At 32.7% G+C, this 60,948-nt stretch overlaps 4 protein-coding genes across 6 annotated transcripts in view; 2 read left to right on the top strand and 2 right to left on the bottom strand.

The window, feature by feature from the left end:
* The first annotated feature begins 886 nt into the window (after window positions 1-886).
* On the top strand, window positions 887-1,827 carry LOC112696452 (uncharacterized). Its single transcript, XM_025749227.3, has one exon. It carries the CDS (start codon window positions 1,066-1,068, stop codon window positions 1,537-1,539), a length of 474 nt encoding a protein of 157 aa, XP_025605012.1. The 5' UTR covers window positions 887-1,065; the 3' UTR covers window positions 1,540-1,827.
* A 23,079-nt stretch (window positions 1,828-24,906) lies between these two features.
* LOC112696451 (protein CANDIDATE G-PROTEIN COUPLED RECEPTOR 7) lies at window positions 24,907-26,970 on the bottom strand. The gene has a single exon (XM_025749226.3). It carries the CDS (start codon window positions 26,608-26,610, stop codon window positions 25,276-25,278), a length of 1,335 nt encoding a protein of 444 aa, XP_025605011.1. The 5' UTR covers window positions 26,611-26,970; the 3' UTR covers window positions 24,907-25,275.
* Window positions 26,971-50,307: 23,337 nt separating this feature from the next.
* LOC112696450 (phosphatidate phosphatase PAH1) lies at window positions 50,308-56,768 on the top strand. Of its 2 annotated transcripts, none has more exons than XM_025749223.3 (10): window positions 50,308-50,621; window positions 50,868-52,512; window positions 52,618-53,204; window positions 53,291-53,364; window positions 53,980-54,064; window positions 54,767-54,853; window positions 55,079-55,151; window positions 56,016-56,059; window positions 56,134-56,262; window positions 56,347-56,768. In XM_025749223.3, the coding sequence occupies exons 2-10, from the start codon at window positions 51,075-51,077 to the stop codon at window positions 56,503-56,505; spliced, it is 2,676 nt and encodes an 891-aa protein (XP_025605008.1). In that variant the 5' UTR covers window positions 50,308-50,621; window positions 50,868-51,074; the 3' UTR covers window positions 56,506-56,768. The 2 variants fall into 2 exon arrangements, with proteins under 2 accessions (XP_025605008.1, XP_025605010.1); XM_025749225.3 differs by having other exon boundaries at window positions 50,351-50,621; window positions 50,887-52,512.
* Window positions 56,769-57,974: 1,206 nt separating this feature from the next.
* The window catches only part of LOC112696449 (ankyrin repeat-containing protein At5g02620), a 3,493-nt gene continuing 519 nt past the window's right edge, over window positions 57,975-60,948 (bottom strand). Inside the window, exons 1-3 of one of the 2 annotated variants that reach the window (XM_025749221.3) lie at window positions 60,357-60,948; window positions 59,624-60,033; window positions 57,975-59,101 (exon numbers count right to left, since the gene is read on the bottom strand). The exon at window positions 60,357-60,948 is cut by the window's right edge and continues 519 nt beyond it. In XM_025749221.3, the coding sequence (XP_025605006.1) occupies window positions 58,241-59,101; window positions 59,624-60,033; window positions 60,357-60,648 (1,563 nt within the window). In that variant the 5' untranslated portion in view covers window positions 60,649-60,948 and the 3' untranslated portion in view covers window positions 57,975-58,240. The remainder of the gene's footprint in view (window positions 59,102-59,623; window positions 60,034-60,356) is intronic. The other variant, XM_025749222.3, reaches the window with a different exon arrangement.

Below are 60,948 nucleotides of genomic sequence, written 5' to 3'. Positions count from 1 at the left end.
TAATTGGGAATTGGGTCAGAATCAAATGGGAAGTTAAGTGGATTAGGCCGTTGAATGATTTGGGCTTATGGAAGCATGGAAGCTAAAGAAAATTCAAACATTATTGAGCAATTTCTAAATACTGGATCTATGCTTGGGCCACATAAAAATATTCACTGAGAAACAGAGCAAAAATAATCAGCTGTGTTCTACCCTGTAGTGGCAATTCATTTGCCTGTAAGCAACCACACTGGGTTTGAAATTTAGTTGAGACTAAGTAGGAGATAAAAAATATTAAAAATGTTGTGTGTGTATGAGTGCTTAGTGTGCGTGAATTTATAATGTTATAATACCTAAAATTAAGTGTTGTTTAACTCATCTTAAAAAAGACAACCAGTTATGAATTTAGTAATCTTTTCTCTACGAAAAAGTTACTAATAATCTTTTTTAAAATAATTCTAAATAAAATTTTACTTCTACTCATGAGAAATTTTGAAATTTCTCTATTTTATCTTTTGTTTTTAACCTGAATTATTGACCCAGTTTGAAAAATTATAAAGAAAAATCCAGTCAACGATATTCAACTAAAATTCCATTTTCCCTTCTCAATTTAGTGCAGAAAAGAAGCTAGAAGCTACATAACTATTTTAATAGCAAGATAAGATTAAGAAAGAGCAATGAATTGAAGTCACGCCACATAACCAATCAATAAGCAAAAGTCAATACATAAAATAAATAAATAAAAAAAAGAACTCATGATTGTTCCACTATGCCTCTGTTTTGGCACTCTATAGCTGCCTCAATCTCAAAAGCCTATTTTATATATGAATTAATTTTCATCAATTACCATCTAATTCTAATATAATTATTAATTAAGCCTCTCATTACAGCACAAACTCTCACATATTACAACTAATAATGTAGGGAACACACAGTCATTACTAATCATCACACATGATAACACATTCCATTCCCACTATTATAAACCCACATACACTTTTCTTGCAATCCAAGCTTTCTCCTTCTATCTCTCATTTTTAATATAAACAACAAAGAAAGAAGTGACAAAGAAGAAGAAGAAGAAGAATGGCATCGGTTTGCATAGCGAACTGCATCAACGACGCGCGTGTTCCGATGAGAGCAACCTATGTCAACCTCTACAAGTGGCCGGAATCGGATGCAGAGTTTGTGAGATCAGTGAGCAGCAATGGAAGAAAGGGTGGTGCTGCTTCTTCTTCTTCTTCTTCTTCTTCTTCTTCTTCCTCGCAAGTGCGACACGGACACCCGAGGGTGGTGGACAGCATCTCATGCAGGCAGATATACCTGAGGAGCTACAAGTTTTCGAGGGAAGAAGACAATCAAGACGAGAGTTCGCAGAAATGCTTTGGGAAGAAGAAGAAACAGAAGAATGAGTTGTATAAAGATGAGTGTGATGAAAAGAGGAAGAAGTGTTTGGTTTGGAAGAAGGCTAAGGACATTTCTTGCTCTGCTCTGTTTAAGATTTTTCAAAGCTGCTTGTCTTGCTCTGCTAGTGTAGATGTTATGGATGCAACATCTTGAATTTATTTTCTCATTTTTTATTTTATTAATTCGGTTTGCTCCTCTTCAACTGGGTTTTGCGTTCTAATTATTATTATTAAATTTTTGGGTTATAAATATCTATGTATGTATTTATGATCTAGAGATAAGGAGTTCTATGTTATTAATCAAATTTCGGTTTCAAGTGTGGATGTAAGGGATGCAATGTATGGAACTAAAATAATCATGGTTAAATGAGGATCTCTTTGTATATTAAAGATTTAAAGTATGCTTCCCATTTGGCGTGAAGTAATATTATTTGGGTAAATATATATTGGACTTGTTTTCTTCTCATTAATTACCTGTTACATTATGTAAAAAACTTCTTAATCCTAATTAAGTTCCTTTGCTTTTCTTCTAAGAGGTGCTTTAATTTGGCTTTAATAAATATTTAATATTAATGGGGCTGGATACACAAAATCTACACGAATTGTACCTCTTCTACGTAAAAGACAAATGTTAGTATATCTTATATATGAATATATATTAAAAAATGGCGATGAATTCAATCCAAAAACTTGTTTTGATTTCGATTCTACTTTCCTGCCATGGCATGATCGGCAGCATATGTTATTCTTCTTATTGCAGAAATGGCCAAAAAGGGAGTCCATATATATGCTATGGTTAATGATTAATATGAATTTTACGGCAAAATACTAAATCTTCCAAACTTATATTTTTCTTTGAATAAAACTACACAAATGACAAATGTAAGTTATTTTTCGATGAATACTTTTTTTTCCCTCCCTATACAATCAATCAGCAGCTTTTCCGCACACAGTAATAAAACAGAAATATCACAAATAAAAAAAGATTTGTGACTTATTATCAATGTGTTTTTAATTTGTATTGTACTTAATTATTCTGGTCCACACTAAAATACCGAATGAGAGAACAAAACAAAAAAAGCAAAAACTATGAGTGAGACCAAGGAATCGGAGAAAAACTGATCATGTGAAATCGCTCTATTATTTCATCACTTAAGACTTAAGAGAGATCCTTAACTATTTTAGAAATTAAACTGTTTTTTTTTTAATATTGTTCGATGAATATATTTTTTTTAGAAAAGGATGGCATGGCTTGCAATGAATACTTTCAGGTCTAAAACAATAAATAAATAAATAAATATTACAGGGTAATGATGATCCTGTTAGCTAGATTTCAAGTATGGCAAACAAAAAAAAAAGGGATGATTGAAAGTGTAATAAATTGCACTGAAGTGGCTCTGCCAAAAAAAGAAGTGAGCGTGGATAGACAAGATGAATGAATTACAATCATATCATCCACCAAACTCCACATACATACGCCCCTTTCCTCAAACTTGTAGTTTACTTAAGCCACCTCATACAATCAACTAGGTTAAATAAGGCTTCCAATTATTGAACAAAAGAAGCGATAGATTTGGATTTTGATTTTACCTGTCACACAAAAGTAGGAGTGAAAATAGATTAGGTGACCTATTAGAACTTAGAAGTCTATGCTTGATTTGTATTCAGTTTATTGGCCTATTACAAAATACATTTATACTTAGATCTGAAAGCTATTAAGATATAAATGAATATATAAATAATTTTGTCATAATTTAAAAATTCATTCTGAAATTTGAATATTTTAAATGTTATAATTTATTATTAATAATTTTACATATTTTAAAAATTTAAATATTGCTATAGACATTAAATTCAATATATTGCATACTGTAATTTTCTTTTAAAACATATAACGATAGATTTTTTAACAGATTTTAAGTTAGACTATATTTAACTTAATAATAAATTAGACTTAGCACTTAAAAAATAGTCTATAATAAGAAGCCTAACCTACTTTATCCTTGCATAAAAGGAAAAAAGAAGATCACATGATATGACACATATAAATAAATAATAAAATAAGGAATGTGACAAAGATATTAAAATTTAAAGGAGAGTCACTTTCTCTTAATTTGTATGGTTAAATTATTTTTATTTGATTCTATGAAATTGAATAAACTTCAGTATTAAGGAGGTGTTATGTAAGGAATGAAAAGTAAGTGTTAAATTGTTAATCAGGTTTACATGGAGAACAATAGAGTGTTGAGAACATTATTGTGAAAGATGTTAAATGGATAAAAAGTTAAAAGGCTACGTCTCTGATGGTTGTGCTTGTGGTGGTTACGCGTTGACCAGCTAATAAAAACATGACACGTGTAGTAAGAGTTGAAGTGATTAATGTTTGTTTTATATGTTAAACATGGTGATTTTTCGATTGTTATTACGGGAATTGGACTGTAAATAGAGAGATTTCCAAACTTAGCAATGTCAATTACTTGAATGGGTATCTTTGACTGAAGTGGTAGCCGATTAGTGGTGCATAGTAACATGATGAAAAATAGTTGTTGTTGGAGCATTTGTAGTCAAAATGGATTGACAATATGTTGTTGAGTGGTTAGTATTGGGGATAATATTGTTGTTTGGATACGGATAGCTGAAGAGGGTAAATTTTGCCATAGTTGGTGGTTGGAGATGCAGCGGTAATGTAGGCAATTGGACACCGAAATAGAATGCAAATTTCACTATGACAAGCAGAACTGACTGATGAAGCCGGATTTTTTAATCGGCGAGGTCGACTAGTTGTTGTTGTCTTTGGTGCAACTCGAACTATCTGGAGGTAACGACATTGGCGTAGTTAAATCCTTTGATGTGGTTACATAGCAGAAAGATAAAGACAACTGGCAATCCATCCGACGAAACTTATAGCCGTTGTGATTCGTATGAGGTTGAAGTAGAGGTTTCTTTGTTTAGGTGGACTTTCTGAAGTCTTAGATGGTGCAAGTTGGATAGTTTTTTTAAAAAATAAAATAGCTTAGACTTGGGTATGTATGGTAATATTTTGTTGTGTTTGATAAGTCATGATAGAAAAATTCATAAAATATGTTGTTAAAAATGGAGGTCGTGTGGTGTGAAATAAAATGTTAATTGGGTTAAAATGATACTGCTATGTCCGAACCCAAAAAAATTGAATGCGTGGTTAATCTGCTGGTGCGATCAATTTGCTGCAATAAATTTGTATGTGTGGTTAATCTGATTGATTATGTACTATTTTCTTTTTTGTATGTTGGGAGTTCATATGTAAATTTTATTTAAAACTCAGCATATAAATATGTTATATTTAAATTGTGTTGTATATTACATGAGAATTGATGAAATAATGTTACTATAAATGTATTAAGTAAGTTGTAGTTGTAAGAAGTATTAGATTTAAGTAAGGCTAAGTTATGTATATAAATAAATTGAGAGAAAGTTAGAGTGTCATTAGAATTTATTATTTTTAGTCATCAGTTAGTCATTAATGTTTAAAAGTATGTGATAAAATATGTTATTAGATTACTAGACTAAATAAACTAGATTAAAGAAATTGAGTTAATGGATAAGTGATATCTAAAAACAATAAATTCTAATGATCTTCTAGCATTTCTCATAAATTAAATTACATGTTAGAATTATGGAAATGTTACATGTTTTTTTTATTGTTGGGTTACAAACTCGACCCGAAAAGAGGAGAAAAGACACTAAACAAATCCTACATCTCAGTCATATTCTCTTCGGCATTGCCATCAAGAATAATGATCAAGAATAGGAAATACTACTAATAGAAAAATGTCCGAAATATAAAAAAATCACACCTAATACAAGGATTAACATCAAATAAAAGAAAGTTCTCCAACTAAATACTAGAGCTACAATAACTCTTGCAATGATGTCTCCATCTTTTATAGCAATATTCCGTTTTCAGCCCTGTATAAAAGACCACATCCCTATTATCAATGCCACAATTGTTCATGACAATCATTTTGGTGATCACATACCATCTTATTAGCACCACAAAACTTTCTTATTCTCATCCGGATTATTGACCATTTTTTTTCAATTGTTGATAAATTTGAACTCCTTGTGTAAAACATATAGAATCTTAATATTACTGAAACTTTGCAGAAAATTTTTCAGTTTATTTCTTTTAAAATTCAGCCTCCAATAGTTATCACCTTGTCCTTTGGCCCATCTTACTAAGATTGCTTCATTGGTTTTGAAGACCATCCGCTTTAGAATTACACTACACTCCTCTAGCACGAATTGCACGGATGTTTCAATGCACTCCACCAAGTCATTAACTCTAGAATCTGCATTCAAAAATTCACATAAAAGCACAACAATATTATTCTCAGCATTCACAAGATAGCCACCCACTGCCATACATTGTTTTGAAGCCACATATTCAGCACAAATCCACTAATAAAATTCATATTCAATGTTTCCCACCGGTCCTAGACTAATTGTAGCCCATTGAACAATAGTTGACTTTTCTTCCTTCCTTTTTTTGTTAAGAGTTTCCCATTCTTTTAGCTGGTGCATAATAAACTCCTATGCATTCTCCCACGATATATCCTTTCTTTCAAAAGTAAATTGGTTTCTAATCCTCCATATCACCCATACTATTACAAACCAACAATGTATCCACCTTCTCCTTCCCACTCTCACCACCTCTTGCTCACACCAAGATTCAAAGAAACTTCTCACCCCCTTTGGCTTAACCCATGTAATTCCCCCCATAACCATAGCTTTATACCACAATCGAGAAACATAGTTACAATGGATGAATAGGTGATCTATATCCTCATCATCTAAACCACATAAAGTACAAGTTACCTCATTTGCACCCACCACATTAATCTGGGACAACCTTTTCATCGTGTTGAGCTTGCCTAATATCAATAACAATCCCATCATCTCCACCCTCAGAGGTACTGTTTCCCGCCAGATATTATCAAAAGTATGGCGTGTTTCGGGAAAGCCCAACGCTTTTGACTCCACTGAAGTGATGAAAGACCTAACTGAGAAACTTCCATCCTCGGAGCAACTCCAAATGAGCTTATCTTCTGTACCTGCATTTAAACAAGTTTTTTGTAATAATATTAGTAATTTCTCACAGTGTTTACGCTCCCACTCAAAAAAAGCTTCTCCTCCATCTCAGGTTCCAGACCCACCTAAAGCCGTCCCAAAAACCACAGTTAACAATAGTTTCTACTTGTTGGCCAGAAATCAAATAAAGCTTTGGGAATTTTTCTCTGAGCCTCAAATCACCCAACCACTTGTCATCCCAGAATTTTGATTTTTCACTATTTCCAACACACATTTCAAGGCTCGTTGAGCTTAAATATTTACACAGTTGGTTACTTCTCACTCCATTTATGATATCCTTCTATGGTCTGCTAGACTTAGGTACATTATGCTCATTGATCGATTCATCTAAAGGAACCACATTACACGAAAATATGATTTTCTTCCATATTGACTTATCCTCTATTGAGTATCTCCACCATCATTTAAACAACAAAGCAGCATTTTTAATAATGATATCTCCCACTCCAAGCCCTCCATTCTCTTTTGGTTTCTGTATAGTGTCCCATGCTACAGTTGGTACCTTTGTTCGCCCTTCTTTTGTACCCCAAAAAAATTTTGATTGCAGGGAGATGATCTTCTTAGCCACCGCCTTAGGTAGTTTGAATAAACTCTGATAGTAGATCGGTAAATTATTTATTATCGATTTGATAATTGTCAACCTACCCGCTCTAGACAGTAACCCTGACTTCCAATTAGACAGTTTCTTCTCCATCTTCTCAATGATTGGCTTCCAAGTTTCAATATGCTTGGGATTCGCACCCAGAGGAATGCCTAAATAAGTGATTGGTAGACTCTCAAGCAGACAGCTCATGACCTCTGCCAAACCATATGCAACGTCCTCAGGCACATTGATAGGAATGAGAGTGGACTTATGATAGTTAATCACTAGTCCCGACATCATCCCAAAAACAACTAGTATCCCTTTGAAATTTCGTAAAACCTTCTTATTTGGCGGGCAAAACAATATTGTATCATCGGCAAACTGTAAATGCGATAAAAGCACCTTATCTCTACCAACTTCTAGGCCTGAGATGTTTCCTACCCTTGCTCTTGTAAACATCTGATTCAAAACCTCGGCCACCAAAATAAAGAGGAACAGCGAAATTGGATCGCCCTGACGCAAACCCCTCTCCATTGCAAAAGGCTCTATCGGTGATCTATTTACAATGATCGACATGGCCACTGTATTGAGCATTCCATTAATCCATTTCCTCCAAATATCACCAAACCCATAATTTTTAGAACATGATCCAAGAATGACCATCTAACAGTGTCATATGCTTTCTTGAAGTCAAGCTTAACGATTACACCACTCTTCTTGCTTTTTTTCAACCAAGAAACTGTTTCTGACGCAATTAATGCACCATCAAGAATCTGTCTATCTTGTATGAAAGCATATTGCACTTCCCCTACCAAGAAACTCATTACCTTCTTCATTCTTAGAACCAAAATCTTTGATATTACCTTATATACACTTCCCACCATGCTTATTGGTCTGAAGTCCTTCATTTCTTTTGGCACATCTATCTTTGAGGCTAGAGTCACCCATGTCATGTTTAAGTTCGTATGTAGAAATCCCATTCTGAAGAAGTCCAAAACAGATTCTGTGAACTCAATCCCAATGATCTCCTAAGAGTTTTTCACAAAGAATATGTTGAATCTGTCAGGTCCGGGTGCTTTGGTAAAACCACACGACCAAACAGCTTCTTTTACTTCAATATAGGATGGCATCGACTCAAGTTGCATTGCTTGCTCCTCGGATAATCTTGCAACCAATCCTTCTTGGACTCTTATAACCGGCATCCTATCCTGGTGATAGAGATTTTTGAAGAATTTTCTTGCTTCATTCTTAATCCTTCTCGGATCTTTGAAATGTCTGTTGCCGATCTTGATTTCCCTTATTAGCTTCTTTCTACTTCTGATTGTTGCCATGGTATGAAAGTATCTTGTATTTTTGTCTACCTCTTTGATGTATTTCTCCCTTGACATTTGCTTCCAATACTCTCCTTTCTATTTGTACCATATATCCAGCTGCCCTACCAACACCTTCCTTCTACTCAAGTTTATTTATGCCTCAATGTTTCCTTCTAAGAGGACGTCCACTTTGGCAATTTTAATTTCTAACCTCCTGATTTTATCATCAATGTTGCCAAATACTTCTCTGTTCCATTTTGAAATGTTCTTCTTTATTAGCTTTAATTTCTCATGCATCGGTAACTCACCTAATGCCCTCCATTCCTCCCCCAACATTGGTAAACGTTTTGGATTAGAGAACCAAATGTCAAGAGAGCAAAAAGGTTTCGGGCCCCATTATAACCTATCCGTCATCAGGCATAAAGGTACATGGTCTGACTTAGAACATTTTAACACTTCAATTCTTGATTCTGGAAACTTTTGTAGCCATTTAGGATCCTCACAAATCCTATCAAGCCTACTGGCCTGGCTTCCCCTCCTCCAAGTAAATTTTTTGCCTTGGAGAAGAAGGTCAACCAGGTTCATATCTTGAATCCAGTTGCCAAAATCTCTCATCCCTGCTATACTTTCTCTTCCGCTACACCTTTCTTCCAAGCATAATACTTTATTAAAATCTCCTAATACAATAAAGGGTCTCATCAGGCTATTCTTTAAAGCCAACAGATCATACCACAGTTCTCTTCTTTCATTGATCGAATGATTTCCGTAGACAAGAGCAACAGAAATTTCTCCACCAAATTGTCTTAGCATACTAGTAATACAGATCCATCTATAACCCTTATCTCTTCTAATTACCTCAAACATCTCTTTATCCCATTTACACACAAGACCACCACTACTCCCCTCACCCCCAGAATGTTCCCAATCAAAGTCAGAATTTTCCTACATCTTTTTATCATATTCTCAGAGATACTATCAGTTTTTGTTTCAACAATACCTACTATTATCAAATTAAATTTTTTCACAAATTTCCCTTACTCCCTAACCCTCTATAATTCCAACATAAAATCATTGGTTGTGGTTTGAAGCTCCTATCATTGTTTTCTGGGTTCTCTTTCTTCCTCTTGTTCTATTGGTGACTTTAATATCTTCCATCACATTTTTCCCCTTCAGATCCTTCCTGATGAAGATCACAACTTCTTCCTCGTCACTGCATTCTAGTTCAATTGTGATCCCAAGATCCAAGCTTTTGTTGCCTTACTCACAGCGTCACTCTCTTCACCAACACTATTTTCTGAATGTTGATTTTCTATGCCCCTTTTTCTTGTGATTTTGAGATCTCTCTTCCCTTGCCTCGTTACTTTAGCACTATTCTCACCTTTCTTCTTTCTTTTTTGTGATTTAATTGACAGTAGCATTTTCTTTGATTTTTTTCCAAACTTGGAAGGGAGAAACCTTCTTTCTTTTAGAGTTGGGGCCGAAAGAGGCTTCTTTGTTTTTTAGGGTCTGCTCTAACCATCTCCCGTTTCATGCAAAAAGATTATTTCTTCTTTTTTTTTCTTGATTTGCAAGGAGTTATTGTTAACAAAGTCTTCAAAACCAGGTGGAACTGTAGGCCTAGAGTTTGATTCAGAGTCCACCACATAGTTATTACCCACCATCAAACCCATTTTCTCCTTTTTCCATTTATTTACTAGCCCACCCTGCAAACCCAATTGTGTTTCTTGAATGATTTTTTCGGTGTTCTGATCATCATGCCAACACTTTGTACAATTTGAATCACCCTGGTGGTTGACCACTTCAAGAGACTATATATCTAAAACCATTTTTCTGTCATTATTCCTTTCTTCATTCCTATGCACAACGGTCTTTATGTCATTAAGATCACCCACTATTGTTGGAAATGCTACATGTTGAAAATGAATATATTTTTTTATCGTATTATAATGTTTACAACCCTCTGAAGCATATAAAAATTTGAAAAATTAATATATATATATATATATATATATATATATATATATATATATATATATACTCACTCTAACAGGGATATAGTAATTTATGAAAATATTTAAATTTTATATTGATGTGTTCAAAATGTGGACAAAAATTTAATAAAAAAGTTTGAATATTAAAAATAAATAATAACAAAGGTTAGTTAAATTAAAAATATTTAATCATTATAATTAAAGTTTTGATAATTAAAGAAATATTTATCCCTTTTGGTTTTAAAAATAAAGAAACATATATATGCAATTTTCATAAGTTTAAAAATAGTATTAATATTTCATTTTATCTTAAATTATATTCATTTTGAAAAAAAAATTAGATTTGTATATATGATTAAATTTTAATAAATCGTTTTATGTGAATTTTACTTTTTTCTTGAGTGATTAGAAGAATAATTTTTTGTGTATATGATAATCATAAGATAAACATAACTTAATGTATTTGAAGTGTGTAATGATGAATATTTGTAATATTTTTTTCAGGAGCACGAATTTCATAACGCCGCAATGTGTTATAACTCCGTGAATCATATTTATTTGTAAAAGGAACACATATGATATAAAGAAATATTCAATTGTAAATATGTGTTAAATTACCTCATCAATAGCATGTTATAATCAATGTTGCTTCTATATGTATAATATAGCGTTTTGCTATATAATTCTTGATAGACATATCAGACGTTAGATAAAATTGTTTTCGTTTTTCGCTATTTACAAGTAATATTCATTTTTCAATTGACTTTTTTTAATGATAGTATTAAGATGAAAGTTTTGTCTTTGTAAATTTAAATGACATTAAAAATCAGAAAGGTTGGTAAACTCTATGTAATAAGTTTGCTTAAAATGAATGGATACTGAATTTAGAAATTTTATATTTCAAAAGATTAATATTACACGCTTCTTTATTTTGTTGTGAATGTTTGGCTAACTTTAGATGGTAATAACTAAATTTTAAACTTTATACTCTAAATTCTATATGCTAATAGTATGAAAATAATGAAGTATTAGGTTATGTTAATAGAATATGTTTGGCCTCTAACAGGTATAGTCTATGAAGGTAACATTTTGTCAAACCTTAATCAATTTCACTATATGAATATCAAAATGGTTCAAAATCAACAATAAATTAAACTCCACAATCCTATGCTAATGTCTCTAAACATAGCAGAGTTCAACAAATACTTTATTTTTGATAAAAATTTTCATAGGCATCAATTAACAAATTATCATTGTGAATAAATGATATAGGTATGGTGTCAGGAGTTACAGATGATGCTCGACTAGATAAGCACTTTTGAGTTACTGTACGGATGATGTGCTCTACTTTTACAAATATATATATATATATATATATATATATATATATATATATATATATATATATGCATGCCTATGTTAGACTTAAACCATGTTTTTCAGACCTCATACATTCATCAAGTTATTTTTAATATAACTTTGAAACACAACATTAAGAATGGCTAATTTCTTCTATTTCATAATTTACCGCATTGTCCTTCTTGTTACTTGCATTGATGCAAATAAGTAATACAATTAGATACTTTTCAAGTCTAGAATCAACTGCGTATAAAGATATCTCATATTCATATGAATGTTAGAGGTTTTGCTGTACAAGAATTATTTAGTCAAAGTGTTTAATTCATCGCAATTCGACCTAACTGACAACTGGAGTTATAATTTTTCTTCATCATCGAATTAATTTAAGTATGTTTTACTTAATTAAAATATAATTCATATCATCAAAGATGCATTTTTTAAACAATGTCCAAAACGGTAGTGCAAACATTAACAACTAAATTTTACTTCTGACCTCAATTGATTCGTTCTATTTCTTTATCCTTTATATGCAAGGAAAATAAGGTCTATTTGTTACAAGTAAAAATAGTTTTTACTTTTTTTTTTCCTCAATAAGTACTACCGAATTTCTGAGAGAAGTCATTTTGTCCCTTTAAAATTGTAAATTCTAAGGCATAAACCTTTACTCGTAAACTCTAAATTCAGAGACATTACACTCTAAGTAATCTGAAGGATGAGCATCTTTTAAAAGTGAAAATCAGAAATCACATTCATTCATTGACCAATGCTTACTACCATTCAATCAAGCAAACATAGAAAATATCATAAACAACTCATGGTTACCATGCTTACTACTTTCACACTCCATGAATTATAGTAGAATGTTACATAATTTCTCATTTAGTATCTCATTACCATTATTCATAAGTTGAATGTAGAACATCAAAACATAATGTATAACACAATAAATAAAAAAATAAAATAACTCACCAGAAACCACAATTTCACTTACATGTTTAATCAGTATCTTTTATGAAAAAAGTATCAAAGTTTTGTCTACAACTAAAAAAATCCTCAATTTATCACAACAATGTTTCTTCATCCTAGACCTAATTGCGTCAAACTTTTTTACCAGAAGTCTGAAACTGGTTATTTGTTGTCCTTGCTCCCTGAAAAACTACGATACACACAAATCACAACACTTCTCAGTATAAGTAGTTTATGTACCATAAGATTAAAAATTTTATATAGTAATATGTACAATTTTGTTCCACTGAATTTTGGGAACACCCTCTATGATAACGAAGACAAGTAGATAACTATAATTAAATAACAGGGACATCATATATATTGTTGTTAACTAATTTTTAGTATCGACTTATAACTTGCATCTTCATAGTTATTAATCATCTTGTATCTAACAAAGAGAACATGGTAATTGATGAAGGTAGCTAGTGTCCACTAATGCATGAATAAATACATAAGTAAATAATTCACATCACTTACAGCAAGAAAAATCATTCCACAGTAAGTGACAATTTTAGCTTACCAAATATGCAGTAGCAGGAAGTTAAATTAAAAGGCCCTAAATCTTAAACATGAATATACAATTATGCCATCCAAAACATCTCTTCAACAGCAATATTTTTGTTTGATGCTTAATACTCTATTCAAATCACAATTTAAACATTACAACCATTGTATATACTTTATTCTGTTAAAGGTGGCTATTAATATCAAAACATGATAACAAAATACTAACCTCGTCATCCACTCCTTTATCGTTTGCGGTACAATTTGTTTGGTTGTGGCCGAGCCCCAGGCACTTTCTACATCTCCTTCCCATCTTTACGTTTGTGCTACCTCTATGAGCACCCTTCGACTTTTCAATAGTCGGAACCAAAATGTCACAGTATTCCTTGTCTACTATCCCTCTTTGGCCACTTTTGTCCCTGGGACACATTGTCTCAATCTCCTTCAATAGTTTTGCCATTTCAGCAAGAGAATTCTAGTACGTGTTTCCATCTTGAGAAGCCAAAAAGAACATCGACATACAATGACCCATAACGAACCTGAAACACCTTTTTTGGAGCAATCATTGAAGCCGCACCAACTGAAAAGGAAGAGTTTGCATCTTTACACACCTCTGAAGCACTAGCCGGGTTAGCAACTCCTCTTTCTCAAGCTCTTTCATCACACAAAATATATGACTACAAGAAATTCCTAGACTGTTCCACAACTTACACGAACACTCATACTTTTCAAAATTACTATCGTACAGTACCGAATGCACTTGATGGGACCTTCAAAACATCCTCAGTGTAAACTTTTCAATGCTGTCATACCTCTCATTGTGAAGCACGATCAATGCGGCCACTGCCTTGGTTTGTTTTTTATCCTCAAAGAACATCTCCTCGTGTACACCTTGTTTACACCCTTCTCGATGATTTCCAAGCTTGTAGCCATCACTAGTTCAGGATACAAAGATTTAAAGTCGGATATGAACTTATTATTCCTATAATCCTTCTCCACATGATCCAAGTTCTCCACAAGCTCGAGAAGATAATTTTCAGATCTAATAAACTTCTTAAGGGAAGAATTGATTCCCTCGCATCTTGATGTTGTTCACATGCCCGCGTAAAACTTATCACACTGATAAGCATTTGCCCACTACTTCCTCTTCTTGTATGCTTTTTCAATCCAATCATTATTCTCTAAACTGAAGCACTCAACCATTTCCACTCAATTGTTGTCAAACTCTTCAACCCCAAAGACTCTATACACCACAGTCTTGAATGCACCACAAAAATCAGTATCCTTGATGTTAGCCACAACATTCTAGGAAAGATGCTAACTGTATAGCCAGTGTGTTGCATTAGGAAACCCACTCCGAGTGGCCTCCTTCATCGATTCGTCTCCATATGTAATCATAATCTTTGGCTTCTTTTCCTTCATTACATTCCAAAAACTCCTTAGCAACCATTTATAAGAAAGAATCTTCTCATTCTCAAGTAACCCAAACCCAAATATAATGATCTTGCATGTGGTTGTTAGTACCCAAAAATATCACCAAAGACCTATTATATAAATTCTTCCTATAGGTTGAATCAAAGACCAACACATCACCAAAACAATTGTAGTCACATTGCATCTGACCATCACACCAAAATAGATTACCCAAGTGATTCTCAGCACAGTACGAGTATTGTACCACAACTAGCAGATCAAGTTCTGTCTTTCCTTTAAGATAGCTAATTGCTACTGTAGCATCACCCTCAACGATGCGGGAATATCGAACATCATTTATATAGTTATATAGATCCTTCTTTATAAAATGCAAATGATGATAACCACCTGTGAGATAGGGAAAGAGTCTCATGATTTGGGTTGTCTAGATACATGCTGCATACAAGCCATAAATATGGGATTTGTTGTCATCTGACATGTTATGATGTGGTGCCATTACATTTGTGTAGTCTGGTAGGGCGAACTCATGGTTATTATCCACAAAGAAAGACTTCATCTTCCACTTTTCGCACCTTTTGTCTAGATGAACAACAAATCTCGTATTACAATTGGTTTGTGTAATTGGTTTGTATGGCCGCTATCTATCAATCCTCTCATAAAATTTTTTATGTGCAATCCTTGTCTATTGCAGAAGAAAAATTTTCTCACAACATTACCTTTATCATCTTTTCCCGAAACTCCCTTTCGAACTGCAAACCCAGTAACCCGTGCGTATTTCACATACCTTGCATATGCTTCCTCAACAGAATTGAACTCTACCAAAGCCAATTCCTCTGCAGTTACCCTTGTCTCACAGTAGTTAAACATATTTGGCTCTTTATCTGACTACATCGTAGTCAGACTAGATCCTTCTACTTTTCTATCATCCACTACCTAATCAGTTTTTTCAATATCTAATGATGTCATATTCACTTTCTTTGTTTGTCACGACTTAGACCCTAATATCTCAACTTCGTCAGCCTCTGACCCCATCCTCCATCTGTTAGTCCACTACGCAGAAAACTCTAAGCTACCCATAATAATCATGAACAAATATTACTACAATCTTTATCTAGTTTCTAACTACTAACATACCATCCTCAACTTTCCACAATCTTCCAAAACAAAATGCAGGAATGATATAAATAAAAAACACAAAATCGATAAAACCATTTTACCTGTATAACTTGCTCTGTGTTCGCTAGTAACTGCTAGCCCATCTCGGATATCTATCTTTTTCGATGACAAGTATCTACTGACAGTTAGCATTTTGACAGCTTCATGCAATCTCCACAGCAATTTTCCATCGATTTTTCACTATTCTACTTCCTCTCCGTTACAAACAATACAATGTGAATGCTCAATGCCTGTTGCAATGTGCCATCCTCCCAAACCCAAAAAATCCTAACTCAGTTATATCTCATCAACCATCAATTTTGTGCTAACATTTGTTTTTTCTTGTTTTCTAGCAAACAAAATTTTACTTCATTCTAATCACCATCTAAAATTTTTACCCTCACTATTAGCTTTTTTTACTGTGTTTAAAACCAACTAACTAAAAGTAAAAAATCCTTTAGGGAATGCACATGTCAACAAATAATTGGATGGCTCCTTGTAGCCATTATAGCCACGACAAAACTATGGCCACCATAGAATGCACCTATAAAAATTCTCATATTATTTTATTTTGAGTAAAACCTCGTTCCGCCTCTTAACCATTGCTTTAACCGACAACCCGCCCCTTATTGATTGGAAAATAAAAATGCGGTTCCTAACTACTAACTCAGTTAGTCCTTATACCCAAAAGTTTTTTGTCTAGAACTAACAGATATTGCCTACGTGTAATGTTAATCCATTACCTATCAAGTGACCATTCAAAGGGACAAAGACCCTTCTATCGAGTCAACAATATGCTGCCGTTTTAAAAATGACAAAAATGGTTTATAGCCCTCAAAACCCTTCATATTACCATCACTCTCCTCTTTTCTCACTAACAATTACAGAAAAATCCTAAGCTTTCCACACTTTACGCTAGAAATTCGACAACGAGGGAGACAATAACAAAGGTAATGACGGCAACACGATAGAGAAGTGATGGTGCAGTGACATCGTGGTGGCAACTTGGTAGCCCAAGGTATGCTTTAATATTTCTTTTTTGTTTGACTTTCATTTGTTTATGTTGAGTGATTTTTTTGACTTGCATTTATTTATGAGAGGGGGTAGTGATCCTTTGTCGTGGTCCTAGATTATGGCCCTCCATTGGATCTGGTGTAGTGACTTTGTTGCATGTTATGTTTTAGGGCTTAGAAAAAAAAACATAAATTATAATTTATTATTTGTTATTAGTAAGTTATTAGTTGTTGTTAGTTAATTTTCCAAAAAAATATTTTTGTTTATGATGATTTATAATTAATTTGAATGATTTCATTAAACGGTTGCAAATATCTTATGATATTGTTCCTATATTCCACCATGAAGGATGGTTTGAAAGAGATGGGAATAGGTATCTAAACTACAATGATGGAAAAGTACACAAATTCTCTAAGCTAGATATAGATTTAGTTAATCATAAGGACTTAGTTCAGTTGTTTATAGGTTTGGGTTATGAAGAATACAAGGAGATGTATTAGTCGGATTCAAGTGCAGATAATATATAGTCTGGTTTGTTCACTCTCAAGGGTAACAAAGACACTAATGAGATGTGTGACAAGAAAATGGCTAATATGGAGATTGATGATTTATACATCTATTTTGATCATACTGTTAACAAACCAATTTTGCTTGAAAACGTTGTTGATCCATCAAGTGATTGATCAAGTGAACAACTCAACTCGAGGCGAAACTAGGCCTTTTCAAATTTCTTTTATCAACCTATAGCTCAAAATCTCCTCGTCCAAAGTCGCTTCCTGCAAAACCTGCACAAATGAGTTAGTAGAATAAACGCCTTCTTTATCAAATTTCTATACCACTCTATCTTGCACTTTTACTATCAATCTAACAGATTGCAAGGCATGAAGCAGCTAATCCGGAGTTCTTGCCTTGAATAGAAGTGTCAAACCCACTCTATCCCATTCCAAAATTCACAATCCCCAATTACTAATCCTTTTTTGTTTGAAATTAAGAAGAGTCTCGAAAAAGAGTCTTTCAGCTTTCTCACTTGGAGCTCTCAAAATCTACTGGACCTACCATCCTCTACCTCCATAACAAGGCCATCAATTATCTTCTACTTAACATATTTCTTCTTTATTTGTACTTGACATATGTCTCTCCATAGGCCATCTTTCTCTGGTAAAATTTGAGTAGACAGCAAGTAATTTGGGTTCAAGCTATTACAGGAGCACACGATCTTCTTTGAGAGCGGACAGTCTTCCTTTGAGAATCGTCACCACCATTTAAACAGTAAAGAAGTATTACAGACCACCGCATCACCCACCCCAAGCCCTCCTAACTTCTTTGGTGCCTGGATCATCTCCCACTTCACAAGAGCCATACCAGATTGTCCATCATCCTTTCCCCAGATGAACCGCCTCTGCAAAGAGATGATTCTTTGTGCAACCGCATTTGGCATCTTATACAAACTCAGGTAATAAATAGGTAGGTTGTTGATTACAGACTTAATGAGTACCAGCTTTCAGCCTTACTTAGGACCTTCGCTTTCCATAAGCTAAGCTTCTCTTCCACCTTATCTATCACTGGCTTCCAAGTTTTTACCAATCACGGATTTACTCCTAGGCTAATACCAAGATACCTTACCGGTAGCGCTGTCTCCTGGCAAACCAGTAACTGACACATCCGGCTAGCCCACTCCTGACTATAGTTCACTGGTATCAAGCTGGACTTCTCAAAGTTAATGCTCAACCTGGATATAATTTCGAAGCACCTCAAAAGTCTCTTATAATTTCTCACTATCTCCTCCTTCGGCGAACAGAATAATATTGTGTCATTAGCAAATTGTAAGTATGATAACCCAATATTATCCCTACCGACTAAAAGTGCAAATATTCGACCGTTCCTCATTGCCTCTCCGATCATCTTGTTAAGCAAATCCACCACCAGAACAAACAAAAATGGCGATAATGGGTCGCCTTGACGAAGTTCCCTCTCCATTTTGAAAGGTTTTGATGGTGACCCATTAACCAGAATAGAGATAGATGAGGACCTAATACACTTCTTAACCCATATCCTCCTTGTACTATCGAATCCCATCTTCTCTAGCACAGTATTAATGAAGCACCATTTAACTCTATCATAGGCTTTTTGGAAATTAAAGCTCCATCATGTATCTTCCTCTCCTTTACAAAGGCACTCTGTGATTTCCCAACTAAGTCTAGCATTACACGCCTCATTCTTTGTGTCAGCAGTTTAGAGATAACTTTATAAACACATCCAACCATACTGATAGGTATGAGATCTTTTATCTCTTTTGCCCCAACGAATTTCAGAGCCAACGCTACCCATGTGACATTGGAGTCTGCTGGTAGTCTTGCAATCTCAAAAAAGCTCATCACAGCTGTAGTGCATTCAATTCCAATATCATTCTAACACTTTTTTTATAAAATTTATGTTACTTCCATTACTTCCTGGAGCCTTGAAAGATTCACAATTCCAAACTGCCTCTTTCACTTCCTCTATCGATGGCATCAGCTTTAGGGCTTCAACTTCCTCCCTCTCTAGTCGGTTGACTAATCCATCCCTAAATCTCAAAGTTGGAGATGCCTTCTGGTGGTACAGATGTTTATAAAAGTCTCGAACTACAACCTTGATTCTTGCTTGATTCCTCACTAATGTCCCATTAATCACCAAAGACTCAATCTAGTTATTCCTTCTTTTTGCCGAAGTAATATTGTGAAAATACCTTGTATTCTTATCCATCTCTTTAGCATGCCAAGTTTTAGACATTTGCTTCTAGTGAACATCCTATCTAACATACCACTTCTGACAGCACCTCACTATCGCCCTTCTCCTTGCCTCCATTGTACCATCATAGAGTTCATTACTAACCATATCATCTACCTTCTTTATTTCTTCCTCAAACTTCTTTATCTTCTTAGATATATCCCCAAAATGTTGCTTAAGCCATCTACCTAGCAGTACTGACAGCGCTTTCATCTTTCTAAGAATTGTATGTCTCCTAATTTCCTCCACTCTTGCTTCACCATTCTTAGAAACCCTTCATGCGTGAACCACGAGTCCAGGCTACAAAATGGTCTTGGGCCATCAAATCTTCTACTATCTTCAATTATCAAAGGGCAGTGATCTGATAAACCTCTTGGACCTCCCCTTAGTCACGTCTCCGGGTACACATCGAGCCACCCCAAAATAACTAAGCTCCTATCAATACGACTGCACAACTGTCCCCTAAACCATGTATACTTGCGATCATTTAACGCCCAAATCGACCAACTCCATATCATTTATCCATGCTCTAAAATATTCAGCAGACGCTGATAAGCTAGTCACTCCTTTTCTTTCTTCCAAATGCATAACTTCATTAAAATCTCCCAAATAGCAGAACGGCACTTGACACAACCCTGCAATATAACTCAACTCTTCCCACATTGAGATCTTCTCAACTCTCACATGTGGTCCACACACTAGACAAATAGCACAATGAAAATTATCTTTTATCACAATCCCTTCTACACACATCCATCTATCTCTTTTATAGCAATTAGTCAATTGAAAAACTGATTCATCCCATATTAACAATAACCCTCTGAAAGCCCCCAACTGAACTTACAAACTCCAAGCTAGCTCTGTAACTTTCCCAAATATACATTACATCAAATTTAGCCACCAAATCCTTTTTTGTTTCTATTAAATCTAACATTTCGAACCTAAACTTACTTTTAAAATTTTTTAGCATACTAAATTTTTCAGCACCTCCCAAACCATAATATTCCAAGAACTTAAAATCATTTAACAATTTTAGTACACACCTGCTTATGATTTTTTGGCCAGCTTTTTCGTATTTTTTCTTTTTGCTTTGCTTGTCGTCGCTTCAGGGCAATTACCTCATTTTGCTCCTGCAGAATAGCCATAATATCCTCCTCGTTACTGCACTTAGCACCTGACTCTGCAACTAGTTTCCAAGTCTCTTTGTTCTCTGTCATTTTCTCTTTCCAACTCAGTTTGTTCCTCATTGTGAAGTTCACTTCAACCATCCAAAACAGCCTCAATCTCTGATCCTGCTTCTGTACGGTTCTCGTGTTCTTCCTCTTGGCCGTTGCCACTACCCTGAGTCCAGCCATCCATCAAGCTTTCCCCTTCTTGCAATCTCAATCATGTCTCGCCTTGGAGTTGCCATTCTTTGTTCTATGTGTTGTGGCATCTATATATGTCATTAACCTTACCATGCCCAACAGCTTCTACAGCTACCCCAGGCCCTCTGTCACAACCCGCATCCTTCCCATCTCTTTAGACCTACTATATATCAAGTGAGCTTCTCTTGGTTCTGCATTTGGGCCCATTTCATGTCTCCCCTGACATCGTTCCTTCTCACCATTGGTGGCTACCCCAACAGCGCTCTTCCCTCCATCAAGCCCCCTAGCCTTCACCTCCTGTGTACCCGCCTTTGCCAAGAGAAGTTGTCCACAACGATCCTCCAAATTCTTCTGCATCTCAGCCCCTGCGCCACTCACATGTTCAGTCTCCGCGTGCGTAGCATTTTTTATCAGAGGCTGCCTCCCATGTCGGGTCAACACGGTGGATAGTTCCGCTACCGTCCATACTATGCCACGTCACATCCCGTGCTCCGCTCATACATACAGGCTCCGTGTGCATATCATCACTAGCCACATCCTGCAGCCCCTACCGGGTCACCATAGAGGAAGGGTCATACCCTACTCGATTGGGGAGACTGTTGGAGGCTCTACTCCAATGGGCCCTATCCTTCAGTCAAGACCCTTGTTGGGCCTATTTGCTCCCAACCCATGATCCTCTCTTGTATAATCATATAGTTTATTGTCATAATGCTCCTCATAAACATAAGATACCATTTTATCCGAATCTACCTCCTGGTTAATTTCCATTGATCTCTGAGAATTCTCGTTTTCCTTAAATGCCGCATAATTAGCATTTCCATAATGAAGAATTTAAATTCTTATGATTCCATTCATTCAAATCTAAATATGAATTTACCAATATGTCTTTCTCATGTTCATCATTCCAACAAAATTAAGAACTTCAGAAGCGAAAATAATTATAAACTGCAAAAATAACCAATTATTAGTCGTGGTCGTGGATGTTCTCAAATTCGCATTCACGTATCAACATCACCTTAAAACATCTCCAATACTAGTTTTAAGTTTAATTTCATTTTACGCCTCATAAATGATACATTAGTATTTATAAAACCATATGTTATAAATAGTAATATGAAACTAAAAATAAAACTTATCACTCCAAAACTTAGTCTCAATTCAATTAGAATTTTATATATTTTTTAAATTATTCCATCAAGATAATTATATAAATAACAACTTTAACAATTTTTCATTAAGGCGAAACTATCTCTCTAAAATGAGACCGCTTTTATTTTATCTATCAGTTTCAATAATTTCAATTCTAAACTAATTTAATTCTTAACGTATCAAATATGAGGCTTCAAAACACTCCATTAGAATTACTCTTAGTTTCAAAAGGTAATCCTTTTACCACCCATTCACCCAACTTCATCTATTTTATTTTTCTTGGGTAGCGTTCATGAAATTTATTATAATTACGTTAATTTTTTAATTAAAAAAATACAACTAAGCCACGTTTGATAAGAAACTAGTATGAAAACTTTAACAATTTTCCAATAATAAAATATTGTGTTTATTGTATTGGACATCTCACAATCCGAACATTGCGAATATTGATTCTGCGGAATAAACATCACATTACTGGAATAACAACAATTTCAGGATTTTGTTATGATTCTGACGAGATTTTACTCCATATGTACCTGCAAAGAGAAAAAGAATGTCCTTCGCCACGTGCTTTTTTACCAAACAATATTATTTATTTTAACTTCAGAAACAGCAGAGGAAATTAGGAATAATGATGCAAGGATAATAAAGTAATAAAAAAGAAACTGGCATTATGTTTTTTTTTTGGTATTTTTTTTTTTTGCATTATATTTTTTTATACTTCAAAGTTTGTTTTTGGACATGGTGAAGGCCAGACAAACCCGGCCCAGACACTGAACCAACCCAACCCCAAAAACCGCCCAGCCTAACCCTCCCTAATTCAAACTACCTCTTCCTCTCAACATAACTCTCTCACCTAACACGCTGAACACCAGAATCTAACTCCCAAAGCAAACATCAAAGATGGTTGGAATAGGCGGACACTGCTGCAGCTCCGCTGTTGAAGCGCGACCCTGTCACTCCTAATCAAACCTTGTCAATCACATATACTGTTCGCCAAACCCAAACCATTCTATCGATATAACCCAATATAGCAATTTGTTACCCAAATTAATTGGCCCATCTTAGGTTTGAACGACGATCAACGTACCAATAATGTCTCTCAATGAGATGATGTGAGACAACAGAATTACGAAGTTCAAACTAAAACTACATTTCTCCTGTCAGCTTATATATCGGCCCTAGCTAAAGAATCTCATTCATATTAGGAGACATCCGTAAACTCAGAATTTCCCCTCCTACAAACTCGCAAACTAAAGATCTAGTCCATCCGAGGAAAAAGTAGGGTCAATATCATTTGAAAACCTTTCTACACCAAACACACGTCAGCATAATTTCTGACAGGAACCTAGTATCAGAAGCAGAAGAAAATGGAAACATCGTGTTTTCTCCGTACTAATAAATATGGAGGATACTGAGTATTAGTCAGCTCCTCTCCAAGTCCAAATCCTTTCCAATTCTGAGATACTCCCAAGTATCTCTCCTCTTCCCTATATAACTAAAGATCAAAGTATTCTCTCTTCTTCAGTTACAAACCACCTTCCATGCCTTCAGCCTTTGCCACCCATTAACACCATAAACAACTAATGGGTCGGAGTTATTTCCTCTGAGGAAGAAGGTAAAGTATTTACAAGTTAAAGGCGCTCATTTACCATGAGCTGTTGTCAGACATACGTTATCAACCATAATTGACTCGCTCCTTGGCAGAGAATGATTCATAATATTATGAAACACTAAAACAGAAATGGTTTATCTAAAAGCACCTTGAATTCGTGTATTTAATCTCCCCAATACAGTTAGAAGTCCCATATGAAAGCCACTCTTAAACTTTTTCTATCGCAATCTCTTGCAATAATGTCATCAAATTAGAAGAGAACATTTTCTCACAACTAAATATACAAGAAAGCATAGGTCAGACACAGTACACAATTTATTATCATAGTAAAAAGGTGGGAACAATGGAACATCATGTCTAAAGTTGTTATTCATGTCTTCTAAATTCATAAGTAGCTCCAACTAAACACTAGCACTAATCAATTACCATTTGTTAGAGTGTGTTGGATCTCCAATATGTGCATGTGTGTGTTGAAGAAGCATTGAGAATTTAAGAGCCAGTGCAAAGCCAAACTGAGACTATTTTGAGAAACTAAAACCCCTCTATAGCTCTTTCATGACAGGCTAAAGTTAGATGCAAACACCTGAGAGAGAGAGAGAGAGAGAGAGAGAGAGAGAGAGAGAGAGAGAGAGAGAGATGGTATACCAGATCTGTTAGAAGAACAACCAAACAATAAGAAAATGTTAATAGTTGGGTGCTATGATCAGTAGAATACCTCATGAGCCCACCACTGAAGCTTTGCTAAATACTAAATTGCTCATTTAGTAAATAAGTGGAGCCTGAGTCACGCCTATAAGCCACTCATGTGCAACTAAAAAAAGGTGTTTTATTTAAGTGCACTCCACTTGATCTATACATGAATTCTACTAAGTCAACAAAGAAGTCAACTTGGATCATAGAAAAGATCTAGATAATGTAAATGAAAAAAGTAAGCAACCAGCAACAGTATGAATGATTAGACGCGATGGTCTTTTAAACCTTCATCAAAGAGAAACTGTAAGCCATTTAATTGACCTAACATTATGTAATCATGTAATATCCAAGTATGAAAAGATTTGGATAATATAAGAAACTAATCAATGAATTGGTAAATGTATACACTCAAGCAGAATATGCAAATAAAGAAGAATGATGAATGAAAGAACATCTCAGCAATAACTGAGTAAAAATCCTCAAGTGATATAGTTTGATCTTCGATTGAACTAGATCAAATCTTTCTCTATCCCGCATTTTCATCAGCAGCATTAACACAAAATTATAAAAGAAATAATAAAAAGGAAGCTAAACATACAAGCAGTATTCCATTATGGACAATTTCTAACGGGGGGGTTGGGAACAAAAGGTAACAATATAAAAAGAAAACTGAGAAAAGGGAGTAACAGCATTCACTACCAGCAGAACTGAACCACAAGAGCTTCACCGAACGTCCTGAAATCTGTGGCATAGAGAGGGTCAACTGTTAAACCAAAACCAAAAGAAGAGCCAGCCAAATTGGGTTTCCCTATTCAAAGCTCAAATTCCTCTTCCCTAAGGGCCATTTCGGCGGCCTCTTCCTCCTCATCATCAAGCACAAAGTACTCATTCTTCTCCACAGGCCTAAACATATAGAACATCACCATGTAAAACGCAAGGCTCGCGGTCTCCTCGGCCGCATTGCTCACCCACTGGTACTTATAAGCAGCAATAGTCCTCAAAGCAAAGACCACAATCCTCGTGAAATACAAGTAGCCAATAACCACAATGTAGAACTGCCTGAAAAGTGTCAACTTTGAAAGGTTCCTGGCAGCCTTGCCATCAGTTTTCGAAGTCTCCCTAAGCGACCTAATGGACCAAACAATCGGGAAAATAATTGCACAACAGCAAATAATATCCACAAGCAAGAAAACCTGGTTCCAGGTGACCCAATCCTTGATGAAGGGACCTGTCTCGCCAATCACAACGGAGGCCAAATTCGCCAGAACCTGAAGCGGGATCACGATCATGAGCACCTTCTTCTCCCTGTCCTGCAAGAACGGCTTCAAAAACGACCACCCGGTCCCGATCAAAACGATAACAGTGAAGAGCAAAACGACACGGATAAACTGAAAGATGTAGAACAACACGTCCCAGCCGTGAGGGAGCCCCGAGACCTTGATGAAATGCTTGTCGACGGCCGCGCATATCAGATTCAATGCTTTCATGAGGAGTAGTCCACCCATGAGGAGGTGGATTCGGTGAACGGAGCGCTTGTTGTGGTAACAAGTGTAGATCCAGAAGCCGAGGAAGACGAGGTATGTGAGGGAGAAGAAGGTGAAGAGTGTTGGGAGCTGTGTCTGACCGGCGGAGAGGTAGTCGCGGGAACCGTCAGATTCAAGATTGTAGACCTCTGTACGGACGTCCATGGACACGGAGGTGTCGGGGGCGCAGTTGGCGAAGAAGAGAGAGTATTCGTTTGGCGAGGAGACCGGGTAGGAGCGGTCGAAGGAGGCGGAGGGAGGTGGCGATAGGTCGCGGAAGGTGAAGAGGCGGAAGATGTAGTGAGAGTCGAGAACGCAGAAGGAAGGGTTCTGCTGGATCTCGATGAGGACTTGGAGGAGCGATTCTTCGTTCAGGAGGAAGAACCCTAGGCGTGAGGATTCCGGCTGGGGGGCCGAGGAGAGCGCCGCCACGGAGACGGAGGAGACGGCGATGGTGACGTGGCCCCTGTGTGTGAACCCGAACTTCTCGAAGAGGATCATTGGCCGGGTGTCGGATTTTATGGTGAGGGACTTGATCTCGGCGCTCGACGGCGGAGTGAGGGCGGAGAGAAGGAGGAACATGAAGAGGAGGAGGAGCGGCTGCAGCGAGGGTGGTTTCGTCATTTTGTGGGAATTGGAGAAATTGGGAATCGGAAATGGGTGAAAGTGGGATCCAAACTACAAACTCTAATAACTAAACTAGAGAATGCAGATCTGAAGAAGCAACAAAGCGAGTATAGTTTGTGAAGGAAGCAACGAAAATGAACGAATGAATGAATGAATTAAACGCGTTGTAGAGTCACCAAACGACGACGTGACATCTACGCGGACGTGATAAATTCACTGGGCTAAGTTTCCTTTTTGGGTTCATTCTGCTCTGCTGAATGGATTATTTGGGCTTTTTCAAATTTCAAGCCCTTCTTTACTTTTGCCAATATTGTTCATGTGCTCTCTCAACTGTATGAAATCTTCTAACAAAAAAGAGACTCTATCACTCTGAAATTTCATTTTCATATTAGAATGAACCACAACAATTTATTTAAGGTGAAAACTCACGTGAAGTCGATTTCACGTGAAGTTGATATCTGAGAGTCGTTAGATTAAAATTTAGTTAAATCAGTTAAATTATTTAACGGTTCTCAAATATCAACTTCACATAAAATCGACTGCATCTGAGTTTTCATCTTTATTTAATTATCTAATTGCTATAAAAAAATACTTTACAATAAAATATTTGAAAACACAATAAAATTATTCAAATTTGATCAAAAAAATCCCCTCAGTCACATTTATCAAAATTGAACCAATAATGACTCGGATAAATTATTGGATATTGAATCGGTATTGAATCACCAATTAAATTTTTTAACGTAATAATAATTAAATAAATATATAAAATTATTAATAAAATAAAAATTTAAATAAAAAATAAATAAATATATTGTTAACAGCATTTGCCTTAGTGATAAGTGTGACAAGCTCTAGATAAAAGGTTTTAAATTCAAACAATATCTTCATACTTTTTTAATTAAGAAATTAATTTTAATATATTAATAATATAAAATATTTTATAAAAAAATTTTTAAGTATATCATCCACTTTATTGGTATTCTGGTGAACGATGTATGAATCACTGACAAAAATAAATTTTGTCCTATTCTACTATGTGTAATGTGAAAAGAGTACAAAGAAGAATATAAGAAAGACGGCTCACTGTAGTTGTTTAGGCTGTCATGAGCTGAACCATCCTCTTAAGTGTGTGATTGTTTATTGGACCCAAAAGGTTGACTTGATGACCCTTTTGGGCTGTTTGTTATTAGATTCTCTAATCCAGTTGAAAAAAAGTTTACATTCTTGATTTGTTGAAAGACATGCAAAAATAAAAAAGGATCGTATTTATAATTTATTGTTTAATTTTGACATTAAAAAATCATATTTTAAATAACTAATGATGAACAAAATTAACTACCTTAGCATTTTTATTAGTTTAAAAATTTATGATTGGATTTTGATGGTAAATAAAAAATACTAGAAAATTTACTCTTTAGAATATTTTATAATAGGTTTTACATCAAATACAAAAATAAAATTTTTAAAATATTTGTATTTTTTAATAAAAAATAGCTTGAAGAAATTTAATTTATAATTTTTATCTAGGATAAAGTATTAAATTGATCTTTTACATTTGAACCTAATCATGTTTTAGTATCTAAAGTTTAAAAGGTCCTATTCGAATACAAAAATGTTTCTTTTAATTTTAATGTAGTTCTACCGTAAAATTAATATTAAATAATTAACGAAACTTTAGCTTTCAAATATTAAAATTTATATAACCAAACTTTTCGATTGTTGAGAAGAGTTTCCTGCGGTAGAGATGACAATAGTCTTTTATTCTTGTTGCTACCAGAGAACTTTCCTACGGAAAACGAGTTCTCGACAATATTATCCATGTGCTTGAAGTCTTGAACCAAGGTTAGTGACTCGTGGTGATGCATCTACAGCTGATCTTATACTTCTCAAGTTTGTACATCTTCTTCAGGGAAGGAGACATTAAGATTTGGTGGAACGGTGAGGTTAATTCTTTAATATTGACTTCGGAGTAGAACTATATTGAAGCTAAATGAACTTTTTTGGATTTAAATATGACACTTTAAACTTTAGGGACTAAAACAGGATTAGACCCAAACGTAAGAAACTAATTTAATATTTTATCCTTTTATCTAATATAAAAATTCAATTATAAACTTTTAAATTATAAAATTTAATTAAATATTTAATAAAAGTATAACAACAAATAGAATAATAAAATCATACACAAAAATTAAAATAAAAAATACTGTAAATTTTTTAAAAAATCAATAGTAATTACTAATTATAGATTAAAAATTTGGTCCTCTAATATTAAGTTTTGGGATCAAGTCCATTTGTTGTGTGTGGAATCATTTTGCCCATCCATAATATAACCAAAATAACAAAATAAAATAAAGGATCATGTACATTAATAAACCAACATTCATCCAATTTTATGCGAATCATCCAAAATGAAAAATGCAACATGAATCACTCCAATCACATCTCTATATAAATCAAATGAGTCAGACTAGATTTATTTTTCTATATAAATCGAAAAGTCTAGTTCGATTTATACATATTTGTATGTTGTTCTACTAAATCTAATTAGACTGTTTCGATTTATACATACATGCATACTATCCTAATAAATCTAAACAGAGTGATTAGATTTACACATGCATAAATCGAAACAAAGTGATTAGATTTACATAGAGAGCTAAATCTAGTCTGACTCATTCGATTTACATAGAAAAATGATTGAGAAGATTCATGTAACACTTTTTAATAACCATAACTTTTTATTCATTTAATAATTTAAATAATTATTAATAACTTTACACTACTCACATATGATTTCTACCTTCTTTTATTCTCTATATTTATGGTTGCACTAAATTTTCGTATTCAATTTTCTTTCTGTTTTAGTTAAGTTTAAAATTTTAAATATTATTTTAGATTAGCAGCGTACACAAACAAAAAATTACTAATTTTTAAAAAAATCGATGTGATTTAAAATTGTTCATTTGAAACTAACACATTATTTTTATAAAAACTAACACATTTAAATTAGTATTCAAAAAAAATAAAAAATTATAAAAAATTAAAAATTTTAATAAATTCTATTTGAACATATATAATTAAAATTTCAAATGTGTTGGTTTATATAAATATAATGAGCTGGTTTTAAATGGATAATTTTAAATCACTACTTTTACATAAATTCATATATTTTTCTAAAAACTAGTGATTTTTTATGTGTACTCTAGTAATTTAAAATTAATTATTTATCTCTATTGTAATTTGAAATCATCTATTTTAAATAGTTCAGTACAAATAAATATGAAAAAGTTATTAATGGGATCAAATATTATTTTCTCTAAGAGAACCCTGTTTAGTTTATTTAATGGGATCAAATATTATTCTAGTCCTCAACGTTTTAGCCAAATTCTAATTTGGTCCCTAACATTTCAAACGTCAGACTTTAATCCAAAAAAAAATTTAAATCTCCTATTTCAATCCCAAAAAATATTTAAGTAGGTTTAGTGTTGTCTCACAATTAAATTTGACACAAGCAATTCGCATATTGAATAGCCAATAACATTCGATTTCAGTATGTAAGTAATATCGATCTACCAATGGGCAGTAATATAAAAATTTTTCTTTTAATTTTGAAGCCTTCATGATTGATTATTAAGATTTAAAATTTTATACCAAAAAAATGTTATAGAAAAATTTTGGCTATATTTTTTTAATACATAGAAAAAGATATGATTTAATTAGTAGTGTTATTAATGTTTATATTACTCATTTTGTTAATTATTAGTGTTAAATTTAATGATAAAACTATATTAAACCTATTTAAAATTTTTTTGAATGAAAATAGTATTTAAGATGCTAAAGACCAAATTAAAATTTGTTCAAAATATAGATGACAAAAAATATCACTTTATAAAGAAAAGAGCATGTGGCACAGTTTTTTACTACATTATGCTAATGAATGTGTAAGGCTTAGTTCTATTTGTTGTCTACGGGTCGAATTTTTTAACCTAAATCATGAACAAAAAAATAAATATAAAAGGATACCAAATTTAATAATTATGGTTTCACAATTTGTAGTCCCATAAAATAATACTGACCAAAAATTATACAAAAATAATGTACCGAAAAATTATTCATTATCCTCAAATTAATAAAAAAAAAAACTATACACCAAAAATATCCATTAGCCGGACAATAAGAGAAGCAGCCAAATCAAAACAAAATGTCATGACAAAAAAAAAAAAACACAAAAACAAAAGGTAAGCCATCCAAGGAATCAGTCACCAAACCACCAACGAGGGAAGCTTGTGTCAAGGACAGGGTGTAATTTTCATAAATCATCTTGTGGAACACAAAATTTGGTAGATACCTCACAATGTTTTTCATTATAAACACATGTTACATAAAAAATTTCATCCATCTATATTTTTAAATTAATATTTTAACAGTACAAATTTAATATACATCAGTGTACTAATAAAATACACTGGCATAGGTAAAATTCTTCCTATTTTATATAATCGTACAATTATATAACGTTATCTCATAAAAAGTAACTAATATTTTGAATTAATTCTAAATTCTTTTGAAGTCCCATAAGTCCCAAATAACTCAACATCTGAAAGTAAAAAAACATTTGTAATGCTTGGAGATGCAAGAAAGCCCGCGTGGAGTGTGCGTAGGTTCATTGTGGACTCTTTTTGAAGGCTTTTTGTTGGTGCTCTTATTGTGATCCAGTGTGTTGTTAGTCCACTTGTGAAGCCACGCGGGTGCATTGATCCACTGAATCAACTAATCTGATTTAATCCAAATTTGATTGGTTTTGTCAAAGGTTAAAGCTGAGTCAAACTAGTTTATGAGTCTGTTCGAATTCGATTTATTAATAGTTCGATAAGCTGAGTTTGTGAGTTAGTGAGTCGAGCTTAAGCCTGAAATTAAGTTCATAAATTAAATACGGCGAACTTGAGATTGAATAAACTCAATTTATTGGCTTGTGAGCTGGTTTGATTATATATATAATATTAAAAATACAGATTAATTAATATATAATTTTATATATATTAATGTTTTTAATTATTTAAAATTTTATAGTTATTTTTTATATATAATTTTGATTTGGGATATAAATAAAAAATTATAGATAATATATAAAATTTATTTTTATTTTAATATTTTTTAATATATATAAATTATAATTTATTGATATAGAATTATAGATTATATTTTTATTATTTAAACTAGTTCGTAAATTTTAATTGAGGTGAACTTAAACCTATAAAATAAATTCAATTATTAATAAATTAAGTCTGACTCAAACTTAATTTTCGAGAGATGAGCTTAAATTTGATATGACTCGACTTCATTTAGCTCACTTCCTTAGCCATTGCTACTATGTAGATGCATGTATAAATGACACATGTAGTAATATAAGTATAGTGAAGTCTGCTCGAATAAAACAAATTCTGCAACAATGGGCCCACTAAAAAGTTGGCTTACATAGTGGGGACCCGATTAAATGCTCCTTACAACTTTTGGAGTATCGAAACTCCATAAACAAAATAAGTAACAAAGTTGTATTTTGTTTGTTTTTATCATTATTATTTGCATTTATTTTTGTGTTGGGCTAATGGACTAGTGTACTAAAAACAAACTAATTTGGGCTAAGAGTTTTTCATGATTTTGTGCGATAAAATAAATCTGGGCCATTATTATTTTGATTTGATATTAGATTATTATAAAATTATAAAGAAAATAAAAAGACGAGTATTTTTTTAGAATTAATATGAAAAGATTAAAATATCATTTAAAAGTAACAGAAAATTTAATTTAATTTCAAAAAAAATAAAATAAATTTGTAATAAAATTTAAAAAGACAAAAATAGTAAAATATTTTTTTAAGATTAGAGTTATTTAATTATTTTAAAAATTAAAAATTTATATTATATTTTAAAACGATAAAAGTACTCTTTTTAAAGAATAACATTAAAATTTAAAAGTCTAAAATATTTATTTAGTATTAATGATCTTTTCAAATGGTTTAAAAATTAGAATTTGTCCTAGATATTAAAAAAATGAAAATATACTATTTAAAATTAATCTTAAAAAGACTAAAATATCCTTTTAAGATTATTGTTTTTTAATTAAATTATAATGTTAAAATTTAAATTTAATTTTAAAAAATTACGATATATTTTTAGATCATTTTAAAATGACAAAAATACTAGTTATATAATCAAGGCTGTTTTATTAATTTAAAAGAAGAAATTTGTATTTGGTTTTAATAGATCCAAATACATTATTTGGTATTCATTTTAAGGTTAAATCACTTTGTCAGCTTTTATAATTTTACTAAATTTGTAGTTAAGTATTTATAGTTTAAAAGTTTTCAATTGATTTCTTACACTATTTTAAAATAGAATACCGGAACAATTAAAATAGAGACAAAAATTGAAGATAGTTTAAAAACATATCAAGAATAGAAGAATAAAAAATGATGAAGGACATATAACGTTGAACAAGACACCGGTGACAGTAGTAAATAGCGGTGATAGATTTGGTTAGAAGTGAAATTTGAAAAAGAGAGTTATGAGATAAAAAAAAAGTATAATTTGGCACATAATTATACTCTTAATAATCGTTCGGGTTTATTTCTGAAGTTCCATCATGTTCAAAACAATTTCAAAGCTTGATTTCAGAAACCATGAAAATCGAAAAAAAAAAACAGAAGGAGATCGAAGGCAAAGAGAGAACGCACGAAGGAGATCAAACAAATTTGACAAGAAATTCGAAAAAAGAAACAAAGATGAAACACGCGAAGATAGTTCAGTGACACGTGTGTTAGATTTGGTCCAATTTGTAAAACTTGTAAGGCAAAATGACTTGTATGTGTAGCACTCCTCTTTCAAAAATTAAATTTTTATTTACTTCACTTTGCACAAGAAATTAAAACTTGCAATTAGGATATGGAAAAACCCTAACACAAAATTAAATTATTTATAAGTATATTTCATTTTTATTTATTTTTATCTAACATTTATGCAGTTTAAAATTATTGCCAATATAAGATCAGACCATTTAAAATTATAAATGGTAAGACAGTAATAAATTAAATAGTAACTCTTATTATAATTTATATTTTAAGATTTTTTCTTCGTTACTAATTTTATATTGATTATTTCAAAAATTATTAAAATAATAATAATAACCCTAAAAAATATGTTAATAATTTAAATCTAAATACTAAGAGCGTCATTTTTTATTTTCTATGATGTCAAATCTCTTTAGTTGTTGTTCGTTTTTTATTCTGTATCTCCAGGTTAAGATTCCTTAACTTAATTCTTTGATTTTTTTTATTTGATGAAATATTTATTTTTATGTTTTTATATTTTTGCATTCATTCAATCATTTTACATTTTATTTTGAAGTTATATTATTGTACATAGTTCTGAGAATCGAACCGTTGATCAAATCGGTGATCAAACTGGTTAAGTTACTGAATTAAAATATAATAAATTTAAAATATCTAATAATTGTAATAATAATAAAAAATAATGTATATATTTAATTATGTTTTAACAGGCCAGGCAAGCCTAATGATGCGTGAGCATTTTTCCTATCTTTTTCTAGTAAATTTGCATCTAATTTGTTGAGTTTAATAAAGAATTAATTATCTTTTAGCCAATATAGATGCTACTTTGAGTCTTTTGAAATTTTGTTTATTTTAAGTAGCATTCGACAGAATTTGATGGAGCCTCTGCAGCACAAGAATCGAAGGAGATGGCAGCGAGGAGCGACGCGTACGCGTGACTGATGCGTACGCGTGATTTGGAGCTTTCCATGGCGACGCGTGTGCGTGACTGACGCATACGCGTGATTTGAAGATTTGCTCAGCGACGCGTCCGCGTGACCGACGCGTCCGCGTGACCTGCGAAAAAGACCATCGACGCGTACGCGTGACTGACGCGTACACGTGACATACGCCACGTGCAAAAAACACAGAAAAACACTGGGGGCGATTTCTGGGCTGTTTTAACTCAGTTTTCAGCCCAGAAAACACAGATTAGAAGCTGCAGAATGGACAAAACATGTGGTCTCCATCTATCAACTGAAGACTTGTCAATTAAATTCAAATTTAAATTCAAATATTATTTTTAGAAAAAGATATTATTTTTAATTTTAGATAATTAGATTTTAAATTAATTAGGATTAGTTATAAAAAGGGGATTCCATTAGGGAACATTATCCCATTCTATTCCAAATTTACATTCCGTATTTCATAATATTCTACTTTAAACAATGAGCAACTAATCCTCCATTGTTAAGGTTAGGAGCTCTGTCTAATTGTATGGATTGATTTTATTGCTTTTTCTATTTTAATTTATGTATGGATTTATAATTTAAGAATTATTTTTGCTCTTTATTTTATGAATTTAGGTGGAACGGAAGTGTGACCCTCTTTCTATTTGAGTTCCTGTAAAACTTGGAAAAGCTCTTTACTTAAACAACAGCCTGAAAACATATTCTCCTAAATTCTAATTGTTTGTATTTAATGGGATACGTAACATATAATCCCCTTATTTTTGGATAATTAGGATTCTTGTGGCATATAAACTGGAATTTGATCATCACCCTCTAATTGGAATTAATTGACCAAGGAATTGGCAGTTGATGAATTTTAGAGGAGACTAGGAAGGTCTAAGGAATTATGGTCTAGTCACATAGTTTGCCATAAATTAAATCTTACATAATTAAAATAGTTAGTAAGAAAAATAAATCCGGAAAAATAGATAACTCTGAAGCCTTAACTGTTTTCTCCCATATTTTATTTTCAACTTAATTACTTGCCTAACTAAGCCAATCAATCAATCATTGTTGCTTGATCCATCAATCCTCGTGGAATCGACCCTTACTCACGTAAGGTATTACTTGGTACGACCCGGTGCACTTGCCGATTAGTCTGTGGTTGTTAAATCACCGCACTACCTGACAGGCCAATAAGACTAATTAGCGAGTCTGGACCTGTCCTATTAACATATTAAAACTTTTACAAAGGTCTGAGTCTGTGCCTATTTTATAATAGGCCAGACCAGACCAGGCCTAATACAGGCCATATTGCGAACTCTTGACAGGCTGCCTGATCTATTTCTATCCCTACCGACTAGTGAGATCTCTGCGCCCTTTTTCCGTGCTTTCATATGATTAATTTATCAATTAAGGTAATTTAGAAATCAATTAGATTAGTTATTCTAATAATGTTATATTACTTATGCGAATGTCATAAGTAGTCATTTGTCCCCTCAAATATTTTCATTAACGCACCGATGAAAAAAAAGTATTTTAATTTTGTGTTTTTTTGGCTCAACGGCAATGAGCATGTGCACTTAATGTTTGATATTCACAGGAGAATCATAACCCAACAAGTGATGGATCTGTGTATGGAGGTTGGTGATGTAAGTGGTGGTGGTTCGGGGCATGCGAATTTTGTACAACATGACCCCCTCTTACACAGTCTCCATGCACTATGCTAGTCCAATGGAACACATGGACGTGGACGCTGAGGAGTTGGATGAATAATACGTCGTTAATAGCAATGAAAGTAGTTCTACTGCGGATGAGGAAGAGTTTCTACCTGAGACCCCGGTAGGTGAAACAGTTCAGTATCTTCTGCTTGCCCTACAGCCAATTCTGGAGTTGTTAGCTATAGCTAGCTACTATTACAAGCTAAATCTTGATATGATGCATGACGATACTATATTTTCCAATATGAGAGAAGATGATTACAACACAGACGGTAGTGTGAAATTTCGTATTGGACATAGATTGAAGAGCAGGGAGGCTGTTATGCTAGGTGTGAAGAATTATAACATTCGTAGGAGTGTCGAGTACAGGATTATAGAGTCTGATCGAGCAAAGTACTATGTGAAGTGCAAGAAATATGTAGCAGGATGTCCTTGGAGTCTTTGTGTTGTACTCCGATAGAATCTTGGATATTGATAAGCCACTATTTCATAATCAAGTGTAAGGATCATTAACATGTGACTGTGGCTATGGCATTGGTGGTGGTGGTGACGGCGGCGGCGATGACCTGTGCTCATCCTGTTGGATGTCGTTGAGATTCTCATGACGGGCATACTCTACCTCCTTTAGACTCGGCATCTAAGCACTCCCTGCACTGTCTGGCTCCCTCCCTCCATGGTCCCCTAACTCTTTCGGGCTCTCTCGCACGCCTTTCCCTCCTAGCTAGTTTTCTTGTGTCTGACCGAGCCTGCCTAACATGCCTACGATGGGTAGGTACATCATGCAGAAGGTCTAGCACATTCCTAGGCTATGTCGCGGTGGACTGCATGTCTGTAGGAAGAGTTGACAGCCTAGGATTGTCGAACACGTCTTGGCTAGACAAGAACCTAACGTGGCAAGCATCCTACCACCAGTCCCAATACTCTTGAGTGGGTCGGTAGTATGTCTCTAGAAGTCTGGAAATCATATGCCTTTTCTTGAACCGAACCTTCCATCTATCATACCACTCCCTATGACGAGTGGACCACCACACATCCTCTTACTTGCTTGTGGTGAAGATGTACTTGTCAACATTGACTGGATCTCTAAGAACTGGCTATTGGCCACGAAATTGGCGGTTCACTTTGTTAGCATGGTGAAACTCAACAGAATTGAAGCAGACCATGGAACTATAGCCTTCCATGTCCATCTCTCCCAGTCATCTCACAGCCAGTCCGATAATGATGGGTCATCATATGGCGTCCACTGAAACTGCAAATTTAGTAGGAAGATTCTAATCACAATATAAAATTATACAATTAACTTTGTTCAGGAAGCTATGAAATGAAAGAAAGCTTTCTTATCGCATTAAGTGACAACTGGTCCAGCCAAAGATGCTAGTGAAAGAGTCTCCCCCCAAAGTGGTCCTTACTCTGCTGGGTCATACCTATCAACCTACAACTATGTGCAACAATAACAAGTTATACATAATTCTATGCAAAAAAATAAATTTAACTACTAATGGAAAGGTCGATATCTGCTTGTCAAGTGGGTACAATGCCAAAAATCGATGGAATATCTATGACATCAGTAGTGATATGCACCCAACCATGTCTGTGGTGGCTCGATGTGTTACAGAGCACATCCATGTTAGCACGACAGATCCCCAAGATAAAATCCGGCACCTATCAAAGTCGACTAACAAGGGAAGCCACCTAATGTGAATCTTGTTCGACTTATTCGTCATCAGGTAACCCCCAATCAACAACAGGATGTAACACCTCGTGTATTATCGAAGAGTGGCACGATCTGCATCAGCTGACATATGCTACACTTTGTTCCTAAGTCACGTCAGCTTGATAGAAAAGGACTCCTTCCTCTGCTCTTGCTGCTATTGAGCATGCAGAGGCATAACACCGAGAAGCTCCTCTATCTACTTTCATGTTGAGTGTTGGTACCATGTTTGGAAGTCTCTCAAGCAGTCATCCACTGATTTTTTATTGGTGTGTCAGCCAAGATGGTACACAACATCTTACAAGATAATGGTGTACTCACTCCAAAGCAGGTGGAAAGTGTGGGTCTTTGGACGCCAATACTACACAAATGCAGAAAGTACAGTGTTGTCAAATATAAAGCCCCTGAGTTGCATCGTCTCACCAAATTCAGTCTCCCTCAGATAAGTGAAAATGACATCTGGTGATATAAGAGTGTGGTTAACTCACCTAAAAAGTAGAATGCGATGCCTCTATTAAATTAAAAGTTGAATTAATATGCGGCATATTTCAAAATAAAATACAAAGTATAAAATATAAAATAAAAAAATTAAAATATAATAAATAATTATTTCAAATGCCATACTTTAATATTTTTAAATTACTAAATTAATTCCTAGAATGTATATTAAATTAAAAATTTATTAAATAACCGTTTCAAATGTAATAAATCTATTATCATGCATTTATTTTCTAAACCAAATATTTAAAATTTTATTTACAAAATTTTCAACTAATAAAAATCTAAAATGGCAACTAATCTATATTATATTTATAACACAACATCTATTGTAGTCATACATATTAATATAATATTTAAAAGTAAACTACTAAATCTACGAAAGTTAAAAATACTGAGATATCTACCCATAAAAGAAGAAAATTACCATTTGTACCCTTGAAATATGGGTTCTGCACAATAAATTTATCCAAATACTAAAAAATCACCTAAAATCTCTAAATTACCCATATCTTCACCCACCATTTTTCTAATCTCAAATCACACTATCACTTAAACTCTTCTTCACCACCACTCTCATTCCCAACTACCATCATCACTGCCGCTATCCAAAATCTGCAAGCTTTCCAGACGACCTCTCTCCACGCAGTCTCCGCTCTCTTGACCCTCCCTTCCTCCTCCTTTCGCGACGCAATGACCTAATCGCGCACTGCCGTCACCGCCGTAGCCGCAGTCGTAATCGTCTCCCTACACCTCCAGCTGCGTGCCTAATAAACCACTATTTTATGGTTTATATTGTATTTTATTGAGTGGTTTTATCAAGCTTTTCACCCACTTATTCATATGATTTGCATGTATTTACAATTCCTTCCCAAAAATATCCTATGATTAATAACTTGCTTCCTAAGGACCCTTTTGTTGTATATTTTTATCTTCCTTCGTACCATTCGATGCCGTGATCTGTATGTTAAGTGTTTCAGGCTTCATAGGGCAGGAATGGCTTAGAGAATGAAGAGGAAGCGTGCAAAAATAGAAAGAATACAAGGAATTGAGGAGATGACCAGCGAGAAGTCACGCGGTCGCATGGCTCATGCAACCGCACGAAATAGAAGGAATTACCGTGACGCACTCGCGTGTCTGACGCGACCGCGCGGATTGGAAGCTGCATGAACGACGCAAAAGCGTGGACGACGTGCACGCGTGGTACGAGAAATGCTGAGTGACGCGAACGCGTGGACGACGCGGACGCGTGATGAGCGCGATCTGTAGAATTACAAAAGTCGCTGGCACAGATTCCGAGCCGCATTTCAACCCAATTTTCAGCCCAGAAACACAGATTAAAGTCCGGAAACATGCAGAGACTCAGGAGATGAATTCATATCAGATCATAATTTAATTTTAGGTTTTAGATGTAGTTTTTAGAGAGAGAGGTTCTCTCCTCTCTCTTAGGATTTAGGATTCCTCTTAAAGGATTTAGGATTTCAACTCTTCATCAGGTTCAATATTCCTTTTACTTTATATTTCTCTTTTATTTTTAGATACTTTAATGCTTGTATTACATATGTTACCTATTTGTCTTATGAGCCATTCATGTTAGGATTTTCTTTATTTAATATAAATTGAGGTATTTCAGACTTATATGTTATGGATGCTTTAGCTTTATCCAATTTATTTTCATTTGAGTAGATTTTCTTCTCTTTTGGCTTTGGTTGATTAATTGGTAACTCTTGAGCTATCAAACTCATTGTTGACTGAAAATTGGAATTCTTCAAGAATTAATTCGAGTTCCAATAACTCTAGCCTTTCCCAAGGAAAGACTAGGACCTGAGGAATCAAAATTAATTCATCCACTTGACTTACCTTCATAGTTAGAAGTTGACTTAGTGGGAGAAAAATCCGATTCTCATCACAATTGATAAGGATAACCGGGATAGGATCTCCAGTTCTCATACCTTGCCAAGAGCTTTACTAGTTATTATTTTGACGACTTGTTATTTTATATTACTTGTTCAACCCTTTTGAAAACCACAAAATATACCTTTGCATAACCAATAATAAGAACATACCTCCCTGCAATTTCTTGAGAAGACGACCCGAGGTTTAAATATTCGGTTATCAATTTTAAAGGGGTTTGTTACTTGTGACAACCAAAATGTTTGTAAGAAATGACTTTTGTTGGTTTAGAAGCTATACTTACAATGGAAATTTATTCTGAATTCTAGACCACGCAAAAGTTCTCTCTTCAGCGCCCTAGAACTCTCTATCGGCGTGTCCCTCGACCGCCTCCCCTCCTCCAAACCCTCATCGACTTCTTCCACCGCCGACGACGACGGACCTCCGGTGTCAAACTTCCTCATGGGGGCCATAAAATGCTCCCAGAAGAACCAACGGCGCCACCCGGATACCTTCCACTTGATGCAAATCCACAATCACCAAAACCCTCAATTCAATCAAGGAACGGCGTTGTTTCTGAAAGTGGAGCTCAAACACTTTGTTCTTTCAATCTTTATCTTCCTAACCCTCTGCCTTCTTTTAAAATATTCTCAAGAACGTGCTACCTGCCCCTATCTTCCTCTGCACTCTTGACTCGGTGGTGGTGGTGGTGGAGGTGGAGGGAAGGTTTGGTTGGTTGGGGTGGTGGAGAAGTATGATGCGTATTTGAAGTTATTGGGTTTGTACTCAAATGTGGAAACGAATTGGGATCTGTATCCTATGACTGTCACATCTGCTACTCCTTCAGTGGAAGGACTCTACCTTAAATTCAGGTGCATCTCTTTCTTTTCTTGGAGTTACAACAAGACATGTTGAAGTTTGCACTTTTTCTTTATTTGGTTGAAATAATTCGACAAGAAACGTAGAGAGATATAGAGCGAGGGAAGACTAGAGGCGGCGGATTAGTGTCGTTGTGTCTGGAATGTTCGTCGGAGGCACAAGAGGCATTTTGAGTGATGGTGGTTGTTAGGGTTTAGCGTGGTGGTGAAGAAGAGTTCCGATGGTGGTAGGGTTTGGGATTGAAAAAGTGGTGGTGTGGAGTAAAAGGAGAAGTTAGAAATGGGTTATATTAGAGGGTAATTTAGAAATTTCAAATAATTTTTTGGATTTGGATAGTTTGTTAGCAAAAGTTTATGTTTTATGGGTACAAATGGTAATTTTCTTTTTCTATGGGTAGATATGTCAACATTTTCAACTTTCATGGATAGAAATGGTAGTTTATTCTTTTAATTTATAAAACTATAATAACTATAATTATATGTTTTTTATTAAAAAAATAACAACACTAATTTAAAAGTCAATCGCTCCAGCAATATATTACGTCAATATCGTTATTTCTTGCATCTGTGTGCGCCATAGAATCCGAATATCTCAAATATCTCAAAAAAAAGTCTAAAAGAAAGAAAGTAAGTGAAAAAACTTTGAAAATGACACTTCAAAAATACTGTGAACGAGTTTCACATATAAACTCCATAAATACTTATCTCGTTTAGGATCTAAATGAATTGATATGCACATATCTTATTTAAGTATTGTTACACAATACATGTGCATTCATAATACGTCCAATGATGTACGTGTCTTATCTCGATTAATTTACTGTATAAATAAAATATGTATATATTCAATTCGTTTACATACACTATAAACAACATAAATAATAAAATTTAAAAACATAAATTGGTTATAAATATTTATATTCAAAAATAAAATATTTAAATTATGAGAAAGTATAAGGAGCCAATGAAATCTTTGTAATGGAGGTTTAGGGAGTGTTAGAGATATAAGCATTATTGTTATCTTTTTCTATCCACGTAAATTTTTGGGATGAGTGGTATCATGACATGGTATCAAAACTCTAGATCCAAAACCCAAAATCAGTTTAAACAAGTGTAATAACACGTACCATGCACGTGATAAGATTGAAATTATAATTTTAAATTATTTTATTAAAATTAATTTAAATGATAATAATTTAATTAATAAATAAGTAATATGATGTGTATTGTTATTCTTTTTTAAATATGATATTAAGTGTATTAACTCAAATGTAACTATTAAGTGTATAAGAATTATGCTTGACTTATGAATTCTTTAAATAAAATTATCCCATTTAAAATATTTAAATTATGATTTAAAAAAATTGATATGATATTACATTTTTTTTCTCCACTTCACTATTAATATATTGATATTGCAAGTTTACATTACAATATTTTTCTGAATCTTGACTGAAAAAAAAATAGTTATGTGTTTCTATCATTCAATTTATTTAATACACCATGTGCTAACACTAACTATATTTTTTAAAAAATATATATTGATAAAAATATATATAATATGATTACAAATATAACATAAATAAATAAAATATATAAATAAATGCTAAACCAATATACTTACCAATGTCTTTGTTAAATTTTATAAATTAGAGAATAATTATGTATTCGATTGTTTAGTGATCACATAGATGATCAATTAATTAGATTGTAAATTGATATAACAGTGTGCATCTTTTTTTTCTCATTTCTAAATGAAAGCGAGAATTAAGAGAAATAAGTAGTAATATATAAAGAAAAAAAAGATTTTGCACTACAACACATAATTATTACTAAAAAAAATATTCACATTAAAATATTAAAATTTTACATACGTACTGTAAATCATGAAGATCAATTACAATGTACTGGTCACTTATCCTTATTTTTTACCATGATATAAGTTTTTCTTTTTCATTCAAGAGTCCAATAACATCTAATTGAACAAAAAAAATTAAATTAAAAGTACCAAATTAAGAACAAATGAGTGAATAATATAAGAAATTAAATTTCACTTGATTCTTCAATCTCAAAATTTAAGAAGACATAGACCTTCCTTTATACTAATTCATTCTCAAACATTTTGATTGAACAATAAATTTTATCGTACTGCTACAAAATAAATTAAATATAAAAGCTATTAGCTTCTACAAGCTATTAAAAAGAATTGTCTTTGACTTGTGGAATGGCGTACTTATAAAATTAACTTAAAATACGAATTACAAATATTTTTAAGAATTTAATTTTGATACACTGACAATGTAAAGTTGTTTTACACATGCATCCAATTATATAATGACACATCAGTAAAAATAACTACTTTTTTCACATTGAATGCGTGAATGATCATCCAAAAAAACGGATGTGATTGCACGACTGTGTAAAATATTTTACACTGTCAGTATATCAAAATTAAACTCTATTTATAAATTGAACTTAGCATTACTTGAAAAAATTTAGTAAAAAAATCAACTAATTTAGTAAAAGAACTATTTCTATGTAAGCCATTTTGTTCTTGTCAAATTTGAATGAGACTTCTATAGCCTTATAATTCTGGTCTTTATTTTCCATATTTTTTCTTCGTATAATTTATTGTAGGTGATACTATTGATAGGATAGTAGACAATAGCCATTAGATATGAAAAAGAAAAAAAATAGAATAAAGACTATGTCAAAATTATAAATTTTTTAAATGATAAATATGTGAGAGAAAATTTACTATTACTTATTATATATATTAATAATATGTCAATATTTTAAAAAATATATTAATAATACTCATAGTTTAAAGATAATTGTATTACAGTTATAATAAATTTAGTTATTACTTTAAATAAATAATATATTTAAAAACTAAAGAAAAAAGAATTAGCGATAATTATGTTTGAAATGTTTTCATATTTTTTCTCATTCGTTTTTGCTTGTTATTTTTACCGTAATATTAGATCAAGAAAATTCTAAATTTAAAATATAATAATTATGAATATGTTATGTGACAGAAAAATAATAAGTTAAAAGAGGATATTATATATATATATATATATATAAATATAAAGAGAGAGAATAGATACAAAAAAGATGTATTATCATAGTAAAATATCACACTATAAATAATTATATTTGTTAAGTAAATTTATTTATACACTATATCTATTGTATTATTTTATGTAAAATTAAAATATACTCTCCTAACTTAATATCATATAAATATTTGCTCCCGACATTACCCAAAATTAAATTGGGATTATCTCTAAAGTCTTAACACTATAAACAGGGTATAATTAATATCTAATATTTTAATAATTAAATACTTAAAATAAGTTAATAAATAACAATAATTAATAGTTAAAATATCATATATATATATATATATATATATATTTGTTTGTGGTATTGTCCAAAATTAAATTGACCTCATGTTCAAAATCTTAATATCGCAATTGGAGTATAATTAATACCTGAAATTTTAATAATTAAATATCAAAAATAAGTTAATTAAATAACGATAATTAATACTTAAAATATTAAAAAGGAGTTTTTAATAAATGTGAAAAATAAAAATAAAAATAATTAATAAATAATAATAGTATTTAAATAAAAAAATTGATAAAGAATAATAATTATAGGTAAAAATAGTGTATTTATTTTAGAAAAAAATATATAAAAAATTATTTAATAATCCGTGCCATGCACGTGATAATAAATTGTTCAATAACTTGTACCATGCACGTGATAAGATTGAAATTATAATTTTAAATTATTTTATTAAAATTAATTTAAATTATAATAATTTGATTAATAAAAAAGTAATATATTATGCGTTCGTTTTTTTTAATCTGGTGTTAAGTGTAACAACTCTAATATAATCATTAATCGTTTTTGTTAATCTTCTTTTTTTTCTAAATTTATGATTAAAATAATAATGATAAATATTAATAACTTAATAAATCATTATATTATAATTATTTACGTTTTATTCCCAAAATAAAAAACGTAATATTTCTTTTTTATTTAAGGATTTTTTTATTTATGTTATCGGTATATATTAATCGTTTAGTCAATAGTTTTTTTTTATTGGTAGGATATATTTATTTATTTTGTTTAAATAATTTTAAATTTTTTCTTATTTAAGTATACATATATATTAAGTTATCTATGCTAATTATTTTTTGATTTTCTGATTATGAATATTTTATTTTGAGCCTACAATCATTCAATGATTTTATTATTTCATTAATACCATCATGCGCATAATAATCTTCATAAATAATAATAATTTTCTTATTTATTTATATGTATATATTAATTGTTTAGTTAATAATTTTTTATTCTCATAATATATTTATTTTATTAAATAATTCTAAATATTTTCTTATTTAGTTTATATATATATTAATTGTATGTAGATATATTTGAATCGCATATATTAGTTATTTTCTGATCATAATTAGCCTACAATCAGTCGATAATTTTTTTATTCTTTATTATTAATGTCATCGTATGTGTAATCTTCATAAATTATAATAATTTCTTTATAGTAATTTCTTTATTTATGTATACATATATATCAATTTTGTTAAATAATTCTAAATATTTCCTTATTTATGTATACATATATATTAATTGTACATAAAAATATTTAAGTCACATATATTAATTTTTTTGTTATGATTATTTTCTTATATATATGATTATTTTTTATTTTACAATCGTGCAATAATTTTTTATTTTTTCTATCCATGCATATTTCTCAATCCTCTTTCATACGCATGATGATTAACTATTTTTATTTTAAATGGTGATGTTTTAATTTTTCTTTTCTTTTGCGTATTTTTATACATTGGCAAAAAAAGCAAAATCACGTATTGTGACTCTTTTTCTTTTTTCATGCTTTAATCTTAATTAATCAATCTTGTGTCCACACAATATAATTAAATTTTTAATCACTTTAGTATATTGATGAATTACATTTCTCTTAATAATTGTATTATATTACTAATCTTAAATACAAAAAAAGGTAATACATATATCCAAGAAAGAAAAAAAAAACTTAAAATCTAAAAAAAGAAAGAAATTTCATATTAAAAAAATTTAAAAATAACATATCCAAAAAGAATAGTTATAATATATAAATTGAGGCAACAATTTAAATTTCTTTAAAACTAATTTAATCAAATACTAATATTAGAACTAAATTATTTAAATAATATTTAAACTATTCTAGTCCTTAGATACGTATAGATTAGAGTCATTCTAGTAACAACCACCTACCGAAATAACATTATAAGATCGAACATTTAGAATCCGTACAAATTCAGACCATCTTCTTGTTAAAATTGTCAAACTAAATTGACTTTATTTTTCTCAATGACATTGCATTGATGCACCAGACCATCTATCAACGTTAGTATCATATTTATGGCAATTAGAATTATAGAATTATGTTTATTTTTTATTTTTAATTATTAATATCTTAATCTTTTTAAAAATATGTTTTGCTTTTTTAAAATATAACATGTGCGAGACCTTTTCTATTATTATTATTATTGTTACTATTATTATTAATTAATTAATTAATATCAATATCAATTTATAACCATTAATGTATGTATCAATTTGCTAATAATTATGCTTGATTAAAAATAATAATTGAAAAATAAGAATTAAAAATATTAATGATCGATAATTAGTATTATACCATTAATATAATAATTAGTATCAACTTGTATCAACGTGTATATCAACTTGCATAATAATGGAGAATTAGAATTATATAAATTAATATAATAATTAGAATGATTAAAAATATTTAATGATTGACAATTAGTATAATAATGTATTAAATATTAGTTTTTTATATAATTATAAGAAAGATATTTTCTTAAAATAGATTGAGAAGATAGTAAATATAAATATATTGAAAGTAGTGCTTTTATTTTAGAAAGAAAAAAGTTCATAAGTAATTGACATCTCATTTATAATATTTCTAAAAATATACTAATATACCAATAATATTAATAGTTGAAAAATAATTGTGAAGACTTATTAATAATTAATATCTAAAATATGTAAATTAAATAACAATAATTAAAAAAAATCTTTAACAAATGTGAGAAATAAAAATAAAGAAATTGATAAATAATAAATGTAAATATATTAAAGAATAATATTTTTATTTTGGAGAAAAAGTTCTCATCAAGAAATGACACCTCATTTTTATTAGTTAGAAAAAAATTTAATTTTAATAGATTAAGTAGATTATTATTAATATTAATATTAATATTAATATTATTATTTTATTATTATTATTATTAAAAAGACTTATAAGTACAAAATAATCGAATAATTCATGCATTGAAAAGAATTTTATTATGATTAGAATAACTCATGCCATTAGCATATTATTATTATATCATATCATATCGTATTGATTTGATATAATTATAATAAAGACAGTTTCTTAAATTAGTATAATTATGTATCATTCATTAAATATTAATTATAATATAATTATATTAATTAAAGATATTTTTCTAAAATAAATTTAGAAGAGCGAATAGTGCAATCATTTTGGAGGAAAAATGGATTAACGAAAAAGTGACACCTCAACATTATAAGCGGGAGAAAACCCAATTTTAGTATATTAAGTAGATAGATAGAATTTTAATAATAATAATACACGGATAATTGAAATAGTTTATATATGGATTTTTCAAGGTATTATTATTATTATTATTATTATTATTATTATTATTATTATTATTATTGAATAATAAATAAAAATTAGAACTATATCAATATTTTTAAAATTAATATAATTAAAATGACTAAAAATATTTAAAATTAATGTTCGTTATTAATATCATAAAATTTGGTCATTTTATGATTAAATTCAAATATTCTTAACTACCGGTGCAATTATCATATCATTATCATATATTATTATTATTAGGAAAAGTATATGAAACCAAAAGGTTATCGGACAAAAACTAAACAAAATCACATTAATTTATATTAATAATTAATTTTAAATTTTTTAATTCAAAATTTAAAAATTTAAAATTAATTAAGTAAACCTAACTAAAATCTATAAAAGCCTTACTCTTCTCTCTCACATTAACCTACCTACCTCCAACAATCACACACTCAAACCTCTCTCACTCACCAATGTTGCTGAAAGCGCCGGCGACTTCCATACTCTCCGCGATATCCTCAACAAGTGCATCCAACACGAAGTCCACCTTCGACTTCGTCACCGACGCCGAAAACTGACGTCCCGGTTCTTGATTTGGTCCAACAAGTCTTTGATTTCAATCGGCTCGCAATCCGGTACCTGAACCAGATGTGGAAGGTCCACAAACTCTCCCTCCACGTCACGTTCTAGTTGAGGAAGAAACAAGGAGAGTGCAAGAAGTCGAGTGGAGGCAGTGAAAACTGGAATGTTGAGAATAACATCTTTACATGCTTCAAATACTTGCGTACAAAATATGTCTATGATAAGCGCTTGTGGCTTGTTTGGTAATTGATTTAGTACTTTGTTCAGATATTTTAAACTTTCATTTGTGTTGATATAAAGGTGGGTTACGCTCGAAATTTTGCTATTAACCAAGTTGGATATATCAATGGTTAGGAGGTCAACAATGTCGAAATGGGGTGGAAGGTTTGGTGACCGAAGAAAACTGTTTTGAGCTTTAAGAAGCTTCAGTGGTGATGTTGAAGAATGTGGCATGGAAGCCATGGTTGGTTAGGGGTGACAACGAGACGGGTAGGGACGAGTTTTTACTCTACCCGACTCCGCCCCTCTCAACAAAAATTCGCATCAAACCCGCACCGCTTTTATCTGTGCGTAGTAAAATGTTAAACCCTAACCCGCCCCGCCCCTACCTGCCCCAATAATTATTAAATCCAAAAAATAAAATAAAATTTTAAAAATTATATAACCATTATTTACATTCATAACATAAATTAAAGTAAAAATTTAAATATGATACAATATTATTAATTATTTTACTAATTATTTTATATATATTACATATATTATATATTAAAAATATATATATTTATATATCTATATATATACCGGGGCGGGTAGGGACGGGTTTAACCTAAACCCGACCCCGTCCCGTCCCGCTAAAATCCGCCCCGGTGCGGGTGCAAATAATTACCCGCCCCGAACGGGTAGGGGGTGGGGTGAGTACCCGCGGATTCGGGTAGTGTTGCCAACCCTATGGTTGGTTACAAGGATCTTTGCTAGCTTAAAGAGTGGTGTGACATAGCCTAGACCTGGACTAGAAAGAAAGCCAACATCCGGTCTTTCGGGTGTGAATTGAGTTTCGACTTTATGAAAAATTGCTATTTATCAATATTAATTATAAAAAACATTTATTTAATATGAAAAAATATCCTAATACTTAACAAAAGAAACATCTAATTATATTTTAGCAAAAATAATTAAATATAAAAGAACATCCATTTAGTATAAAAAAGAAACATTCTAATACTTAGCAGAAGAAACATTTATATATATTAAATTGTAGAGATTTTGGATTCACCCAAAAGTATTTAGCTGATTTTTGGCTAATATCCTTTTAGTTCCCTAGCATTGCTCTTATTATTATTATTATTATTATTATTATTATTATTATTATTATTATTATTATTATTATTAAAATGGTTAAAAGTAGTTTTAATTGATAATTGATAAATAGTTTAATAATGAATTAAATATTAATTTGATATAATTATAACGAAGATATGTTTTTAAATTAGGATAATTATGTATTATTCATTAAATATTAATTATAATATAATTATAATAAATATATTTTTTATAAAATAATTTAGAATAGAGAATAGAAAAGTTCATTTTAGAGGAAAACAGAGTCATGAGGGATCGACACGTCACCTTTATTAATCGGGAGAAAACTCAGTTTTAGTATATTAAGTATATAGATAGATAGATTTTTGGGATGAGTGATTTATGACATGAGATATTTATTATCCTAGTACCCGAATGATTATTATAAGTGATATATATTTTGTAACTTATATAGCCTATTGTACATATTGTATAAATATTCCATTAGTTCCTTAGCAGAACTTTTAAATTATTTATTTAAATAAAAAATCCTTCTATTCCGCCATACAGGACACACGCAAATTAACGCGCAATGACCGAAATACCCTCACAAGGTTCGTATTCTGAATTTTCTGGGATTAGGAATAACCTATTTAATGCCGGAGTTTCGTGAGTCTTTGTTCTGACATTGATTTTCTCATTTTATCCATTCCTTTCCAAATAAAGAAGAAAAAAAAAAGAAGAAAGACGCAAAAAAAAAAAATCCAAACTTAGAAATACCCCCAAAAAAATTCTAAAGAACGAAGAAAGACACACATAGCATCATTCCGAAGGCGCTGCAAGATTCTGAAGAAGCCTCATTGCAGAAAGAACCTCAATTTTCTTCTGAGCTTTCAGAATCAAGATTGGTAAGTCTCGTCTCGCCGCCATTTTTTATTGTTCTTATCACCGCCTTTTCTCTTTCCTTCTATCTTCGTCATTTTTTTGACAAGTCTTGTAATCTTGGATTTCCATGCATTGAATTTTTATAATTTGAATGAGTTCGGTTTAAATTTGTTTCTTAATTACCATTACCGTTTGTTAAATCTATATTTCTTTTAAAATAATTTAAAAAAATTTATATATATTTTTCCCCTCATTTGATTGTCATGCAGTATTGTTGTTGAACACCAGGCCAAGAAATTAATATAATCTTGGTCCAAGTTTGTTGGACCTGGAGAATATTAATAATTTTTAAACGTATGGTTGGAATTCATTGTTTTGATCGAAGGCAGACTCAACTAACTTCGAGTTTGAGGTCTATTTTTCGGACCTCCCTAACATTCTACAATATTAAACTTTGAGATTGCTGGAATTAAAAGATGAATGTGGTGGGAAAAGTTGGAAGCTTGATCACACAAGGTGTCTATTCAGTTGCTACCCCTTTTCATCCCTTTGGTGGTGCTGTTGATGTCATTGTTGTTCAGCAACAAGATGGTACATTTCGGAGCACGCCGTGGTATGTTCGGTTTGGTAAATTCCAGGGTGTTCTTAAAGGCGCTGAAAAGTTTGTTCGTATAAATGTCAATGGGGTTGAAGCAAACTTCCATATGTATCTTGACAATTCAGGAGAGGCTTATTTTATAAAGGAGGTGGATGATGATAAGGACGTTGAGTCAAGTGTGGCTGATGAAGATGCAGGTCAATCTGATTTTACTCATGTCCATAGACTTGACCATAGTATCTCTGATTCGGGGGTGCTTCGGTTAAAGGCTAATGATCGACCTCAAATACAAAGGGTGGAATCTGATCTTGATAGGAGATATTATGAACTCCAGGATGATGAACCTGGTGTTGACGGTTCATTTGAGTTGTCAGAATATGGGTCTAATCGATATGATAATCCCAATGGAGAGAATGGTTTGGACTCACATGGTTCCCATCCGGAAGTGGTATTGGTTAGTGTCGATGGTCATATGATGACAGCCCCAATATGTAGATCAGAGCAAAACGATGAGGAGAATGTGCAGTTAAAAAATCCTCAATTTCACCTTGGCCCAGCTGAAGGGACTGAGTTCTGTGAAGGAAATGAGTTTACTTCTGATGAAAATGCTTGGGCTGCTGATTATATTAGAAAGCTGGATGATTCAACAGATGATGTTCCATCCTGTAGTTATAACAGGAATGGGGGTGATACGACATCAGAGATTGTGGCCAAAGTTCACCAAAGAGAGGAGGTACATGTTAGATACGCAGAAGCGACCTTGGTGATTAAAGATCAAGAAAATTATGTGCAATCTGATACAGAAGAGGTTGCATCTGGCTTGAGGAGAGAGACCGTTTTCAAAAGCTGTTTGGCATTAGACCAATTTGGCCAGCAGGATGAAAATGCTGATTCGGAAGATGAAGGTTCCCCAGCGAAGGTTCAAAAATCAGCAGACGAATATAATGCAAATTGTTCAGTTGGTAATGAAAATGCACAAGAGAACATTAAGAGCCCTTGCAGCATTGATGAGTTATCTCCCCTTAGTAGGCCTACTTATTCTGATGAGAATGGATCTACAAAAGTGGAATTAGGAGGAGTTCAAGAGGTTGATGATAAAGCATCGGTGCATGTTGACACTGATTCTGGAAGTCATTCTGTTACTAATGATAATGAGACTGAAGGGAATGATGAACTCATTGAAAATTCAGTGTTGACTGATGGGGTAGATGATAGTAAACAAATTCCTGCACTTGATGATGCCAATAATCTAAGTGAGGAAATCGAACCCCAACCAACAACTTCCAATGATGAGGACCAAAGTTATTATGGGTTGGGTAAGAATTCTGCTTCAAATTAGTTTTTCTTTCACCGAGCAATTGATTCTCAACATTAATTCTTAGTGGAGGTTTATTTACTTCAATTTATCTTAATACTTGCAGGATTTGAAATATCACTTTGTGGTCATGAGCTTAAAGTGGGTATGGGTTCAGTTGCTGCTGCTGAAACATTTGATGCACATAGGATATCCGCAGAGGAATTTAGAGCTTCTGCACCATTAATAATAAAAAATGAAAATCTTGTTGTCAAGTTCAGAGAGAGATATCTGCTGTGGGAAAAGGCCGCTCCTCTTATTCTTGGGATGGCTGTATTTGGTTTAGATTCACCTGTTAATCCCGATGATACAATTCCTGTGGAACAGGGGGATGCACTATCCAGGGATGGTGATGCTGGATCAGCTTCGTCTGGACGGAGATGGAGACTTTGGCCTATTCCTTTTCGAAGAGTAAAGACACTAGAGCACAGTACTAGTAATGCATCAAGTGATGAGATCTTTGTAGACACCGAGTCCGAGTTGCAGTCTTCTCTTTTGGATCCGAGTCCAAAATCTTATAATCCTGGGTCTCCACATAAACAATTTGTTCGAACAAATGTTCCTGGTAATGAGCAGATAGCTTCCTTGAATCTCAAAGAAGGTCAAAATTTGGTAACATTCAGCTTCTCTACAAGGGTTCTTGGAACACAACAGGTTTGGCATCCATTTAGAATACACTACAGAAAAAAAAAGACTTGGATGTTTGGCTTATTTAGTGTGGAATTTTAATTGCATTTCAGGTTGATGCTCACATATACTTATGGAAATGGGATGCAAAAATTGTAATTTCAGATGTAGATGGAACTATTACCAAGTAAGACTACTGACTATACATTTTTAGGATAACAAATACCATTTTAAACTTGAAGTGGATGATTGACACCACATTCTACGCGCCCCCCCCCCCTTTCTCTTCTCTCTTTCTTAATTGGACCTTATTTTATTTTATGATGAAATCTTATTATGGTCATTGCAAATTTTGATAACTGTTGATGCTAATGAAACTTTTACAACATGAAGAAAAATGTGAAAAGGGATGCAGGTTCTAGTTTGAAACATGAAGTCTTAAATTTTAAGTTGTCTGTTAGTCTTAGATTTAGAATGTCATTTTAATGAACCTAAGCATCTATTATTAGTTCGCATGCATACTATACAAAATTTCTCATGATGATCCTTTCACTTCACTAAATAGTGAGAAGTATTGTTGTCTTCTTTATTGGTGATTCACTATAACTTTTGTCCGGGCCTACATTATGTAGATTGAAAAGCAAAAGATATTACATGATTGCCTTTCGCTATTTTTTCTATAACAAGAAAAAAGCTGCTGCAAGATTAGAGGGAAGAGTTTCATTATGGTTTCAGAATCACCATTAACCATCAACATCTTAATTTTCCCCTTCTTTTATTTCTACCATTTATTTCCTTTCAGGTCTGATGTTTTGGGGCAGTTCATGCCTTTAGTTGGGAAAGATTGGTCACAATCTGGAGTGGCAAGGCTTTTCTCAGCTATTAAGGTATTTGTTAACTTCTAGAGATATATCAATCAAGTTGGGGTATTGCTAATGTCAAAATTGATGAGGAAAATTGCGTATGTTTATGAAGCATGTTGTATAAAAGAGGTAGAATCAAATTACTGCTTATCTGTTACCACTGTTTCCTTTGCTACCTGCTCTTATCAGCTGTCTCTTAACTGGAGTTTAACTTCTATTTACTTATGGTTATTCGTTGTTAAGGCTGAGATTTACTCTAGATTGGAAGCATTTGTATTGGTGCACCCACAATTTTTAGTTAATACTCACCTTGAGAGATATTATGCCAATATACATATAAACAAGTTTTGATTAGGAAGTCGAGCATTACTATATAATCGAGCCCAGAGTCTGGTCAAGTCTGGACTGTTTTGCTATATCCTATATGATCAAGCCTGTTTGATACGAAGGCTCTTGAGATGATGGCTTTTTTTGTGTCTAACAGAACTGATACTAATTGTCCATGGTCCATAGTCCAGTTGCATGCTCTACTTTTTTTTTTTGTTTCTTTTGTTTCCTTGTTTCACCTTGCACTCTTCAACAAGCTTGTTACATAGTAATGGTTGTCTACTTAACTTTTTCTTCTATCAAATGTAAATGCACCCCAGCATGGTTGACGTTATTATCTATCTATTGTTTCATTGAATTGAATCTCAAATCTAATGCTGGATACTGAATTTATGTTAGGAAAATGGTTATCAGCTGCTGTTTCTGAGTGCTCGTGCAATTGTCCAAGCTTATCTAACCAGGAACTTCTTGCTTAACCTGAAACAGGTATTGTAAGTTGAAATTAACAGTTTATTTTCAATTGTAGGTTTATTTATTCTTTCATCCAGGAATCTATCTATGAGATTTTCTTATGAAGGGTTTTGTTGGTCTTAGAATGCATGAGTAATTAAGTCCTCATCTGTTTATTTATATAGTGTTTTTTTTTTTTTACAGCCTTTCGTCTTACCTTAAAAGGACATCATTAATATTAATTAAGTTGTACATTTTTAGGATGGAAATACCTTACCAAATGGACCTGTTGTTATTTCACCTGATGGATTATTCCCTTCACTATACCGAGAAGGTGAGAAACCTTTTTGTGCGAAACTCATTATGGCTGTGATCATGATAATTGATAATAACTCCTCTTTCTGCCAATGTAGTTATGCTTAATGTTTACAACTACATTCTTGTCATTATTGTGAAGAGATGCATACTGTGATTGTCAGTATCACTAAGTAGAAAGTGTGTGTTAGATAAAATCATGGTTTCTGTTGTGATTGAAGAAGTCATATAGATGATCTAAATGCTTGATTTTGTATAAATAAACTACTTTCTGACTACCTTTTTTTTTTATCTGTTTCTGTTAAGCACCAAAGGCAAGAAAACAAGAAAAAAAAGGGGGGATGGAAGCAGTTAAGTCAGTTAGAGAGGAGAGTAGTAAAATAGCTCCTTTACCTTCTATTACTGTAGAAGAGTGAAAAAAAAAGAGCGCTGAAAATGACAATAGAATGGAACCAACTAATGTAACAATAGGACAGCAAGAAAGGTTAGTGGAGAGGACGTGAGAGGAATGAATTCTGTTATAGAGAGGATCAAGAGTATAAATAGAAGGAATGAAGGAATTCAAGGGGGAGGGGGATTTTAGACTGGGCAGGAGATTAGGAAGGTGGTAGCCTCTCAAATGCTACCTTGTTCTCTATTTTTCATAATTGGTTCTTCAATGGATTCATCAAGAGACTCAGAGAGTATCACCTTGATACCTTCCAACTTCTGTTTCTCATTTCCTTCTACTCTCTTCCTACTCTCCCTTCTTAATTCTATTCTTCATATTCTAAACTGATTCTATCTCTACTGCCTAGACTTATAATTACTGCCCTAATCTTACAGTTTCGTTACTTGTATATCTGACTTGTTATGTTGTGTTTGTTTCCTTCACAAATTGAAGTGATAAGAAGAGCACCTCATGAGTTCAAGATTGCTTGTCTAGAGGTAAATTACCAGAGCTAGAAACCTTACCAACAACATTATATTAAACATGTTTTCTGATGAAAATTGATTTGCAGGATATCAAAAGACTGTTCCCTGCTGATTACAATCCATTCTATGCTGGATTTGGCAATAGAGACACAGATGAACTTAGCTACAGGAAGATAGGGATCCCAAAAGGCAAAATATTTATTATTAATCCTAAGGTGTGTGATTTGATGATTTCTATTAACTAGTACTTTCTCTAGTTATAGCATGTAATTAATTTGAATGTCTATGAAAATGAACAGGGTGAGGTAGCAATAAGTCAAAGAATTGATTCAAAATCTTACACATCATTGCACACCCTTGTCAATGACATGTTCCCACCTACTTCTTTGGTTGAGCATGAGGACTTCAACTCATGGAATTATTGGAGAGTCCCCATTCCAGATGTCAATGACAATTAGTATAGGGTATAAGGATGTAAATGGAAATACTATATGTTCTTCCTTCTATTCGAAAGTTTCCTTCTCCTATAGGGATTAGGGAAATTCTTTGATGGCATAGAAATTAATGTTAGAGTCAATCCTCAAATATTCATTCATTTGGTCCACCTTAAGCAATAGGTTGTGTCACTAATCAACCCAATTGTAGAATTTGTGGTTTACATATTGTACCATATCAGGTTTTTTCGCTTTTTTGCCCCTTAAATGAAATGGCTCTCTTTAAATGAACTTGTCTTTAAAGTTTGCAAGGGAAAATGAAAAATAAGGTAAGCAAGGAAAGGAACAGGTATGTTCGTCCTTAAGCTTCAACTTTCATAAAAATGTATATAATTTAAGCTTTTTCCCAAGGAACACACATAGGAAATAGTTTTGTATTTGTTCATTTTGAAGACGAGTTATCTAAGCTTTTTCCCAACATTTATCATGCTGTGGTGTAAATTAAGCAACCACCTTAAACAACTACTCGACTAAGACCCGTGCATCGTGTGAAAAGCTAAATTAATTATATTATATACTACAAATTTAAAAATGTTATATTATTTGAAGATTAATTAGATAATATATAAATTAATTTTAAATTAAAAAATTTAATTTGTAAAAAATATTTACCATTTCTATATAATTTAATACAATTATTTAAAAAAACAAAAGAAATATACGACAATAATAAAATCCTGTGAAGTTGGTCTCTTTAATAAATATTGACTTGTGTAATTTTGAGATTTTTCTTTAGTTCTTTTTGGAGATAATTTAAAAAAGAAGTTATAAAAAATAATTGAACAAAATACAAAATATATAATATAAATTACAAATAAATTTTATTAATTATGATATATTAGAATGTATATCTAATAAATAGATGTTGTGTCAAAGTTGAATGTGCCTGGAGAATTGGAGATGTTTTGGACAATTCACTTAAGAGATTAAAAAATAGAATAATAGTAGCAAGAGAGAGTTATTGAAAATATGTTTAAATTGACTAAATAATATACACTTTAAATATTTGTAACTGAAAATTGTTATGGTTATAATTTTAATGTAAATAGTAATTGTATATCATTATTACTTTTTTTAATTCAATTGAGTAACAATAGGTATTGAATTTAATTGATTAAGATGATTGAAGTTTTGTACCATTACCATATAAAAATTTATTATCTTTTATATTACAAAATTGTAAAAAAGGCATCTATACAAAGTTGTTGATGTGACACAATCATAAAAATCAATATGTATTTTTTATGTAATAAAAATAGATAGATAGATGCTTTACAAATATATCAACTGAACAAGAGATTCACATCCTTAGTTACAGCTAATTAATGAAAACTTTCAATTGGAAAAATTGAATTTCTGTTTTGAATGTAAATGTTGTGAAATGTTCTGATGCATATCCATTTTTTAATCCATTTTCACATGCAGTCACCTGATTTGATAGTACTCTCACATAAATTCATTAGTTGATGTCGAAAAAACAACATAGATTCACTAATTCTATGCTAATGAGCATGTTTCCAATTCAATACCTCGGATGATAAATTACATTGGTATGATTACAAATCTTTGCCTGTGTTGTTCCAAAGGCATGCTTTTGCAGCATTAATTCATGTTTGCTTTTACTAAGAAAACATCCGAGTCTATGTTAGTGTAGTTAGATACCAAAAAAGTTTAAGGCATGGTACAGATAGTCTTGTCTTTATATTGCATACACCGTCTTATACTCGTTCTCCGATGGCGACATCATTGACATGGATAATGACTGCCTACTGCTCATTGTTGTCCGAAGACTTCGCAATCTGGCAGCCTCGAGTCGGTGAGCGATCACCCAATAACATAGTGTTCCTAGTGTAGCTGCCATAATCACAGTTCCTAGAGCTGTTGCTGCTATAGCCAAACCTTTATTATCCCCCACAACGATGTATGACATTGCAAGGAATGACACAGAAATTAGCACACAGGCTAACCACATCAACTTGTTTATAACGGCCGTCATTTGTTTCTTCGCTTTCCTCTCGATGACAACCACCGATGTTTGGACAACCACAACAGCCAATGATATGAAGAGGGCGAGAGAATCAAAGATTATGAATATTGTGAACTCGATATTGGGAGCGATGTATACCTCCCCAAGAGACAAGCTGGGAGGACGGTCACTTGGGGTCTGAGGATACTGGCCTGGAACATTAAATATGGCTGCAAAAGCAACTGTTGCTATCAGGACAGCAACAACAGTGTTGGAGTTGATTGCATTGTTAAGTCCCTCGGCCTGCATTTTATTGATTCGTTTCGCTATGCCTTGCATCCTTCTTTGCGTTTTAAATGTGTGTTCCAGCTGGTTATGAACCCCACTTTTGATGTCGCTCACAGTTCGTTTGAGCTCGAGGGCTGTGTTTGTGGCAGGTGACTTGATGGACTTGGCACTTTTAGCTCCCCGAACTTGCAGCAAGTTAGCAATGTCCTTACGGTTGTTTTTCTCGGCAGTATCCAGCACAGTTTCACCAGATTTATTGATAACATCAGTGTTTATTTCTCGGCAATCTAGTATCTTCTGAACAATCTGCAAAGATTATCAATAGAATGCTAAGAGAAGTTTGCTTACAACGGTTGCAGGACCCAGTCAACTGCTTATGATGATGTCATATCAGGATATTAAAATTTTAAAACAAGGTCAACAAACATTACTAGGGAAAAACAAACACCAAAGTTTATGTCAACGTATTATTTCATTTTCACCACCCATATGCTGCAGTCCACAAGACAGCAATTGCCATATAAAACACTAGTAGTGGCACAAAGTGCACTTTTCCCTCAAAGTGCTTACTAGATTAATTTAGAGGTTGGGCTATGACTGCAGCTGCCCTCCTAGACCCTACAGTAGGAGTCGTAGGCATTCGGCCGCTCTTTATGCTAGTTATCAAATAAAATAGACATACTTCTGAAGTTCTTTGAATATCATACACAAAATTAACTTGAGAAAATAAGTTTAGATTATGCTCTTAGAAGATGATGGACTCTGAGTCCAATGGAAAACCATATGCTCACTATCTTAACAAAGCGAGAACAGGAAAGTGGTTTTTACCTGTAGGCGACCCTTTCGGGTTGCAATATGCAGAGCAGTGTTTCCCTTTGCATCCACCATGTTAAGCAATGATGTGCTTGATTTCAAAAGTTCATCCACCAAGTCAAGGTTTTGTCCTTTCACTGCCATATGGAGTGCTGTCTGCCCCTTCTTATCAACTCTTGTTGCGAGTTCTGGTTCTCTGCTCAGAAGGGCCTTGATGACCTCAACATGGCCATTCCTTGCAGCAGAATGCAACACAGTTTTCCCATTGCTTTTCGCAATACTTATCAGGCTGCTACCCTTTTCAAAGAGAAAATTTACTACCTCAATATATCCTTGTGCTGCAGCTGTGTGCAATGCAGTAGTGTTTGACATATCGACTGTCATTGAAACTTCGGGAAAGGCTTCCATGAGGACCTTCAATATCTCTACAAACCGGAAGAGAGAAGAGGAGTCAGAAAAATTCCAAACATTAGATTAATGATAAATTTGTAAGTGTGATGATCAACAAAAATAAGAGTCAAAATGTAAAACCTAGAAAGCTAGCAGATGTAAAAGAGTTATGGCTAATTTGACATAAGAACTCAAATTGGAGAGAAATAATGTGTAGTTCTATATCAACAAATCCTAAGAAGCGAACTTTCTTTGAAAAATTAACCAGAGAGTTATTATAACATGTTGCACATCATTCATCAAAATGAAGTGAAATAACTGTAAGCTCCGATGAAGTAAAGAGAATTAAGACACTCACCCAAGTTCCCATTTTTAGCAGCAATGTGGAATGCATCAAATCCGTTCTTAGCTTTGAAGCCGGCCAAACCAATATCATGATATTTGATCAATTCCTTCACTATATCAAGATTATCATTTTCAGCAGCAACATATAAGGCAGTTTCACCAGAGTTATTTGTCTTTGAGAGCAACTCCTTCAGTTCCTCCTCTCCATTCTCAGAGATGATTCCCAGCACCAATTCCATGTTTCCAGCTCGGATTGCTGAGTGCAAGGGAGAATCACCCCGGATACCGGTCAATTGTTTCTTCATCTTCTCTGGAAGGTATCTTTAATCTTCAATACTTATAAGATGGATGTAACATATCAAGTTCACATTCCTCAAAACATATCCAAGATACAATTATTCATCGTCTCCCTCATATCACATCACTCAGCCATTCAAAATTTCTGGCCACATCTGCATTCACAATTCAGGACCCAACCAGACTCTTAATACAGATTCAGCAGAGGCTAAGAAACAAAAACATGGGTAAGCACTAGGAACCCAAAGTGTTCCAAATTCAGTTTTCATGTATTTATTGTTACTTTATGGTAAAGAGCAAAGCAAGAC

This window comes from Arachis hypogaea, chromosome 6 (genome assembly GCF_003086295.3).
Source record: "Arachis hypogaea cultivar Tifrunner chromosome 6, arahy.Tifrunner.gnm2.J5K5, whole genome shotgun sequence".
NCBI lineage: Eukaryota > Viridiplantae > Streptophyta > Magnoliopsida > Fabales > Fabaceae > Arachis > Arachis hypogaea.
This window is presented reverse-complemented; position numbering and strand designations above follow the sequence as displayed.

Excerpts from the sequence above, each read along its gene's own strand:
- LOC112696452 (XM_025749227.3), top strand. The coding sequence starts at position 1,066 with ATGGCATCGGTTTGCATAGCGAACTGCATCAACGACGCGCGTGTTCCG.
- LOC112696451 (XM_025749226.3), bottom strand. The coding sequence starts at position 26,610 with ATGACGAAACCACCCTCGCTGCAGCCGCTCCTCCTCCTCTTCATGTTC.
- LOC112696450 (XM_025749223.3), top strand. The coding sequence starts at position 51,075 with ATGAATGTGGTGGGAAAAGTTGGAAGCTTGATCACACAAGGTGTCTAT. Across the intron at positions 53,205-53,290 it reads GGGTTCTTGGAACACAACAG|GTTGATGCTCACATATACTT; the intron begins GTTTGGCATCCA and ends ATTGCATTTCAG. Across the intron at positions 54,065-54,766 it reads GGCTTTTCTCAGCTATTAAG|GAAAATGGTTATCAGCTGCT; the intron begins GTATTTGTTAAC and ends AATTTATGTTAG.